Below are 72,089 nucleotides of genomic sequence, written 5' to 3' on the forward strand. Positions count from 1 at the left end.
AGGTGTAAATATAGTCAGTCAGTCAATCATTTTCTACCGCTTATTCCATAGTGGTTCACGGGGGAGCTGGTGCCTATCTCCAGCAGTCTAGGGGCGAGAGGCGGGGTACACCCTGGACAGGTCGTCAGTCCATCGCAGGGCAACACACAAACAACCACACACACACTCATTCATACACTTAAGGGCAATTTAGAGAGACCAATTAACCTAACAGGAATGTCTTTGGACAGTGGGAGGAAGCCGGAGTACCCGGTGAGAACCCACACATGCACGGGGAGAACATGCAAACTCCATGCAGAAAGACCCCTGGTCGGGAATCGAACCCAGGACCTTCTTGCTGCAAGGCAACAGTGCTATATATATATGTTATTATTATTATGTTTTTTAATGTTTGTGATTGATCTTTATGGTTGTTTTGGTCCAGTGGTATTAACTGTTCTTCAGGGTTGAACACTACATTGTTCAACCTAGAACATCTGTGACACAAATGAACTTCTTCTTTCCCATGACTAGATTCAATCAATCCAGAATCTACTGTATTCTGCACTGCATGTATTGAAGCACCAATGGATCAGAGCACATAGTCTTACATGCAACATGTGGTCCACCAGATCAGCCATCTTGTTACTCAGTCATTTGTTCCAGGAACAGCAGCCATCTTTTACACAATCAGACTGATCAAATGTTATGACTTTTCATACTCACTCCCCACCCACCCACACACAAACTATGTTTAGACAGTTATTATGTGCAGATAAGCTCCCATGATGCACAGCATATTAATGCTCCATTTCCCCAACAGTTTTAGTATTGCTTTGCACCAAGATGTTCCTGAGTTCAAGTCCTGGTCAGGGATCTTTCTGCGTGGGGTTTTCATTTACTCCCCATGCATACCTGGGTTCTCCCCTCAACTTCCTCCCATAATCCAAAAACATGCATGGTTATCTGGGACCTCATGCATGAAAGAGTGTGCAGCTTTCATACTAAAAGTTTGCAAAAGGAAGAAATTGTGAAACTTGCAGCACACAATTCAGATGTACGAAAGTGTGCGTAGTCATTGTCACAGCATAAGTAGCCTTCACACTTCCTAATTTGCGGTGAATTTGGCGAAGCTCCACGTGGCGCTTGGACCCCAAGTCTCCGCCCATGAATAAATATGCAAAGTAGTTTAAATAACCAGAAGGCACCCACCACCTGTCCAAATAACCATGGCAACAGTGCTGTGACAGTCAGAACCGGATCCTTTGAGCAGAAAAACGCTAAGAAAAACTGTGTCTACACACCATGAGGAATGTTTGTAGTCAGTTACAGCAAACCAACAACTTCTTGAATGACATCAGTGACTCAAACCTGACTGAAAATAAAACTTTTGTCGTCTCTAACCCGTTTAGTTCTACATTGTGTGTATCTAAACCAAACAGCGATGTCTAGCTGTTCCATGGAGCTCTATTATGGCTCAATGCTGATCATTGTAATGACTGAATATGCCTCCTATATTTCTATTAGGAAGACTCACCACACACACTATGTGAAGTACTTAAAATCTTTACAACCATTCAGGACATCACATAAAAAATGTACCTAGAAGCCAGCCATCACACATGGAGGTTTGTTTCCAACACAACTATTATTATTAGATTAGTTCTAATTATTTTTCTAGTATAAAGGCATCATGAGTTGAGGAAGCCATCGTGCCATTGCATTTGTGAGACACATTTGCACATAGGTTTCACATTCATTGAATGAAAATGCTTTCTATTCATAAAAGCATATTCACATCCAGATGGGGCCCTTAAAGCATTATGGGTGCTGTCCTTAGCTCTGATTACATTCAGAAATCAGCTCCTCGCTGCAAATGAGAGCCACAGTTTAGGGGAACTTTATATATCTGAGCAACATACGGATGAGGTCGTCCCATATGGCTGGCATGGCCAGGCTCAAGGATGACTGTTGAATACCCGACCTGTCAGTCAGCTCTCTCTGAAAAGCTCTGGATGAAAGGACCGCAGCGTAGTGAGAACTTGAACTGGTGACGCACGGATCTTCCTAGTTTCCTTCTGTAACACTGAGGCCAGCTCCATGCAGAGCTCCAAGATAGTTGCCCTGGGCAATCTAAACCGGCTAAAAAGCCATTCATCATTATGTGCCAGCAGGTCAGTTCCATCACTGAAAAACACGCTCCCTCTGACTTCTCCCATTGGCAATGTCCTCCAGCTGTACTAAACCTGCCATTGTTCCGCAATTATACACAACTTTATGCAACTATTTATGGACATGTTTGATTGTCTCCAGCTTTTCACTTTAGGAATCATTAAACCTGACTTGTTTGGAAATAATCTGCTGATCCGACACAGTTTTCTTTTCAGTGAGAATGAAAGTGCCCCTTAGATGATTGACATGCATTTTATGTCCCTCAGCACACAGACCGATGTGCATTTCCATCTACAGGTGACAATAACAGAGAAAGGTTTACAGTTTTCATCCGCCTGAGGTTGTTTCTATCTTTTTCTGAGGTGTTACGTTATTGTATGAGGCTAAATGTGATTCAGCTTCATTATTCGTGTTTAAACCATAAAAGCTCAAACTCATGAAAAAACATCAGGTTTGATGCTCCATGAATTAAACCGAACTGAATATAGTCATATTTCAGTGTATTTAGGTGGGTTTTGTGTGTAAGTACGCTTCGTACATGAGGCCCCTGGTCTCTAGAAAATTGCACTTAGCAGTGAGTGTGCTTATGCCTTGTTGTTTGTTCTGGTGCCTCTCTGTTGCCCTTTGATTGACTGGTGACCTTTCCAGGGTGAACCCAGCCACTCGCCAAATGACCACTGGAGATAGGCAATAGCCCCCCTAAGACCCTGCTTGGATAAATGAGGATAGACAGTAGATAGAAGGATAGTTTGATTGCAAAGTCATCATTATAATGTTGGTTGTAAACAGAGCTGGGTGATAAAACAATAGCAATATATATCTGTCGATAGAATTCTTTCTTAAAAGACATATAAGAAAGAGTCGATATAGACCTTTAATACAGATAAGACGAATAGTCATTAATAATAAGAGTTGCTCCGTGCTGGACCAATCATGTGGCTGGAATAAAGTCACGCAAAGTAACATTGAGGCAAACAGCACAGTTGCAGGCAAAGGTGCTGATGGCTAATGTTTGTGCAGCTGTAGCCTCTTACTTCAGGTTGGACATCACAAAAAAAAATTAGTGCCCCAAAAGAAGAAAAGACAGAAAAACGGCCAACGACACTGGTGACAAGAAGGGTCTGAGTAGTTTAGTCATGTGGAGGTATTTTGGCCATTTACAGTTGGACAAAAAAAACAAAGTAATGTGCACTGCAAATTACATTGAGCGCATGTTCCAACAAAGTCGGGGAATACCAACAATCTGTTTTACCACCTGAACCAGTGCCACACGCTGGAGCACGCAGAATGTAAAACATTACAATCCCAGACGAGAGCTAATGCTAAGCCCCTGCCACCTCTCCTCTCCCCCTCTCTGAAAACAACGCCTGAACAGCGGCAACAAACGACAATAGAGTCGGCTCTCTCATGCCTCATGATAAAAAATCTAAGCGACACGGAGACAGTTCGCTACTGAACGCAGTCTGCTAAAACCAGCCGCCACAGAGACAGTTTCTTCCCCCAGGCTGTTTCTTTGATGAACACTTGAGAGTCAGAGTCCCTGTACAACACCATGCATACTTGGACTGAATTCATATTATCTTCTCTTGTAAATCCACTTCTGTATATACAGTATATGTATATTTAAAATATTTTTTATTTCCATTTATATTGACAAAAAAAAAAATTCACTGAGAGCAAAGTGTACCAGAGTCAAATTCCTTCTTTGTCTACACAAACTTGGCAATAAAGCTGATTATGGTTTTGTTTATCCAAAACAGTTGACTAATGTTCGGTGACATGTTTAACATTTAAAATAAAATCTTTAAATCAAAAATAACCTTCTAATATCTTTGAATCTCAGTTAATAGTACCAGGGAACAATAATCAACTGCTGTCGTCAAAGCTGCTGCTGTGGTGTGAAGTTTCTGTAAAAGGGAAGGAAACACAGAGAGGGTACACTAAGATGTAGAAGCAGGAAACATGTTAGTTTCATATATGTTAGACTTAACTTGTCCTTTTATATTAATATAGTTAAATAAAGTTGAAGCCTTTCTGACAGGCTGTGCTGCAGGTCTGGATGTTAGGATGAGGAACGCTCTGCTCTACATGCTGGGCTTTTTCTGTAAGCAAATCACTAACTTTCTGTTCAGTATTTAAAGAAAATGTTTCTTCATGATGACAGGTTACTGTACACCTCTGTTGAGATCTGACAGCTTTAAAAACAGAACGCTCAAGTCTTTTTCCTCTTTTTTGTAATCAGCATTGTAAACAGCTGTTATCTTGGCTCGGTTTAAGATAAAGATATGCTGTTTGTGAATTTCTGCAGTTAATGTGTTTATTTATATCTTTCTGAAACTTTTTTAAAATAAAATCCATTTAAGTTTAATCTTCTCCAAAAACAAATAACGTTGTGATTTATTTTCTTAATCAGTTGGATAATGTCTGACCATGTCTTGATCTTTATTGTAGCGCTCATTACTCTCCTCCATGGACGTGCTGATGGTGAGAATCAGTTTTCCTTCAAGTTTAATGTTTGTTTATTTCAGCTTTCATTATTTATAGGGAAAATAGTATTGTTTACATTATTTTCAGTGCATTAATCTCTCTTTTCTATTTTGTCACCTCAACAGATCAACATGGTCAAGAACGTAAAGGTACAGTACAGCAACATACTCTGCAGTAAACAGTACAAACAGTAAAACATTCTTGTTTGTAGAGGAAAATGTCCTACTTTGGATAGAAGCATTTTTGCTGCTACAATATCCTCTGGTATCTCTAGAACAGGGGTGTCAAACTCCAGTCATCTAGGACTGGCGTCCTGCAAGTTTTAGATGTGTCCCTGGTCCAACTAACCTGAATCTATGGCCGAATTACCTCCTCAGTATGCAGTCAAGTTCTCCAGAATCCTGCTTATGACCTAATTATTAGATTCAGGTGTGTTGAAGCAGAGGCACATCTAAAGGTTGCAGGACACTGGCCCTCGAGGAGTGGAGTTTGAGACCTGTGCTTTCAAGCTCTGCTTGATGTTCATAAAAAGAAACTTTATTAGAAACTGCTTTGGGATTATTTTAGTTGTTACGGAGACAAAAATGAATAGGAAAAAAAAAGAAGCACGAAAGAGAGAATGGGCGGGCAAAAAGGAAAAGGGGAGAGAAGGAGAAAATAATAAAGAAAAGAAAGAATGATGAAGAAAATACAAGATAACACCCTGCTTGCTTCTACACCTGCAGAAACGTTCATATTACCAGCTTTTTTACCAAAAAGTGCACGGTACTTATCAATACAAGATGTTTTAGTGGTAAATGCAGCTCAATATAGAACATTTGTGTATCTGTTAACCCCTGAATCTATACACCTTTGGTTCTGAATGTGTGCGCGCACTTGTATATACAAGGTTTCTCCATAAAAATATGCAATAGTGAGTGTGAGGAGCCACAGATCTACCCCCCTGGACCCGGGACAGATACAGAGGAGATCCAAGCCGCAGACATCCAAAGGCCCCCCAGAGCACAGGAACCCCAGAAGAACCACCGGCGGGACTACCACAACACCCCCCAGAGAAGAGCTGGGGAGTGTCCTAGGAGAACCACCCAGCAGCCACAGTGCAGAAGCCCCAGGGAGCTGCACCGACGAGCCCACACACCCTGTCGGCAGCCGTCTATGGCCAGCAAGAGGTCCCTGGCCAGCGGCAAGCACTCGGGGCCGGTGCAATGATAGCCCAGGTAGAAACATTATTCAGCTCAGCTCAGCCGATCCAGATACTGCTGCAGCCCCCCACGCCACCCTCTAGTCCTTGAGCCACAGAATTAAGCATTGCAGGAAGGCCAACACAGCACGCCAAGGACCGGGCACCCCGCCAACCCCACACCCAAACCCCGGAGGTGCCCCAGGATTCCAGCCACCCACCCTCCCGCATGGCACACCTCGCTGCACCAAGCAGAATGGCCAGTCCCTCCACCAAAGCGAAGCCACATCTCAATCAACACTGCACATCACCGGCCAAGACCCCATTATCGGAGCCCGGGACCCCCCCCAACCGACGGACCGGGCACCCAAGCCAGGGATTGAGATCCAAGGCAATCCGAACGATCCCGAGAGGGCCAAAAAGCCAGCCCCAGCACAGGCAACCCCCAAGACCCGAACGTGAACCCCAAACGCAGCCCAGATCCTGACCAGAAAGCCTGCACCGTCTCCCGGTGTGGTGCTGATGTAGTATGCATTTAAAAAGAAAGACAGGACCCAGAACCCTCAATGTCTACATGCAACTTAACCCTTAGAGGTCAGCGCGGGCACCAGAGGTTAGGGTAATAAAATACCCTCCCTCTTGATGCCTTTGGCCACACTCACACCCAAGGCCCTACATGTGAATGTCATGACAATGTTATAAATGAGAGTCTTAGTTGTACAATAAAATTGGGGCACAGGCTGCCATGGGACGGCAGAGATGGAAAATCCTTGCGGCACTCCAATGACACACCTACACCCAAGGCCCTACATGAATAGTAGTGTGATGGAGTGGGCAAACAGTGTAATCATCATGCTGAGCTGTGCTTTACATTAGATTTCATTTGCCAGTTATCTAACCTCTTATCTAACCAGTGTTACATGTTTTAGATTAACCTGCTGTTGCTCCTAATAAAGCCACGGAGTGATGTCCCGGTCCTGAACAACTGACCATTGACATAAAGTTTATCTACAACCACTGTAGCTCTGGTGCCCTCGGTGATATATTTCTTCCTGATTGGGAATAAAACTCCCCTCCGATCGAGAATCTCCTTTGGGAACTGGTCATTAACGCTGAAGATCGTTCCCCGCAGCTTTCTGCCCCAACTTCTGACTTGCTCTCTTTACTTATAGTGCTCGAACTTTGCTACAATTGACTGAGGTCGGTTGGAAAGTTATGTTTTTTACCTTGTCACTTGGGAGTTTCACCTGACGTTGGAGAAATTCACGGACCTTGTATTCGGCGTCCTCCTTTGCCCGCTCTGGGATGCCGGAGAAGACAAGGTTTTCCCGCATGCCCCGAGCCTGTATATCCAGCATTGTCTCTTTGATTTATTTATTTTGTTTCTGGAGAGCTGCACTATTCCATCGGTAAGTGTTTTCACGCTATCCCTCAGCGTTTGGTTCTCACCTGTGAGCGAAGCGAGTTGTTCCTGGCTAACCTCCAGAGACTCCCTCTGTTAGGTTTAAACACCAAACACTTTCACAATTCTGCACAAAGAAAGACACAGAGAAGTTAGTTCATTTTAACCTGCAGGTGAGAGTGTCTCAGAGGCTGCTCAGTTACAAGCCTCCACACCACACTCTGAAACAGCCCCTGCTCTCTCTGCCTTTTATTGATAAGAGAAAAGGCCCTGGTTACAGAATGTTCCAAGCACAAAAAGGGAGGGATGCACACTCATAAGATTAGAAACAGCTGCACCGACAGAATGTTCTAGAACATCCTGTCTCTATCTTGCAGCTCTTGTACATATAAGATATAATCACTCTGAACAGCAAGCTTCACTTCTATTAAAGTTAAAACATATATAATCATTAATTAACCCTAACATTTTCCTCCTCTTTATAAATGTTTTAACACTTGATACATCAATCATTAACCTTTTCTTCTCAGATTTTCAGTTAAGACATCATGGTGTGTTTTATCTGTACATGTCATTGAAAAAGTAGCAGGAGGTCTTTAAGTTTACTGTATACAACTAATTGTCGTTAGGGTCAGGATACAGATCAGGGAAATGCAGAGAAGTCTCTTCTTCTTCCTGGTCATCATCACCTTCGCTGTCTCCTTCTGTCTCATCAGGTCTCAGGAGAGCATACATCTCTGACATTTCTGTTTTGACTGGCTGAATAGCAGAGGTTATTATACGGGTGCACAAAGCTCTTATACATGGAATACAACATCATCCACACAAAGTGAGAATAGCTGCAAAGACTGCTATTGACATAAGGATAGATAGCACTAATTGTTTATATTTACCAAACATTTCTCCAAACCCATCCCACATTGTGGTGTCAACTCCAGAATGATCTTTCATTTTGCTGTTAAGTGACCTAAGGCCCTCCAGGGCCTTGGTGAGGCTCCCATCAGCTGCGGTGTTATTTGGAATGAACGTACAACATTGATGCCCAAATATTGAACATACTCCACCTTTTTCAGCTAAGAGCATATCGACAGCAATTCTATTTTGGAAAGCCATTAGAGAGGTAGCTGACAATTGTTCATGGATGGCTGAGAATCCTTCTTCAGTTTTATTTCCTAGTCGTTGCACATTGTAATGGATGTAATTGATTCTATCAACGTTTTTATTTATTGTGCACCACCAGCATATGGTGGATTCAAAACCTGCTGCTACTTGATCTGCTAACTTATATTCATCAGGAACTCCTCTTGGTATTCCTATGCTATTTATATAAGTAGGGTCATCTTTACTCCATCCTGATCTTTTTACTCTACTTTTCCAGGTATGTGGAAATATACTGGCTACTGTTCCCAACAACTCTGCCACTGAGAGTGGAATGACAGACACGGGAAATATTAATGACACTGATGCACACAAACCAGTTGTGTTGTATGGCAACCTGTCATACAGTTTGTCGTCCCCACACCACCACCAGATGTCGCTGCGTGCTTTAGGTTTAAAGCTGACACCTACTGCTATGATGGAGTGACATTGATCTTTATTGAGTCTGCTTATGTTTGATCCCACACCTGTTCGGTTAATGCAGGAAAAATTTCCTGGAGCAATCTTATTTGAGAACATCGGTTTTTGTTTTTCAGCTGTAGTTAAGGGATAAACATTATCCCACATTGTACAATTTGTTGAGAGTCTTGTGCTGTTCATTACTTCCACTAGACATTCTTCTGTCAACGTTGAGGGAACCACTTGTAGCAGTAATCTGGCTCCCATGCACACTACACAATCTGTTTTTGCTGCCTGGGCAGCCTGTTCCGCCATTAAGAGCCAGTTGTTATCTATTTTAGATATTCCTGTAGTTATTTTGAACCAGTCATCCGGGGTTACTGGTTCTGTCTTAAACTCCACTAATAGTTTTAGCCCCATATGCCATTTGTTTGTTGTGTTTTCAGGTGTGGCGGCATCATGCCGTATTACCGCAAGTGGCTTAGTAATGTTTTTAACGCATATTTGAATCTGCCAGTAATATTGGCCTTGGCTAGAATCTACATATGGTGCCGCCACAAAGTCTGTACATCCCGTGTTGTTGGGGGAGATTACAGTCAAGGTTAGACCTCCTCCATCTTTTATCAGGGTCAATTGTCTTCTCCATTTAATTGCTGGACCTGTGGACCAATCAGACCAGTCCTGTCCTGTTTCTGCTACTAAGTATTTCCAACTCCACCATTGCACATCTCCATAGGTCAAATACCACTCCCACTTCTTATACAATGCGGCATGTTGTTTGCGCCATCACGTGCTGTTCCAAGCGTTCCCCAGGGTATTTTTACTGTAGTGGTTTTTTGTATTGGTACACATAGTTTTGTGGTTCTGATGCCTACATCATTTGGGCAGGTATTAACATCTATTTGTCTTTTACCTAGATCTTTTCTTTCTTCATAAAAACGTTCCCATAGTAGAATAGCTCCTACTATTACAACTGAGATTATTCCGGCTACCAGTACTATTTTCTTGTGTGTGGGGGTGGACATCTTTCTGTAGATTGGCGCCCTTCCTAATAACCTGTAGCAGAGCTGTGGACAATCTTCACCGGTTTGAGACAGCTGCAAACTATGATTGCAGCTCCCTTTGTAGCCGGACTTTCTCTGAAGGTCAGATGAAGAGCTACAATGCTACAACAGATACCACAATGCTATGACCACAACACAAATTATGATGGTTAGAATAAACACTGCTATTAAGAAACTTATTTTAGTCCCCTTTTTGGTCTGAAGTTCCCTTGTGCATTGTGTTTAGCACAGATCAAACATGTTCTACAAAAAATTTTTTGAATAAGAGTTAAATCCATATGTTGTGTATATTTTGTTCACTAATCCTACCATTCCTCCTCTCGAGACATGAGAAACTCCATGACTCGAAATTGCTGCCCATTTGTATAGGTTTTTTGGTAGGATAGGTTTATTTTCTGGTCAGGTGTATATCCCTTCTTTAAGTTGAGCTCCCTTTTTTAGCCATTTTTGTATTTCATTTTGGGGTGATTGTTGTTGCATTTCCAGTAATGTTTCATCTTTTAGTTCTATTGTTACTAGGAGAAGACTACTTGGTTGTTGTTCTGCAGCTGCTTTAGCAGTTTTATCAGCAAAGGCGTTGCCTTTAGTCACAGTGTCTGTTCCTTTGGTGTGTGCCGCACATTTGCATATTGCAAGCTTTTTTGGCAGTTGGACTGCTTGCAATAACTCTGTTAATAGTGCTGCATGTGTTACAGGTTTTCCAGTGGAGGTAATCATACCCCTATTTTTCCAGTGTTGTGCAAAAGTATGCGTTGTTGCATATGCATACTGACTATCAGTGTATATTGTTGCACTTTTTCCTGTCATTAATTTGCATGCTTCAGTTAAGGCTACTAACTCAGCAGCTTGCGCTGAGTAGTGTGAAGGGAGTGCTTCTGCTTTCAGTACTTTATCAAGAGTTACTACAGCATATCCGGTTTTTGTTTTACCTTTCTCATCTTTTTGGAAGACCCGTCTACAAATAATGTTTCTCCATCTGTCAGAGGGGTATCTTTTAAGTCTTTTCGGCTTTTTGCTATTTCTTCAGATAATGTTTGGTTTAGTTCTTATTAAAAATAAAAAATAAAAACTCACTCACTGATGAACACAAAAAATGAAGGGCATATTATATCTTATAATCTTAGTTTGTTTTACCCAGTTTTATAGATACAACATACAGTTTCAGTCAGCTTTGTATTTAGTTCAAGTAACTAAAGTTTGTTTCAATTAACTCAAGTTTTCTCTATTTCAGTCCAGTCCAGTAATTCTGTTAAGGTTAATTTAATCTTATGTTAAGTTTGAGTCTAATTCAATCATTTTGAACCTGACTGGAAAAAGTCTAAACATCTGTTAAAATCTTTTTGTTTTACCATAGAGAACTGACCTAATATTATTATGGTAATGTTGAGGACTCTAATTTTTACATAACATGAAACAGACATTTATTTCACAAAAACAGAAAGTCAAACACAGACATTTGGCCACATGAAAGTTTAAATAACCTGTTTGTAAAAGAATTAGGAAAAATTCAAGACGGGTCTATGAACTTTCTTATGGTTATCAGTATTTTCAGTAGAGGTAGAACCTTTGCCATCTTTAAATGATTTTTTGAAAAAGATTCTGGAAACCTTATTAAGATATAAATTTGGCAAAGATCATCAGAACATCAGACCTTTATTAGCGCTTTTAATGTCCCTCAAAGATGCATTACAATGAAATCAGTCATTCCCATTCACACACATTCACACACTACTTACTTATTTTTCTGTCAGAGTAATTTTTATTTGCAAAAATTTGAACATAATTTGACTTCTATTATTCTTAAAATGCACATTGTTTCCTCATAACCCCTTTTGTTTCCACTAGGTCTGTTTTGAACGCTTCAATTCTTTTTTTTTTTTTATTCACCAAGAATCAATAAGGTGGTCTTAGTGGGGTCCACCTTAAAGGTGTTGTCTGTTGGGTGTCATGTTATCATTGTCAGGTCAGTGAGGTTCATAAGTCAGTCAGAACCTTGGTCATTTGTTCTGTGCACATAATGTTTCATAGATCCAGCCTATGATTAGTCAGCAAAACTTCCACCTATAGGAGAAAAATTGATTGTTAATGAATGAGCTGCATTTCCTAGGAACACTGTCTTCCTCCTGGATGAGCATCACCTGTTGAAAAACTTTCATCATTGTTTGTTTCACATATTCAATCAGATCTTTATATTATACCAGTAGGTGAAGTTGTTAGTATCTCATGTAGACTGACATATACTGTTGCATTTGGAGAAGATCTCAGATTAAATAAACTTAGTTAGAGCTTCAATCCAGGTTCATTTTATGTCTGCAGACTTTAGCCAATTTTTCTTTTCTTTCTTTTTTTTTTTATACATAAAGAGCAAGATTCAAAACATTTTCAAAAGGCAGATTGTGGCAGAATGTAAACAAAACTGCTTATTGATTGACAAAATAACATTCAAGCACACAATCACCATATTAAAAGGCTCTACTTCTAGAGAATCACTAAACTTCTGAGGTCCGGTTTTGGCCCGCGGACCTTGAGTTTGACACATGCAGGGTAGAGTTACAATTTTTTCAGACCTTTCAGCAGAGACAGGCTTCTGCTGTTTGCAGAAGTTTTATCTTTGTTTTCAGGCAGCTGCATCTCTTTGTCAAGGTCGTTTCACAGAGCTGAAATTTAACTTCTCTCAAAGAGGAAAAATCAAGAATGCACACAATCTGAGCCAAATATGGAATTATTTCCCTGTAAAATGAATCTTTTGCATTTTATCATGATATTGTTGGTAGTATAACACCATAGAATGATTTTTAAAGCACCTGTTTCTCACTAATGCTTGCCTACAAAATCTTTTACTCTCAGATTACTTCTTTAATAACTCTAGTCATTGTTCACTGGGTTGTCCAGTTGGACAGTTTCCATGTTGTCCACATTGTCACCTCCTCTTTTAACTTCTTTTACCACGTCCTCTAAAACCACCTCTTAGTCTTTATAATTTGGGGCTACCTTGGTATTCTAAACTGGGATGGGTGGCAGTCCGCCCCCCCCCTTTATTTATTTTCAGTTAAGCTGAAAGTTTTTTTTTTTCTGTGCTTTTCTTAAGGCCTCAGTATTATGGCTGTCAGTTAAAAGCTGCTCTTATTGTTGTTTTTTTTTTTTTTAATTCATCTTTTTGTTTTAATCTGTTTATCAACTGTGAGCACTCAGGGACTGAAAAGTCCCCTTTGAAATTATAATCTGGCAAGGTTTTTTATTGTCTCTTGAATCTTTTAAATGCATAATCTCCAGTTTAAGATCCCCGTGTAGTTTTAGGATTTCAGTGATAATTAAGTTACCTGAAAATCCGTATTTTTATGCCATCGTGTACATATTTCTGTTAAATCAGAGCTTTTTCTCTGTTCTTCCCCCATTGTTCTTTGTTATTTTCTCTTTTTAGTTTTCATTATTGCTAATTTTAGATCCCCTTGTAATTTTAAGACATCCTTTGTATCTAATTTGCCCAAAAACCCATGTTTTTTATTTTTTATTCCATCTATGACAGATCATACCTGCTCCTTTTACATAGTTCTCCATAAACTTTACCTCCCCTTCTAAGTCAATTAGTTTACTTTGTTTCTCTTTACTTTGCCCCTTTCCCATTTTGAACTAGATTTAGATCCAGTATGTTTTTAATACCTGGTGTATTCTAAATACTGGATTTATGTATTTGAAAACAGGATGGTGATCAAGAAGTCAGTTGTGGTAAAATCCACTTCAACCCTGTTCAGGTGGGATTTTCTTGCCTACAAGCATCCACAAAGGCTCACCATTTACTATTTGTTTTCAGTTTATATGAAAGGTAAGGACCTAATGGTCGTTACGATTCCATTCACTCTTCCACTCGTTTTTCAGTCACACTTTTTTACGCGTTTTACTCTTACTTTAATTACTTTCACAAAAATATAACAGAGGACTCCGCCGTCCTGTGTAGAGTTTAATTAGTCTATTTCAACTAAGGGAGTCTACCCTCCTGCGGAATTTAACTGTCTATTTTAATACAACAGAGGACTCCGCCGTCCTGTGTAGAGTTTAATTAGTCTATTTCAACTAAGGGAGTCTACCCTCCTGCGGAATTTAACTGTCTATTTTAGTTCACCTGATAGTGTCTAGAATTGTCAGGGTTTCTCTATACTGTACTATTTTAGGTCATTTGCATTTCATCACTCATTCCTTTTAAATGAAAGACCTACTCACTGGTTCTCTGTGTCCTCGGGAGTACCGTCAGCCGTCAGACCCCAGCCTGTCAGGGAGGGACCAGTCCCGGAAAGGGTATTAGTACTGTGGCCACAGATTTGTCTGGAATCTCACTCACCCACTGGGATCGTCAAGCATCTTGGTCTCCAGCTCGAAGGACCATTTATGTTAGGTTTAAACACCAAACACTTTCACAATTCTGCACAAAGAAAGACACAGAGAAGTTAGTTCATTTTAACCTGCAGGTGAGAGTGTCTCAGAGGCTGCTCAGTTACAAGCCTCCACACCACACTCTGAAACAGCCCCTGCTCTCTCTGCCTTTTATTGATAAGAGAAAAGGCCCTGGTTACAGAATGTTCCAAGCACAAAAAGGGAGGGATGCACACTCATAAGATTAGAAACAGCTGCACCGACAGAATGTTCTAGAACATCCTGTCTCTATCTTGCAGCTCTTGTACATATAAGATATAATCACTCTGAACAGCAAGCTTCACTTCTATTAAAGTTAAAACATATATAATCATTAATTAACCCTAACACCCTCAGAGCTTGAAATTCCCTGTGGAGAACTTCCACCAGGGCGAGACGAACATCCAGACTGGTTAGCTTGTTGTCAATAGCGTCCTGGACGTCAGCGTAGCATTTCTCTGGAGAGATAGTGGAGGTGGTGGCCGAGCACTCTGAACGGGTGCGTTTTGATGTTGGTGTGGCCATGGGTGGAGATTTTTGTGGCTTGCCCATTACAATGTTGTCAAATCATTTGTCCACGTAGCTCTCCGGGTTGTCCAAGGTTTCCTTGTCCAGTTTGTTTTATTGGGAAAATATGAGACAGTGGTTAGTATTTTACACGTTTAGGTGTTCGGCTTGAATTTATTGGCTTGTTTTACCTGAGTTATGTCGTGGTTGTTTACCCGTATACCTCCATATTACTTACACACAACTCTTGCGAGATCTCAGCCGCTCATCACCTTGGTTCCTGCCCACAGCGTGTCTATTAAGTATAGGGACAAACTCTGGCTTGTCAGTTACACCAAAAACAAGACCACTGCAAACAATTTATTTAGAAACAAACTTGGTCTGCGACACTAGAACTCAATGATAGGTCACAGAATAGAAATTATTTTACTTTGTATCAGATGTCTTTGTAACAGCAATATGTACCTGTTGTTGTGGTAGAGGACAAAGGCGTTAATAATTATGTCTCATTTCAGGGTCCTGGAGATTTTTGCCTGATTGTTGGTTCAACAGTTTTTTCCAACAAGAAAAAACATAATCAAAAGACACTTTTTGTTGAACCTTTCCTGAAACGTCTCTGTTGAACCCCAAACACACACTATGTTATTTTTGCATATATGGTCTTTTGACTTGTATATCACCAAGCAGTCCAATGCTGGTGTTGTGTCAGTTAATCTTTTTCGGACATTTGGCCAGTAAAAAAGCTATTTTCTCACTATCTCTACTACATACTTGTTAAAGGATGTGAAATGAGGTCATAGCTCATCATCAGAATCAGAATCAGCTTTATTGCCAAGTTCGTGCATACAAACAAGGAATTTGACTCCGGTACACTTTGCTCTTTTGTTCTGTTTTTGCATTACAGAATATACAAATTTACAATTTACAATGTACAATATACACATATCTAATAGAAAAGGTGCATTTGCAACATCTGTATGCTGTTGTTCTGTACTCTATTGAATGTTCATCAGAGAAACAGCCTGGGGGAAGAAACTGTCTTTGTGGCAGCTGGTTTTAGTAAACAGTGCTCTGTAGCGGCGGCCTGAAGGTAAAACTCTAAACAGTTTATGTGCAGGGTGTGTGGGGTCTGCAGAGATTTTAGCAGCTCTTTTTCTGACCCTAGACCTGTATAAGTCCTGGATGGAGGGAAGGTCAGCTCTGATTATTCTCTCTGCAGTCCTGATTATTCGTTGCAGTCTGGACCTGTCCTGTTTTGTGGATGAGCCAAACCACACTGAGATGGATGAAGACAGGACAGACTGAATGATGGCAGTGTAGAAGATGACCAACAGCTCCTGTGGAAGGTTGAAGTTCTTGAGTTGCCTCAGGAAGTACAGTCTCTGCTGGGCCTTCTTTCGAACAGTGTCTATGTGCGAAGACCATCTCAGGTCCTCAGAGATGGTGGTTCCTAAGAACCTGAAGTGGTCCACGGCCGATACAGTGTTGTTGAGGATGGTGAGTGGGGTGTATGGGGGTGGTGTTCTCCGAATGTCCACCACCATTTCCACAATCTTGAGTGGGTTCATTTCAAGGTAGTTCTGACCGCACCAGTGTACCAGCCGATCCACCTGCTGTCTGTATGCAGACTCATCACCGTCCTGGATCAGTCCAATGACAGTGGTGTCGTCTGCAAACTTAAGGAGTTTCACGGACGAGTCCGATGAGGTGCAGTCATTTGTGTACAGAGAGAAGAGGAGTGGGGATAGAACACACCCCTGGGGGGCACCAGTACATATTGATCTGGATCAGGAGAAGATGCTCCCCAGTCTCACCTGCTGCTGTCGGTCTGTCAGGAAGCTGTTGATCCACTGACAGGTGGAGGCTGGGACGTTGAGCTGGGTGAGCTTCTGGTGGAGGATGTCTGGTATGATGGTGTTGAAGGCCGAGCTGAAGTCTACATACAGGATCCTGGCGTACGTCCCTGGGTGGTCGAGGTGTTGCAGGATGAAGTGTAGACCTAAGTTAACAGCATCATCTGCCGACCTGTTTGCTCGGTAAGCAAATTGCAGGGGGTCCAGCAGGGGGCCTGTGATGTCTTTCAGGTGCTTCAGCACCAGCCGCTCAAAGGATTTCATGACCACAGACGTCAGGGCTACAGGCCTGTAGTCATTTAATCCTACGATGGTGGGTTTCTTGGGAACCGGGATGATGGTGGATCGTTTGAGGCAGGAGGGGACCTCACATTTCTCCAGTGACTTGTTGAAGATCCTTGTGAAGATCGGAGCAAGTTGATGTGCGCAGGCTTTCAGACATGATGGGGAGATGTTATCAGGTCCTCCAGCTTTCTTTGTTTTCATGCGCTGAAAGAGCCTGTTTACCTCTTCCTTGGAGATCTTTAGTGCAGGCAGAGGATCTGATGGTGGGGGGTTGGTTGCTTTATGGGAGGAATTTGTTCCTGAATGGGATGTAGAGGGGATGATTTGAGGTGTGAATGGCTTCTTGTCATGTCTGCAGTAGAAGCCATTCAGACGGTTGGCCAGGAGATGACTCTGTTCAGGAAGGGTGGTGGGGCTCCTATAGGCAGTCAGGTTTCTCAGACCAGTCCATACAGCTGAAGTGTCACCAGTAGAAATGCTGTTCTTAAGCTTCTCACTGTAGCTTCTCTTAGCTGCTTTAATCTCTTTTGTTAGTTTGTTCCTAGCCTGCCTGTACTGCGCCCAATCTCCACTGCTGTGAGCTTCTTCCTTTTCCCTGCGCAGATTCCTGTGGTGTGGAGTAAACCATGGCTTATTGTTCCCAAAGATGCAGAAGGTCTTGGTCTGCACACACATGTCCTCACAGAAACTGATGTATGATGTCACCACATCAGTTAGTTGGTTTAGGTCAGTGGCTGAGGTTTCAAAAACAGTCCAGTCTGTGCATTCAAAGCAGGCCTGTAGCATCTGCTTTGATTCCTCAGTCCACTTCTTAACAGTGTGAACCTTGGGTTTGGAAGCTCTTAGTCTCTGTCTGTAGGTTGGGATGAGGTGGATTAGATAATGATCCAAAAAACCCAGAGCAGCCCTGGTAACAGCATGATATGAGTCCTTTAAAGCTGTGTAACAATGGTCCAGTGGATTTAACGGGTCGCATTGGATCGGGCCCCGCCGCTCCCGAGCGTCGATCAGGCCTCCAACGTGGGGGTTAATTTGCATATGCGAACTGGTCAACAGCGCTGCTTTTTATTTGCAGGTTTTCATTGAATAACACCAGCTGGTGTAGAGTTAAAGTGGACCGAAGTTCTTTTGGTTGGCACGATGGAGGGTTCTCTTACAGCCATTGGCAATGATTTAAGGTCATTGGCAAATGATATTCACTAAAATGACTACCTCCATTTTCGTTTTGCACGGGTCATGGAGGATTTCAATCAGCTCCAAGCTGAGATGGTTGTGGAGGTTGACTCCACTATATTGGACAGTCTGGAGGAAGTTGGTCGCCAACTTACTTCGGTAAAGTTAGAAAGATATTCACAGATTCGGCTTTTCCGGATCAATAACTCATCAGCGGAACATTGCCTCTAGTAAACCAACACCTCTCTGCAACCACAGCAAGGCAGACAGTGAGCATCAATCATATTTTCCTCAAAACGAGCCTAACACCACGCTGGGAGACTTGCATTGGCCTCTATGCAGAGATCGCTGCTCCTCTAATGCGCAGGGACCGTCTGCAAATTGCAACACCAGAAAAATATGATGGAGAAATATTCAATAAAGTCGCCAAGGAGAGGTGTATTGTCATTAAAATCATTGTATGTGTAAGTGATCTCACGTGTTTCATACTACATTTCTTGGATTGGAAATTAATACTTTAAAAAAATTTGAATTTCCTAAAGGCTATAGCCTAAATAGCCAAATATTCAGTAAAATATGTATAAAATGGTCAATAACTTCACTATAGCATGTTGTAGTGCCATCAAACTCATAACACACATAGATCACCTCATCTTGAATCTTTTGAATAAACATAACATTGCCTTTATTGATGCAGACTTGCTTATACTGATAATAACTCTGTATTACAACCAAATAATATAACACTTTTCCTTTACTGTTTGCAGTGTGTCACAACCTGAGATCGGACGCCATTACATGAGAACACAAAAAAGTCTATTTTCTGTCTTGTTTCTTGCATTATGAGTTGACCAGTTCAAGGGGGCCGAGTACTTTCACAAGACACTATCTGTTACTGCTTGTTTGCTCCTCAAAATATAACAAATAACACTTTGTTAATTTATTTATTAATGTATTATGAATCTACTATACATAAAATCATAGTTTAATTGAAAATACTAACTAGAACTAAAATATGTCATTCCAGTTCAATTCTTCTTTTATCAGTGAGCAAGTTGGAGTGATGTGGAGCCTGCAGACAATTCCCACTGCAGTCTCCCTCATAATGCAAGAAACAAGACAGAAAATGGTATTCAGGTGAACAGGAGTTTGTGTGCAGCTGTAAGGGCTTCTTTAATATTGGGATTTTTATTATTCATTGTGATTTTATTTTATGTCATATTGCATGAACAAGCTGTAAGACTTTTTTGTGTGCTCATGTAATGGTCCCTGATCTCAGGTTGTGACACACTGCAAACAGTAAAGGAAAAGTTTAATATTATTTGGTTGTAATACAGAGTTATTATCAGTATAAGCAAGTCTGCATCAATAAAGGCAATGTTATGTTAAAAGTGAACATGTTAACGACCTTCTCCTGGCAAGTCTTTTTATTAACCTGTAGAACTCATCTGACACATCCACAACTTTTTTAATTTCTAAAAAGTAAAAAAATAAATAAATGTAACAAAATAATGCAATGGCAGCTTGGTACACATTTATACATCCTCACAATAAATGTACATATTTTTGTTGAAACTTAGCAGATAAACCCAGAGCTACACTGACAGCAGGTTCAACAACCATACCAGTAGGGGGCAGTGTGACCCTGAGCTGCTCTGTGGAGACCTCTGCTGGATGGAAATACAGATGGTTCAGAAGGACCTCAGACATCTCTGAAGTCAGAATAGATAATGAAGAAAACAGAGATATCTCTGTGACACAAGGAGGAATCTACAGGTGTGATGGAGTGAGAGGAAACCCAGACTTCTACACAGAAATAAGTTATGATGAAACTATTGAAATAAAGTGTGAGTTCAATAATTTGATATATATTTTTTAATACTGTTAGAGAAAACAATGCACCTGATATTTTGCTTATGATTTCAACATTTCTGCTTGTATCTATACTTTCTATATCTGATGTAAACAGTTTCCAACAAGGTTTTTGTGACACAACAACCAAACCTGCCTCAGATCTTCAGTGGTGAGACGATCACTCTGACATGTGAGGTCCAGGGAGGAGAAACCACTGAGTGGACGTATGAATGGAGGAGATCTGGGACAGTTCTACACGGGACAAACAGTAAAGACTGGACCTTCAGAGTTTCTGAGTCCAGCAGTGGAGACTACATGTGTCAATGTAGACACAGAGATGACTGGTATTCTTCAACACAGTGGAGTGAAAGCATCACACTGTCAGTATCAGGTCAGTCATGTTTGTTGTTGTTTTCTTTACTTATAAAATAAAACAAGTCAGAATAATATCTTGAATTGACAAACAGCTTGATATTTCCTAAAATAACATTTTATAATTGTCAGATGACATGATGGAAATTTTTGACATGATAACCTGACAGAAAAATATCCTCACAATAAATGTTTTGCACATTTTTGTTTAAACCAAGCAGATAAACCCAGAGCTACACTAACAGCAGGGTCAACAACCATACCAGTAGTAATCATCAAAATAAAAGAATTAACATTTGAAATTCATCAGTCTGTGTTTAATGTTAGATTATAATATACAAGTTTCACTTTTTGAATGGAATTACTGAAATAAATCAAATTTTTCCTGATATTCTACTTTTATGACCAGCACCTGTATACTGGTTGCATTTTTCAGTTAGTTTCCTGATTTATTGATTTTAACAAAAATAATTCCCTTGGTAACAAATCAACTTGACATTTGAACACAGTAAATGTCTGCAGTCCTTCATAGCATCCAGATTCTCCTTGTTTCTGTTAAATTTATAACCAGATGTTTCTTTACATGAACAGTTTCTAAGCCGACTGTGATCCTGCAACCCAGCAGGCCTCAGAGTGGAGAAACAGTCAGTCTGATGTGTTACATCCAGGGAGGAACTCAGTGGACGTATGAATGGAGAAAAAACAAGTTAAATTATTATCCAACATCCAGTAAATATCAGATTCAGATCGGGGAGGCCATTCCTCCCGATCACGCCTCTCCAGGTGTCACTGTCGTTCCCCACGTGGGCGTTGAAGTCCCCCAGCAGAATAATGGAGTCCCCGGGAGGGGCACTATCCAGCACCCCCGACAGGGACGCCAAGAAGGCAGGGTACTCTGCACTACCACTCGGCCCGTAGGCTGAGCTGTCCACTGATCATCACCTGGTGGTGAGTTGGATCCGCTGGAGAAGGAGAAAGCCGGACAGACTCGGCAGGCCCAAGCGCATAGTGAGGGTCTGCTGGGAATGCCTGGCGGAGCCCTCGGCCAGGGATGTATTCAACTCCCACCTCCGGGAGAGCTTCGACCAGATCCCGGGGGATGTTGAAGACATAGAGTCCGAGTGGACCATGTTCTCTGCATCTATTGTCGATGCTGCTGCCCATAGCTGCGGCCGTAAGGTCTGCGGTGCCTGTCGTGGCGGCAATCCCAGAACCCTGTGGTGGACACCGGCAGTAAGGGATGCTGTTAAGCTGAAGAAGGAGTCCTATCAGCTGTGGTTGGCTTGTGGGACTCCTGAGGCGGCTGACGGGTACCGTGAGGCCAAGCGTGCTGCGGCCCGGGCTGTGGCAGAGGCAAAAACTCGGGCCTGGGAAGAGTTCGGTGAGGCCATGGAGAAGGACTACCGGTTGGCCTCGAAGCGATTCTGGCAAACCGTCCGGCGGCTCAGGAGGGGGAAGCAGTGCTTTGCCAACACTGTTTATAGTGGGGGCGGGAGACTGCTGACCTCGACTGAGGACATTATCGGGCGGTGGAAGGAGTACTTCGAGGATCTCCTCAATCCTGCCATCACGCATTCCGTGGTGGAAACAGAGGCTGGGGACTCGGGGTTGGACTCTTTCATCACCCAGGCTGAAGTCACCGAGGTGGTTAAAAAGCTCCGCGGTGGCAAGGCTTCGGGGGTGGATGAGTTCCGCCCTGAGTACCTCAAGTGTCTGGATGTTGTAGGGCTGTCATGGTTGACACGCCTCTTCAACATTGCGTGGCGGTCGGGGACAGTGCCTCTGGACTGGCAGACTGGGGTGGTGGTCCCCCTTTATAAGAAGGGGGACCGGAGGGTGTGTTCCAACTACAGGGGGATCACACTCCTCAGCCTCCCTGGTAAGGCCTACGCCAGGGTATTGGAGAGGAGAGTCCGACCGATAGTCGAACCTCGGCTTCAGGAGGAACAGTGTGGTTTTCGTCCCAGCCGTGGAACACTGGACCAGCTCTATACCCTCCACAGGGTGCTCGAGGGTTCATGGGAGTTTGCCCAACCGGTTCATATGTGTTTTGTGGACCTGGAGAAAGCATTCGACTGTGTCCCTCGTGATGCCCTGTGGGGGGTGCTCCAGGAGTATGGAATCGGGGGCCCTTTATTAGGGGCCATCCGGTCCCTGTACGAGCGGAGCAGGAGTTTGGTCCGCATTGCCGGCACTAAGTCGGACCTGTTCCCAGTGCATGTTGGACTCCGGCAGGGCTGCCCTTTGTCGCCGGTCCTGTTCATAACTTTTATGGACAGGATTTCTAGACGCAGCCAAGGGCCGGAGGGGGTCTGGTTTGGGGACCAGTGGATTTCGTCTCTTCTTTTTGCGGATGACGTGGTCCTGCTGGCCCCCTCTAGCCAAGACCTACAGCATGCGCTGTGGCGGTTCGCAGCCGTGTGTGAAGCGGCTGGGATGAGGATCAGCTCCTCCAAGTCCGAGGCCATGGTACTCGACCGGAAAAGGGTGGCTTGTCCAATTCAGGTTGGAGGGGAGTTCCTGCCTCAAGTGGAGGAGTTTAAGTATCTCGGGGTCTTGTTCACAAGTGAGGGAAGAATGGAGCGGGAGATCGACAGACGGATCGGTGCGGCTGCCACAGTAATGGGGGCGCTGTGCCGGTCCATTGTGGTGAAGAGAGAGCTGAGCCGAAAAGCAAAGCTCTCAATTTACTGGTCGGTCTACGTTCCTACCCTCACCTATGGCCATGAACTTTGGGTCATGACCGAAAGAACGAGATCACGGATACAAGCGGCTGAAATGAGCTTCCTCCGTAGGGTGGCCGGGCACTCCCTTAGAGATAGGGTGAGGAGCTCGGCCATCCGGGAGGAGCTCGGAGTAGAGCCGCTGCTCCTCCACATTGAGAGGAGCCAGTTGAGGTGGCTCGGGCATCTATACCGGATGCCTCCTGGACGCCTTCCTCGGGAGGTGTTCCAGGCACGTCCCACCGGGAGGAGGCCCAGGGGACGGCCCAGGACACGCTGGAGGGACTATGTCTCTCGGCTGGCCTGGGAACGCCTTGGGCTCCCCCTGGAGGAGCTGGAGGAGGTGTCTGGAGAGAGGGACGTCTGGGCGTCTCTGCTGAGTCTGCTGCCCCCGCGACCCGGTCCTGGATAAGCGGAAGACGACGAACGAACAGTAAATATCAGATCATCACAGCTGACAGTGGAGAATACAGCTGCAGAGCAACAAGTGACTTTCTCTTAACAGAGTGGAGTGATGTTATCACATTATCTCTCTATAAGTCATTAATACCTGACAGTGAAATGATCATTTACAGTGTTTCAGTGCATCTGGTCTAAACAACATTAAAATAGCTTCAATAAAGGAACATAAAAGCAGCTGCTGCTGTTTCACACAATCATTTAATTTCTAACTTAAAACATATCTGCTCTTATCATCTAAACATGTCTGTATTTATCAGAATGTTTCTATTTATTCAAATATATCCTGTTACTGGTGATCTTGTTTGCTGTGTAAGAGGTTGAAACCAAAGCTTCATTTCTTCCTACTTTGCTCCCAGAGAGACTTCTTGTGATCTTTTAGAAGAGTCTTGCTAAATAAAACCAACATCTTGAAAGAGCTTCTGGAGACAAAATGATCAAGATCACTTTCGAAGATTACAAGAAAGTTTGTATTTTACTGTGAAAATGATCTGAAATTACTTCAGGTTCAGGATTTTGACTGAAAAGGTTTTTAATTAGTTGAACAGATTGTTATGAAAAGATTTGAAAACTTTTCTAATCAGATGTTTCTTTATGTAAACAGTTCCCATTAAACCCAGCCCTCAGACCGACTGTGTTATGTGAGTCAGACTGTCCTCCATTCATCCTGAGAATTTTCTCTCTTCAGTTTACTGATATAAACTAAACAGAACAACAACAACAATCTCTCTGATGATTTCTCTGTCTGACGATAGAAATGTAGAGAAGAGAAAATTATTGAAAATTGTTCCATTTTCTTCCAGGAAATTAGATAGAAACAAGGAGAGGAGAGTCAAGAGAAACACTGAGTCAGATTTAGCATCACTTTGAAGGAACAAACTATCTTTTAGAATAAAAATTAATGTTGATGAGAGACAAAGTGTTAATGTGCAGCATGTTTTATATTTATATCTTTTCTCTCCAGCATGAAAAATATATATTTACTGGATCTTAATCTAATGTATATTTTAAATTTAACTTAGTCTCCAAACAATCACAAGAATCTAATCAACAGAAAATTCTTACTGTAAAAATGTTAAATGTATCCTGATTGACTCTCTTAAACAGGCTGTGCAAACAGTGAAAATAATTCAGCCATAATTAGAATAAGGAACAATAATATGGATGTTTAATAACTGATTACTGAGATAGTTACATATTTAATCAACAGCATGTTTAAAATCAAGGAAATAAAATGATCCAGATGATGCTAACAGACATCAGATAAACGACTGAATTATAATTCATGGATTTCTAACAGTATCAGAGCGTTGTACAGTGATCCTAGGTAAGCAGCAAGAGGATGGCAGATGTGTGCAGAACATTATGACCTGTTTAGATGCTGACTGTGTTTATGTGATTTATGAAGAAGTCTTGTAGACTGAGGTTAAAATCTCTTCCTGATTCTCTCAGTCTGGGTCTGGATGATTCTGGACCTCCTGGCTGATAATTAAACAATCCTGTTTGTTTGGATCATCATTAATCAGTGGTGAACATAAAGATCATTTTATATTAGAGTCAATCAGAACATGTTTGACTCAGAGAACATCATGTTTGTATGATCTATAATCTACAAGTTAGAAACAAGCTGGTTTGTTTCTGATTCTGCTAATTTGTTCTGATGCTGATGGAGTTTTAGCTTCTGAAATAATCTCACTGGACCTAAATTTTAATCATCAGAGCAGGTTTGTGATTTTATCTGGATTAGTGAAACATCCCGCTGGTTATTAGTAATTTTATTATTTATTAAGATATTATTTATTCCTTATTTATTATAAACATGTAGTCATTCTGACCTGTCAGTTTCTTTAAGCATTCAATTATTTCTGCTTGTTTCTAGTAATTGGAGGTGTAGTTTATAGTAAACAAAGAAAAAAGCTTTCTTACCCAATATTCTGAAGATTTTTTTTTTTATATATATTTGCCTCAGCAGCAGATAAACCCAGAGCCTCAATGACAGCAGAGGAAACAACCATACCAGCAGGGGGCAGTGTAGCTCTGAGCTGCTCTGTGGACAGATCTACTGGCTGGAAGTTTGATTGGTTCAGACAGGAGTCAAAGTTTCATGCAGCTCAGCCAATAAGAACCAATGAACCAGGTGGAGTCCTCTTCATCTCAGAGGAAGGTGTTTACAGCTGCAGAGGAAGAAGAGGAGATCCAGTTTTCTACACTGAAACCAGCAATAAAGTCTCCATTCAGAAAACTGGTGAGTTTAGTTTCTGTTTATCATAAAAGAAAAAGTGATCTTTGAAATTTTAATTTGATTAATGGTTGTGTAGAAAATGCTAAAATGTGTGTTATTTACAAGAAGTAGAATATTGTATTCGCTGATGATGGTGAACTACATTAGTGAATTAGATATTTACAGCTCATAAAATCCTGCTATAAAATACAATTAATCGGTTTAAGTGCTTTTTCTTATTTCTATTATTGTTTTTTTAACTCTTACTGTTTACACTTTCATATCAACTCTGATGGATTCAGTTTAATTATTCATTTTTTCTTAAATCCGTTTGAGCATTTGGGCCCCATGAATGATAACTATCTGAAATAGGGGCCAAGTTTTACTTTTCACTATTTTTCTGTTACATTTCTAATCAGATGTTTCTTTATGTAAACAGTTCCCATTAAACCCACTGTGGTCCTGCAACTGTGTTTTAAAATAGTTTCTAACAGGGCATCAGTGACTCTACAACACAGTTGGTCTCAGATATTCAGAGGAGAGATAGTCACTCTGAGATGTGAGATCCAGGGAGGTGGAGGAGCTCAGTGGACGTATGAATGGAGACCAAACAACAGAAACTCTCCATCATCCAGTAAATACAAGATCATCATAGCTGCCAGTGGCAGATACAGCTGCAGAGGAACAAGAAACTATCTGTTAACACAATGGAGTGATGATTTCTCTTTAACTGTTTGTAAGTAGATCATCTATTATAGACATGAAGTGATTATTGACAATATTTCAACAAGTCTCATCTGAACAGTTTACTTTTCCTATCGACATTAAACTCTTTTATGGTATTTAGTCAAACATATTACTTTAAGTTTCCAATGAAAGAACCTAACATCAGATTTTCCTGGTGCCTAAAATTATTCATTGATCGGCTTCTAAGAAAAATAAAATCATTTTTGCTACAATCAGCTACAGATGATCAGTTTTCTCACAAAAAAACAACATATAAAGGTAATGCTTAAAATTTTAAACATATATGATCTGTAACTGATGATCTTACTGGCAACATATATTTAAATATCTTGAGCAAATTGTACATCTTAAATCAGCCAATGAAAACAGCTGACAGACTAAGACCTTTCCTTTTAATGTTGTATTTTAACAAGAGTGTAGTTTCTCTCACTTTCAAATTAAACAGCTTGTCTTAAAGTACAGAAAACATTATAAATACATTTAAACAACTCTCTGTCAGTACACCTTCTCTGATTCTCTGACTAAATCACGATGAAGCTGATTTTCAGCCCAGTTTTCCTGACTGGTGCTGAACAGTTTAGGAGATATTTAAGGTTCAGTATTTCAGTTTAATTATCTTTAATTTGAATATTTTCTTTGTCATTAAACATCAACTAAGATGGATGGGTCTGTCTTATATCAGTGATATATAACACAATTTAACTGTGTTGCAGAATAAGGTGGACAGCAGATATTGTAATGATAAAAAAATCTAAATTCAGAAACTGAAGCGGAATTTCATGGTTACAGTTGCCAAAATATGTAAATACTTAATACTTTATTTATTCTCTCACTTAAAATATGACTGCCTGCATATATTAAGTGAGAGAATAAAAAAATCAAAATATGTAAATAAACCAAGAACTGTCTTTCAAGTGATAGAAAAATAAAAACAAACATGGTCCATCATTCTAATGGCTCAAGGTAGAATTTCCCCTCCTAAAACAACTCATGTTGTGATTATTTACTGCTGTTTTACATGTTTTTTGTTCTTGTTTTTTTAACTAAACTTAGCAGAAAAACCGAGAGCCTCGCTGACAGCAGAGGAAACAATCATACCAGCAGGGGGCAGTGTAGCTCTGAGCTGCTCTGTGTTCAGATCTACTGACTGGAAGTTTGATTGGTTCAGACAGGAGTCAGAGTCTTCTACAGCTCAGCCAATAAGAACCAATGAACCAGGTGGAGTCCTCAGAGTCTCAGAGGAAGGTGTTTACAGCTGCAGAGGAGGAAGAGGAGATCCAGTTTTCTACACTGAAACCAGCAATAAAGTCTCCATTCAGAAAACTGGTGAGTTTAGTTTCTGTTCATCAATGAAAAAGTAACCTTTGAATTTAAACCTCTTCAGTACTTTTGTAGAAAATACAGATTTCTTTAATATTGACAAGAAGCAGAATATTTTATGAACAAATTATCTTAAAAGTAGTACATAAGGTCATTCTGGTATGATATATATTTAATCTGTTTACTGGTGAGTTTAGTTTCTGTTCATTAATAACACAAAGAAGCTACTGAGTCATTAAAGTAAATCTAACAGAATAACATGAAGTTTTTATTTATGATGCCTTAAAATGAAACTCGTCTCCTGCTGCTGATAGATTTAAGATAAGTGTTTGATCCTTATTTTTATTTTATTACATCAATAAAGTTGTTCTCACTGAGTAACTCTCATCTCATTTTAATCAAATTCTTATGTTTGGTTTGGAGATTTTGTTTTTCACAGCTTTATTTTATTTAGGATTCATGTTTTCTAATTCTATCAGTCTGTATCTCATAGTGAGAATTTGAATCATAATAACTAAAAGAAAACAGGTTCTCTAGACGACAGAGGAAATAAAATCATATTTTTAGGTTTTGACCATTGAAACTGATTTTTCTTATTCTGCCACTTTAATCAGCTCTGAGGAAACTAAAGCAGAAAAAAGGCTGCATCAGTTACACCTGCTACAAAAAGTGACTACTAACATTTATTTTTTGATGTTTTGATGTATTTCATTTATTATTTATGTATTTTATTACTGATATTTATTTTATTTTGATTAAGCTTTGTAATCACTATACTGTTATCCTTTTGAGGGAATCTCCTGACCAACATTAACAAAGTATTTAATCAAACATTTAATCAAAGTAAAGTTCAGAAATAATAGTGTTGATGTTGCCTAATGCTTGATTTCAACAGAGAAACTTGTTCCTGTCCTCTCTGTGTCTCCATCATGGCTGAGTCCTGGAGCCTCAGTGACTCTGAGCTGTGAGGTTGAACCTCAGTCTGCAGGATGGAGGTTCTTCTGGTATAAAGCTGTTCCTGAATTATCAGTCAGATCTTACAGCTTTGAGCTGCTGCCTAACATCACCAACAGAACTGAACAGAACTCCTACATCGTTCATGAACAAACTCATACAGCAGGATATGTGTGCAGAGCAGGAAGAGGAGAACCAGTGGATTATACTGGTTACAGTGAACCAAAGTTTGTCTGGTCTGAAGGTCAGTTTATTTCTCTCTATGCTATAAATAAACAGAAGCCATGATTTGAGTTTCATTGAGCTATCTTTAATCTGTGACCAGTATCTTTAATCAAGCAAATGTTTGATATTGACTGTTCATGTTAATAATCCACCAAAGAAACGTGGAATAAACATCAGATTCTTTATAGTTTTTACCAGATAATAAACATGAGTTACTTTAGATTCTTGCTGTGACTTTATTTAAACAGTACATTTTTAAAACAACTCAGACTGATCAATGTCCTTTGCAGTCAAGCTTAAAACAAAATAAATAAAACAATGTGTTTACAGTTAAATCCATTAAAATATACAATAAATATGCATGGAATAATAATAAAACAGACTAAAACCAATAAAAATAGGTATCAACTAAAGTCTCATCCTCTGTTGGAATAAAAAGTTCAGGGAAAAATTGTTTTTATCAGTTATTAAATTGTTTCTGTCATCTGCAGTGTGTTCATGAATTAGTAAAATCTGAATTTTGCAGCTTTTCTGCAAAGGTGACTTTGTCATTGTAATAAGTAAGGGAAAACTCTGATCTAGCAACAGCATTTATTTCTCCATCCAGTTTGAGAAATCTATCAAGAGTTACACCCAGAACTTAACAACAGAAAACCTGGAAGAAGCCAAACATCCAAGATCTGCAGAACTCTTAAAGGGTTTCAAAGCAAAGGACTATAGACCAAACAGTGCTGGAACTGGAAAGACGTGTAGGCAAAGGAAAAATCACATCACAACAATGCACAGTGACTAATAGACCTTAGGACAAACCTCACTAATCTCCCTGAACAAAGTCCTGTTAACATCACAGTAGCAGACATCCAACATTGAGTCTCAGGTATGAGGAGCTGGACAGCACAAGGCCTGGACACGATCAACGCCTACTGGCTCAAGTAGTCGCTTTCTCTTCATAGCAGCAAACTGAACCAACCATCATCAGCACAGAAGCACTGATGATGGCAGTGAAGGAGGAGGCCTTGAGCAAAAGATGCCCAGGTCTACCACACCAGGCAAGATCCCAGGTGGAGGCTGTACAAAGAAGCCCCAGAAACAATCCGGCATCCAGCAGGGTGTAAGATACTGACAGGACAGGAATACATGGATCGCCATAACCAAGTAACCAGTATGGTGTACAGAAACATCTGTGTGGAATATGAACAGAGGACCCTGAGGTCAAACCCTGAGGTCAAACTGGGACTCACCTCCCAAGGTGGTGGAAAATAACTGAGCTGAGATCATGTGAGACTTCCAAGCTGACAAACCTGTAATGACCAACTAACTGGATGTAGTAATCATTGAAAAGCAGCAGAGGACAGCAATGATCGATGTGGCCGTCCCAAATGATGGAAACTACGGGAAAAAAGAACATAAAGTGGAGGAATACCAAAGGCTCAGGGAAGAGGTAGAGAGAACCTGGCAGATAAAGGCAAGATTAGTGCCCATCGTCATTGGAGCACTCAAGGCAGTGACCTCCACCTGGAGAAATGTGAGACCTCAGGCCAGAAGAGTGCAGTGAACATCAAAGATATTGTGAAGAACCATCAAGCTCCCAGGCCTCTAGTAGAGGACCTGGGTATGAAATGAATAAGATGAAATACTTGGATGATTATGAGGAGGAATCATTAGTTTGATCAACTTGTTGAAATGTTTCCACTGATCTTTATTGTTAAAGAAGCACTAAAAGCAAAGGATTGTTTGTAGTGAGAGATTTTTAAAAGATGTTTCTGTTCTCAGCTGAAATCCTGTGTTGTTTTCCAGATCCTCATCCAGCAGCTTCTCTCTCAGTGAGTCCTGACAGAGTTCAACACTTCAGCTCTGATTCAGTGTCTCTGAGCTGTGAGGGAAAATCTGCTGAATGGAGAGTCTGGAGGTTTACAGAAACAGATCCACTGTCAGTCTGCTCCATCTGGGGGAACATGAGTAGATCTACATGTACCATCAACCCAGACTGGTTTCATAGTGGAGTGTACTGGTGTGAATCTGGATCAGGAGAGTTCAGCAATGCTGTCAACATCACTGTACAGAGTAGGTTATGATTTATTATCTGTCTCTTCTCCTTAATTTTCAACATTTTATGTAAGTTTCAGAACACATCCTGTTGTTACACACATTGCAACCTCTTTTTTTAGTATTTGTCCCTTGATCCTGTTACATTGTGTGCTCTAAATATACTTTATACTAAACAATTTGAGTATAAAAACATTTAGATTTAAATCAATGCCAAATTTGTTGCTCTTATTCTTATTGATTTTTAGTGGTTCTTCTACTTGTAAATGCAGAACTTTAAGCACTGCTTGATTTGTTTCTATAATAACAAGAATTACTTCAGAATGAATGATCATATTAATGGATACCACATTTTTTTATGTGTATTTCCATCAGAGCTACTCTGAACCTCCTTCATTTCTCATTTCAGAGCTTCATATGTATTCATAAATTATTTAGTGTTGGTTTATCCTGGTGGTTTTATCTTCACAGGGAAATATTTATTTTATCTAACCTGAAATCTCAACTACTTGTTCTGTTCATCTTCCTGAGATTCTGCAGGTTTGGTATTGTTCTCTTTAGTGGACGTCAGTCTGAGACTTCTTCTTGCATAACCAGAGTTACTGTTTGTTTCATGTAAGATCCTAGAAATGCCACTAGGTGTTGCTTTTGTTAAGAAATGTGTACGTAAGGTAGGATCTTTACCTCAAGCAACGAGTCTTTGTGTTGCGTGGTCAGAACGACCACACAGCATTTTACCGGTTGTGCTGCGTGTAACGATGGATATATGTTTGGGATATGGACCTGTCAGTATTCAATAAGCAATCAAATATCTGGATATAAAATTTCCAGCTCTAACTGGGATTCAAATCCCAGGACCTTCGTCCTGTAAGACAACAGTGCAGCAAGTTTACATATTTCTGGAAATTTAACTGAGCCAGAAAAGATTTTCCTAATGAATGACCTCCTTAAATTGGACAATATTTGAATCAAAATGACTGGTCATCACAAAAACATTATAAGATTGACATTATCCACAGATTGGTTTTCAGGATGTGGGAATCATGAGGTGCTGATCCTTAAAGACAAACATAAAACTATCATGGACATTGAAAGAAAATATTAAAGTATCAACAACAAAGCAAATATCAGTTTAATATTTTAAGCGTTATGTTCTGCGATCAAACAGGTCTAGATATCCACCAAAGGAGGTAAATGGTAAAACATGATGAAAAAGATTCAAGATTCTTTATTTTCATTATGTTACGATAATAAACGTTTGTTGAGACCCAGCTCAAAGATACACATGTAGGTTATAGACACTTAGAAAAAAACACATATGTGCATGAAATGTGGCGTGTTGTATTTGGTATTTACTTAAAGTGTAGCTTGTGTGGAAACAGTCTATAAGGTGGGCAGGTGGTTTGTTTGATTGTCAGCAGGGATGTTTAGTGTCTGACTGCAGGAGGACAATTGCCTTCACTGCTTCTGGGAAGAAACTATTTCTGAACCTGTTTGTTTTTGCTGTGATGTTCCTGCATCGTGTTCCTGATTGAAGTGGGACAAACACTGCATTGCCCGGGTGGGTTTGGTCTCTAGCAATGTGTCTGGCTCTTTTCTGGACTCGTGCAGCAAAAATCAAGTCCAGATCTGGTAGACAACATCCTACAAGCCCCTGTGCTGTTTTCACCACCCGTGCATTCTCTCCTGTCCTTTGTCTCCTGTGCCGTGCAGCTCCCATACCACACCATCACACTAAGGTACAGGATGCTCTTAATTGTGGCCCTGTAAACGTTTGTGAGCAGTACAGTGGAGAATCCAGTCAGTTTCAGCTTCCTGAGAAAGAAGAGCCATTGTTGGACCTTCTTTACCAGGTGGGAGGTGTTCACAGTCCAGGAGAGGTCAGAGGAAATGTGAATGGCCAGGAACTTTATGTTGTCCAGATGCTCCACCACCTCCCCCTGAATGTAGAGAGGAGCGTGTTCAGTCCTTCTGGACCTCCTGTGATCCACCATGACTTCCTTGGTCTTGCTGGTGTTCAGGATGAGGTTGTTCCTGGAGCACCACTGAGTCAGATTGTGGACCTCCTGTCTGTAGTGGGTCTCATCATGGTTAGATATGAAACCCACCATGGTGATGTCAAATAAAAAGGCATTTTGTTTTAATATTCTCTAATGTTACAACTGCTTGCATTATCTTGCATTATAAAACCTGTTTTACTGCTAACGTAACATTATACTTAATATTCTGTCATTGTTTTATAGAACATATTAATGGTCCTATCCTGGTGAGCCCCGTCCATCCTGTGACTGAGGGAGATCCTGTTACTCTAAGCTGCAGAGATAAAGAACTAAAACTACTCTCCAACGTGTTTTTCTATCACAATTACAAACTCCTCCACAATGACAGCAGAGAGGAGCTGAAGATCTCTGCAGTGTCAAAGTCAGATGAAGGTTTCTACAAGTGTAAACATTCAGGAAAGGAGTCACTACAGAGCTGGATGTCAGTTAGAGGTGAGGAGGATGAAAACATTTGATGCTTTTTATTCAGTAAAACCATTTAGTTGTTAGAGAGGAACAAGGTGAACACTGAGGATGTTTATGTGCTGCAGATTTCTCTCTGAATTCAAGTTTGAAACCACATTTATCTGCAGCTCATGAATGATGTCATTAAATCTGCAGATAAATAATATTGATTCATTCTTGATGTCTCCTACCTCCAGTAACTGTGTCCAGTCCTGTCAGCTCTCTTGTGATGTTGATTGTTGGACCATTTATTGGAATAATTCTCATTATTCTCCTGGTCTTGTTGTGGCGCTACAGACGGTCCAAAGGTGAGACTTTTTTCTTCTCTACTGGATCAGATTGTTCATTTAAAAACTCTTTAATTATTCTATTATGGACAATAATTATCTTGATGTGACATAAACTGACAGCAGGATAATTTGATTAATAAAATATGACAAATATGACTTTTCACAGATCTGTTCTGCATCAGGTGAGTAAGTTATATCTTTATTTCTTTTTCCTTGTGTTTTTTTCCTGAACAATTTTCATATATTTCTTATGTTTCAGATCAAAGGTCTCAGAGAGCAACAGTCAGAGCTCCACCACAAACCAGACTGAAAACCGTGAATACAGCTCCTTTCTTCAGGGTCAGAGCTTTATTTATGTTTCTTTTCTTCCAAAATTAGATCATCTAACCTCAGTATTTCTACCATAGGTTGGTATTTACATTGGAAATAGTCTGCTGGTGACTCAGAGTCCAGCCACAAGGATTTTGCAATAGCTGTAATTAATGTTATTAATGTAGTTAAATTAATAAAATGTTTGTAATTTTATGTACTGTAGGTGATGATCATCTCTATGAGAAAATCACATCTTCTGAAGCTGCTGGAAATGGTAGAGTTTCTTTTCAAGCTTTTTTGATCAAACCATTGGGTGATTTACTAATAAATAAATAATAATAAAAAGTCTGAAATCTTTCAGCAGCAGATGAACCTGGAGATGTTACATACGCTCTGATTGAAATGAAATCCTTTGGGAAACAGAGTGAGTCCCACATATCTAAAATGTAAAACATGAAAAATTAACTCATAATAGTTTCATCCTTCATGTCTTTGTGTTGGTGATTATTTGATGATCTTTACAGGGAGACATCCTGGACCAGAGGGGGGCGCTGTTTACTCTGAAGTGAACCTAGGAGCTGCAGGTTATAATGAAATGTGTCCTCCTGTTATTAGACTGCAGGTTATTACAAGTCAGCATGGAGTTCAGATCTTCATCTACCTTAGTTAACATCTAGATACTAACTGTAGATATTAGCAGAAACTGGTAGATCAGACACACAGCTGAGGACTTTAATGGGTCTCTGCTTGATGGGAGATAATTGATAAAGTTTAGTGCTCTGCAGCAGCAGGAGATCAGTGGTTCCCAACCTTCTCAGCCACAAAATAACACAGTAAGAGACCTGTTAGCCCAATTATTTGTTAAATATAAGCATTACTATTAAATTAATTATAATAAACACAAACATGTATATTCTGTTCATCTTTTTATAAACTATTCTTAATCTGATGGAACATTCAGGTCTTATTGTCCATAACGTGTATATAGAATATTTTATGGCATTTAGTATGTTGAAGCATTTAAACTTATACTTTTTCTACATTTTGTATTTAAAATATCTCTTCATTGACAGGAAAGCGGAGTCCTGCAGCAGCGGATGCAGCAGTTTATTCTGAAATCAGATCAGTACCAGCTCTGAGGGACAATGCTGCCATGTAGGCTGCAGGATCTGATGGTTTATTCTGCAATTTATGACATGAGTTACTCTCTTAAGTCCAAAACCCCAGTACTGGGAGGAAGAATTTAACTTATTTTTACTACTTTCATTTCTGTAAGTTCCCTTAGTTAAACATAAACATGTGTGGTATCCACAGAAATGTTAGAATCTTGGCTAAAAGCTGATATAAATTATTTATATCAACACCAAACACAGTTAAAACTACAAACAATTGAATCAGAAACTAAACAAACCCCACTAAATGGCTTCACCACAAAACTCAGTCTCAGCTGTTCACCACACGGCTTCTACACACACAACAAAACACGTTCTAAAAATATAAGTGTTACAATCCACCCTGAATTTACTCAAACAGCAGCAAAGGAAGACCAGAATTATCACTTGGGTTTGACAATCATAATTATTCACATGATGGTTATTTAAATGATTTAAATATAGTTGGATCTGAATTTATTGAATCAATCAATTAACCTGTTTTGTTTATTGCCTTCTGACCTCTGATACTACAGTGTGAGGACTTGTTATATAAATAAACAGAATCTAATGTGGTTGAATTTTATGCTGTGTGACAAAATGAAACACATACATGTGTAAAATATGTGATATTTTGTATCTGGCATTATTGCTGTGCTCCTCTTGAATATCACCAATAATTTCCTTATATTTTTCAAAGAACAGCATGATATGATAAACGCTTTGTGAGTTTTACATTATTTAGATATCTATCATTTTTATAGCTATTTTTGATATTTGTCTTTCTGACCCTTGCTTTAGCAGTGAGCTCTGTTGTTTTTTTTTCTTGTGTTATAAAATTATTTACAATGAAATAAATGTTTTACATGCAAATGTCTACATTTGCTGCTAACTTTGCAGTGACAGATTATGTAATATGTTCCATTTTTTAAATTAATTTAAACAGACATGAATGAACACATGAATATTTATGGTAATCTCTGCCTTAAAATGTAAACAGATCAAGTTTAATCAATTCCAGGTGTGGCTGAATCTTGAACCAATGTACAGGGGTTGGACAATGAAACTGAAACACCTGTCATTTTAGTGTGGGACGTTTCAAGGCTAAATTGGACCAGCCTGGTAGCCAGTCTTCATTGATTGCACATTGCACCAGTAAGAGCAGAGTGTGAAGGTTCAATTAGCAGGGTAAGAGCACAGTTTTGCTCAAAATATTGAAATGCACACAACATTATGGGTGACGTACCAGAGTTCAAAAGAGGGCAAATTGTTGGTGCACGTCTTGCTGGCGCATCTGTGACCAAGACAACAAGTCTTTGTGATGTATCAAGAGCCACGGTATCCAGGGTAATGTCAGCATACCACCAAGAAGGACGAACCACATCCAACAGGATTAATTGTGGACGCAAGAGGAAGCTGTCTGAAAGGGATGTTCGGGTGCTAACCCGGATTGTAACCAAAAAACATAAAATCACGGCTGCCCAAATCACGACAGAATTAAATATGCACCTCAACTCTCCTGTTTCCACCAGAACTGTCCGTCGGGAGCTCCACAGGGTCAATATACACGGCCGGGCTGCTATAGCCAAACTTTTTGTCACTCATGCCAATGCCAAACGTCGATTTCAATGGTGCAAGGAGCGCAAATCTTGGGCTGTGAACAATGTGAAACATGTATTGTTCTCTGATGAGTCCACCTTTACTGTTTTCCCCACATCCGGGAGAGTTACGGTGTGGAGAAACCCCAAAGAAACGTACCACCCAGACTTGCATGCCCAGAGTGAAGCATGGGGGTGGATCAGTGATGGTTTGGGCTGCCATAACATGGCATTCCCTTGGCCCAATACTTGTGCTAGATGGGCGCGTCACTGCCAAGGACTACCGAACCATTCTTGAGGACCATGTGCATCCAATGGTTCAAACATTGTATCCTGAAGGCGGTGCCGTGTACCAGGATGACAATGCACCAATACACACAGCAAGACTGGTGAAAGATTGGTTTGATGAACATGAAAGTGAAGTTGAACATCTCCCATGGCCTGCACAGTCACCAGATCTAAATATTATTGAGCCACTTTGGGGTGTTTTGGAGGAGCGAGTCAGGGAATGTTTTCCTCCACCAGGATCACGTGGTGACCTGGCCACTATCCTGCAAGAAAAATGGCTTAAAATCCCTCTGACCACTGTGCAGGACTTGTATATGAGAGGGTCACATCCCTGCGCCTTCAGGTTGGGGACAGGTCTCCGACTATCGTTTTGGCCTACGGGCCGAGCGGTAGTGCGGAGTACCCGGCTTTCTTGGTGTTCCTGTCAGGAGTGCTGGATAGTGCTCCTCCCGAGGACTCCATTACTCTGCTGGGGGACTTCAACGCCCATGTGGGAAACGACAGTGACACCTGGAGAGGAGTGATTGGGAGGAATGGCCTCCCCGATCTGAATCTGAGTGGTGTTTTGTTATTGGACCTCTCTGCTAGTCATGGATTGTCCATAATGAACACCATGTTCAAGCATAAGGGTGTCCATCAGTGCACTTGGCACCAGGACACCCTAGGCAGGAGGTCGATGATCGACTTTGTTGTCGTATCATCGAACCTTCGGCCGCATGTTTTGGACACTCGGGTGAAGAGAGGGGCAGAGCTGTCCACTGATCACCACCTGGTGGTGAGTTGGATCCGCTGGAGGAGGAGAAAGCCGGACAGACTTGGCAGGCCCAAGCACATAGTGAGGGTCTGCTGGGAAAGTCTGGCAGAGCACTCGGCCAGGGATGTATTCAACTCCCACCTCCGGGCGAGCTTTGACCAGAGTCCCGGGTATGTTGGAGACATAGAGTCCAAGTGGACCATGTTCTCCACATCTATTGTCGATGCTGCTGCCCGTAGCTGCGGCCGTAAGGTCTGCGGTGCCTGTTGCAGCAACAATCCCCGAACCCGGTGGTGGACACTGGCAGTAAGGGACGCTGTCAAGCTGAAGAAGGAGTCCTATTGGCTGTGGTTTGCTTGTGGGACTCCTGAGGCGGCTGACGGGTACCGTGAGGCCAAGCATGCCGCGGTCCGGGCTGTGGCAGAGGCAAAAACCCGGGCCTGGGAGTTCGGTGAGGCCATGGAAAAGGACTACCGGTGTCAGGTTCAAACAACCTAAAATACTTATAACATCACAAAAAGAAGAGAAAGACAAAGAATTAGTTATTTACTCGCTGCGAGGAGAACGGACGGAGATGTGCTTTTCAGTTACAAATCTCCTACCGCTCTGAAAACCATCTGTCCGCACCTCTCTTTTTATTATCTTTGGGGGTTCCCTAGTTACAATGAATGTCGCTCTCTAAGGATGGGAAAAACAGCTGCATCGTAAACAGGTCATAAACACCATTATCTTGTAACAACAGACTTCCACAGTCTCCCCCATCCTAAGATCAGTGTGTCTTCTGTTCAGCACAATCAGCCTTCATCTTTATGACCTCCTCAACTGTGACTGCTTCCTTTCCAGCTCCACCTTTGATCCTTGCCTGCAGACAAACTCATCACATCCTTACTCACACATACATCATGAAAGGTTATAAAGATCAAATTGTCAAGTTAAAGAAAAGGAAAATATCTAAGATAAATCTATATTCAATTATTCCAACAACCGGTTGGCCTCGAAGTGATTCTGGCAAACTGTCCGGCGCCTCAGGAGGGGAAAGCAGTGCTTCGCCAACAAGGTTTACAGTGGGGGTGGGAGGCTGCTGACCTCAACTGGGGACATTATCGGGCGGTGGATGGAGTACTTCGAGGATCTCCTAAATCCTATCATCATGCATTCCTTGGTGGAAACAGAGGCTGGGCCCTTTATTAGGGGCCATCTGGTCTCTGTACAAGTGGAGCAGGAGTTTGGTCCGCATTGCCGGCACTAAGCCGGACCTGTTCCCGGTGCATGTTGGACTCTGGCAGGGCTGCCCTTTTGTCACCAGTTCTGTTCATAACTTTCATGGAGATGATTTCCAGGTTTTTTGGGAGGGGGGGGGGGGATCTGGAGAGAGAGAGTAAGGCAACTGAAGGAGGGAGGCTAATAAACACAGGTGAGCAGGGGATCCAGGGGAACAAAAACATCTAAGTGAACAGAAATGTTGAACTTATGATTTTGATTAAATAATCGTTATCAATAATTAGAATTAAAAATCATAATTTAACAAAATTAATTTCTTAACCAAAATCCTCATTTATGAATCGAGACCAGAGATGTCTTCTGGTGTTGTAATTGTGGCTCAATGCCTCTGATAATTAAAACCGTTAAATACTCAGTAATAATTAATAACTATTGCCAGAGATGTCTTCTCTTCAGGTTGGAGGGGAGTTCCTGCCTCAAGTGGAGGAGTTTAAGTATCTCGGGGTCTTGTTCACGAATGAGGGAAGAATGGAGCGGGAGATCGACAGACGGATCGGTGCGGCTGCCACAGTAATGGGGGCGCTGTGCCGGTCCATTGTGGTGAAGAGAGAGCTGAGCCGAAAAGCAAAGCTCTCAATTTACTGGTCGGTCTACGTTCTTACCCTCACCTATGGCCATGAACTTTGGGTCATGACCGAAAGAACGAGATCACGGATACAAGCGGCTGAAATGAGCTTCCTCCGTAGGGTGGCCGGGCACTCCCTTAGAGATAGGTGAGGAGCTCGGCCATCCGGGAGGAGCTCGGAGTAGAGCCGCTGCTCCTCCACATTGAGAGGAGCCAGTTTAGGTGGCTCGGGCATCTATACCGGATGCCTCCTGGACGCCTTCCTCGGGAGGTGTTCCAGGCACGTCCCACCGGGAGGAGGCCCAGGGGACGGCCCAGGACACGCTGGAGGGACTATGTCTCTCGGCTGGCCTGGGAACGCCTTGGGCTCCACCTGAAGGAGCTGGAGGAGGTGTCTGGAGAGAGGGACGTCTGGGCGTCTCTGCTGAGTCTGCTGCCCCCGCGACCCGGTCCTGGATAAGCGGAAGACGACGAACGAACGAACGAACCAGAGATGTCACTGTTTAATTGACCGTTTCTACTGAAACGTGTGGAACTTCAACCTTATTTTGACTGACGAATCACTCTTACACAAAATAAACCCAGAAACGCCTTCTGTTTATCTATGTGAATATTTATTAAATCACAGCCTGATACAATCCGTTCTTCCGATTTAATAATCTTCACCTACTCAAACATGCAAAGTTCTACACAAAAGGGGTAAAATATCTAACTAAACAAAATAAAGCAAAACAGCAGTGGGTGTGTATGGGATCAAACCAGCAGTTATGGCAAAAATGATAATATGACAAAGGGATGTGGTGGTGAGTGGAGGGTGGGGCGCAGCTCTAACTGTAACTCAGTTGTACTCAGTCATAAAACCTCCCCCAACGCTGGGCGAGGTGAGCAGACAAAGGGTTATAAAACCTTTGGCGGCAAGCTAGCAAGCAGTAAGATTGAAGACAGAAAATGGGGAATTTCACCATGAGGTTATTTTAACAGTCCAGTCTCACAGCGCATCTGCACTGACTCTCAGGTGTTCAACAACCCCGCAAAACACACACAAAGCTGGGGAGCACAGCGGCCTCCAGACGTTAAACACGGCACATCAAAGTTTCAATAAAAAGGTTACATGCACATATCATTCAGAACACATTAGATTAAATGGCGAATCTAATCGCACTAAAACCTCCTGTACCCTGCCCAGACTTTCTAAGAAAGAAATAAAAATAAAAGATGGGTTTTACTTGTCGTTGTCTTCCTTCTGAGCAGAGTTGAAGAGAGGAAAAAGGTTGGAAGTTAATGTGCGTCCACAGTTAACTTCGGGAAGAGCGGTCCATTTTCGTCCTTTGTCCTTCTTGGCAAAAAGGGAAAAATATGATCTGACCATCAACAGTCGAATAGAACCAAAACAAGGTGGTGATTCGTTTCCTTGAAACTCCGTGGGTTTTTTTTTTTTTTGGTTACGTGTTAAGCTCACGTCTTCGATCGGCAAAGTGAAATTTCTGGCCTTCTTATTCCAGAAACCTCTTTTATGAATTTTAGTTGGCCAACGAAGGAGAATAAATGAAATCCACTCAGGATTCTTCTCCAGATGATGCTTCAGTTGCGTGGTCACCGCGTCACGGTCTCCAGCTGAAGGACAGCCCCCAAAATGGGCGCCTTCCTATATAGCATCTTGTGACGTCAGACTTGGGATGCCCCGTCATATCAGTCGTAGTGTCCGATGGGATTTGTAGGAACGGACTGTCCTGGATACAAAATGGCCGATGACGTTGGAGAGGCACAGTGGCGTCCAGCAACGTGCAAATGGTCCAATATTCAGCAAACAAGTGGTCCAACAGAAATAAGTAACAATGAAACTAACTAAAAAACAAACAGGGAGGAACCAGGTCTACAAGGAAATGCAAATTAAAACATCTAACACAGGGATCCAAAAAAGTAATCTTAACACACAAATGAATGATGAATCTAATCAACAAGAATTAAATGACTAAATAAATAAATAAAAAGTGTTTTTTTTTCACAATGACTTTGCTTAGGTGGCCAGGAATTATTGTTTCTCTAAGGTAAAACACAAGATAGTGATGTGAGAGGCTTTAAAATAATAAAACAACACTTTTTAAGTTTTCTTCAGGGCACATTCGTTGCAACCTACAAATTGTGTCAAGATAGAAATCAGAAATACTCCTCCAACCCACAGAAAGTCATGATCAGGAAATCAGCATCAGACATCCTTCCCTGTGTCTGTCAGGCTTATTGTGAAACTACATCATTTGCCATGTTTGAATGTTGCAGATAAGAACAATATTTAAAATGAGAAGTGAACAAAATGTTCAGTTTTGAAATATTTTACAAATGTTTATTTTGCCTTTTTATCAGTTTCTTTTGTTACTTATATTATCAATTACTAAACAATAATACCTTTATTACATTTTTTGGGTGGAAAAAAATAATGTAACAATTTGTCTCTTGTCTTCATTCTCCCCTATTTACATATATTTTTGACTACTTTGTTCACGACTGCCAGTGCTGGCTCACTGAAATTCAACATACCTTTAAAAACACAATGTCAAAGTTGATGGGATAAAACAGAGCAAATTGATTACTTACAGCCCTTTACTTTAAATGCTTTAAAATGCTAAAATACTTTAAATATTTTACAGTGAAGACTGTCTTGATAAGAATAGGATGTGTCTTCTGACCATAAACATATTGTTCAAGTGACAGTGCTGGATGTTAGGGTGGGACACACTTTGCTCTTTTATGTGAACCTTTTTTATGTTGATAATGTCAAAAGTTTCTGCTTTTATTTTGGTGCTGTATACACTCCTCTGCTGTGGACGTGCTCAAGATATCTTTATTTTTTATCCTTCCTTTATTCATTTATTCACTCAGAATAAGGTACATCTGCATTCCTCTTTTACTCTATGTATGAAAATGTATCGTAAACTGCATGATATTTGTTTAAATTGTGTTATTCTGTGTTTTAGATGCTGTGCTGACTATTGACCCCAACTGGTCAACTTTTTATCCTGGAGAGACTGTTACCTTCATTTGTGACATGAACAATGGGACAGACACTGAATGGGAATACGAGATGTAAAAAAATGGACAATTTCTTCCTTCCAACTTGAACACATTACAACCTCTACAGACAGATCAGAGGGGTGAATACCAGTGCTGTGTTCACAGGAAGACCTCAAGCTATACAACGTGTAGTACTACTGTCTCTTTAACTGTTTCAGGTAAGCCTAAATGGATTTTTCTACTAAACTGGAATGTCATAAGGAGCCCTTATAAAACCTATTCATGTTTAGTTTAAGGTAAATCCTTGTGCTGAAAAACATTTGAGCGATTTTTCAAAATTACTGTGTGTAACTTGTTGCAAATTACCAGCATTTGCAACACACCCACCCACCTCCCAAAACTGAAAAAATGAATGTTTTAAAATTAAATAAATAAGAAATACAATTTAACCTACTGCTTTAAGAATAAAACTATGTTTTATTATAAAAGCCTATCATAGCATGCCTTCAATTGATTCTTTATGAACTTGGGTCATTGATTTAAGAGGCCATGTTTAATAATACTTCATTCATTTCTATATGGGAAACTCAGTTGATGAGTTTTGTTATAAATGACAATGAGAGCTTTGAATATATGTACTTAACCTGACTTAAGGATCACTTAAACAGTAGATATAAAATGTTTTCACAGTATAACTGACTTTCTCGTTTTTAGAGCCATCAGCTCCACTCAGAGCCACACTGACAGCAGGTTTAACATCGATATCACTAGGGGGCAGTGTGACACTGAGCTGCTCTGTGGACAGCTCTGCTGGATGGAAATATCAGTGGTACAGACAGACCTCAGATACACCAGAAGTTCAAATCAAAATCACTTATAAAGAAAACACAGATATCACTGCAACAGAAGGAGGAATATACAGGCGTAAAGGAGTGAGAGGAAAACCAAACTTCTACAGTCATACAAGTGACGAGGTCATCATCACAATAATCTGTGAAATCAATTATGTTTGAAATACAGCTGTTGGGTATTATTCTCACTTCAGCTGAAACCCATGAAGCATCCTTTATTTTTCTGTTTTGGTTTGTTTCTCAACTGTTCATATCTGTTGGTAACAGTTTCCACGGAGGTTTTTGTGACACAACAACCAAAGTGGCCTCAGATGTTTAGTGGTGAGATGATCACTCTGAACTGTGAGGTCCAGGAAGGAGAAACCACCGAGTGGACGTATGAATGGTGGAGATCTGGCTCAGTTATTCACAGTACACACAGTAAACACTGAACTTTCACAGTTTCTGAGTCCAACAGTGGAGACTACATGTGTCAGAGTAAACGCAGAGATGACCCCTATTCTTCGACTAAGTGGAGTAAAAAACTCAGACTCTGTCTCAGGTGAGTCATGTTTATTATCAGGGCTAGCCCAACACATAAGCAAACCAAGCAGCTACTCAGAGTTCTTGAGTTATTGAAGAAAAAACTATTTTTCTAATTATACAAAACACAGTTTATATATTCTAATTAAGTATTCTATCCAGGTATTTAATTCATGTGATAAGTTAACAGGATTAGGTAACATTTCCTGCTTGTGTCTGAGCTGGGGTCATGGAAATATATACTTTAACTTCATTGCCAGCAGATACAACAGGCCGTCATACATATGAAACATTTTGCTTCAATCACATTTGACAAATTAAAATGTCTTTCAAGATATCTCAAATCACCTCACTGAATTTATCATTTGTAGGGTCGCACATCTGTGATTATAATCCAAGATATGTTGACCTTCATTTTGACAAGTCAAAATTAAATTTTTTGGTATCTGAATTCAATAAACTCTGTGTGCTTATAGACTGCTTAAGAGATCTCCAAAGAATTTCGGATTTACTCTCTCCCAACACACACAATGCACTTAAAAATGTTATTAATAATTATTCAAGATACACTATATTGCCAAAACTATTTGTCTACTTTTACATGTAGATAAACATTGATGACATCCTATTCCTAATCTATAAGGTCCAGTTTATTGATGGACTCACTGTTGCCAGAAATAGCAGCTTTAACTATTCTGTAAACATCTTCCAGGTTTAGGAGTGTGTTCATAGTTAGATAAGAAAGCCAGAATAGCATCCTCTGCTCTAATTCATCCCAAAGGTGTTCAAGAAGGTTGAGATCAAGTTTCTACACACCAAAGTAACTGTAATACCAGAATTCATTGAGTTGGTGGTGTAACCTAATACCTAATACTAGCAATATAGTTTATCAGTAATATCATTCTGAAGAGTCAGAATGATAATTTAAGATATGTGGAATACAAATTTATTTGAAGTTATCTTAAAGTATTTTAACTCGTCAAAAATACAGTTCTAGATATCTCTAATGTAGTTTTGCCTTCTCATTATTTGCTTTCAAAATATCTGCAATTTAATTTGCACTAGTTAGATCTTAGTTTCAAATATCTAAAAATACATGTAAGACATCTTGAATAATGATGTCATTTAAGATATCTTTAATTAGAATTATGACTAGTCAGAAGAAAAACCTACATTTAATTTAATTGTTGATATCTGAATTATACTTTACAGATTTTATATCTTGAATTGAAGCCTCTATACAACTTAATGGTAAATCTGACGTCATTTATAATAGTCAGAATATAATTAGAGAAAACTAACGAATATGTCTAGTCTTCAGTCAGTTTCAACCACTGGAAACTCTCCAACATCCAAGGAAAACAGGATCATTGCAGTTACTGATTCCTACAGTGGAGCCCCAAGAACTAAACAGAACAACAGGAAATATTTCTGATCCAGAAGCCTCGATGAAGCTGATTAAAAACTAGAGTTTATCTGTGGGAGACCAGACAGACCTGACAGCAGGTAAACTGGGATTTTGAAGGAAATGTAGAAGAAAGAAAAAATATTTTTTCATGAACATAAACAGGAGGTAAAAATATTTAATGTAGATATTTACTGATGTAAAAAGTTGTAATTTTAATGTAAAATGTTAATGTTCTTCATGGGAGCTGTGGTTGTTTTAAAACTGGAGGTTTGATTTCAAGTATAAACATAATTTAAGTGCAGTTCATACTGCCTTAAAGAGGTTGATCATAATTTGTCCCTGATTGGATCATTATTTCAGACTAATACAAATAAAGAACATTTTGGTTGCATCTGACTCAGAGAACAATGTTTTACAAGCTAGAACCAAGCTGTGTGTTGTTAGTAAAATTAATTTAGGAATTTTGCCTTAATTAAACTTCCCACAGGTGTCATTTTTAAATAAACATGACAGACAATCTGGTCCATCGGTCTTATGCAGATTTCCTTTACTCTCTGTGGTTTTGTAAGTAAAATAATGTCACATTTTAAAGAGCAATTGTTATTATGAGAAAATATTTTCTGAATGGATTTATATTTAAAAGCTGATAAACCCAGAGCCACACCGACAGCAATTTATTGTTTATTTTCCAAATATATTAAAGTGCTGAATGTTTTATAACCTAACTTTATAATCTCACAGTGAGGGTCCTGAAGCTGTAAATATGTTGCAGTGTCCTTTACCTGCCACTAGATGGTACTAAAGACTATATATTTTAATAATAAAGCGACAGTTTTATTGCAGTTCATTGTGGGATTGTTCATATTTCTGACTAGTGACACTAAACAAATGTAGTAATGTAACCTAAAGCAGGTATTTTCAAAACAGCATGTTTACCCTCCTCCTGTTTATCTGTGTTTATAAATATACTAATAAAATCTAACTGCTACTGAGACATATTTGTCCAGATGTTGCACAAAACATTAGAACTTAAACTCAAATTATTTAAATGTTTTACTATGAATTAAAATTCTACTTTGTTCATGTTTTAGATATCACATGTGTTCTGTTATTGTATCAGGTGTATATGCAAGCAACCAGGCGCATGTTGTGGTGAATATAGCAAATTATTTCATGTGCAGTAAAGACAGAACGATGTCAGAATACAATACAGAGTTTTCATTAATATCCTTAGAAAAGCTAAAAACACATTAATGATGAGGTAAACCTGTAAAAAGCCCTTTTTTAATCTCCCCAAAAGTTATTAAAAGTAGATGTTAACATCCTATTTCTATACCTTGAAACAAAACAGCTCATGTATGACTGGTTCATCTGCTGCTGAGACGCTGAAGCTTAAAGATGTTCTGAAATCAGTTTAAGAGTCTTCTGTGTTTAGATATAAGAATGACCTGAACCTGCCTCAACCACCAGTCACCACCAACCTCTGCCACTATGACCCCACCAGTGTCAGTATCAATGTATTTATACAGTGCCTTCAAAAAGTATTCACACCTCTTGAACTTTTCCACATATTGTCACATTACAACGACAGACATAAACATATTTTATGTGAAAGGAAATTATACATTAAAAAACTTTTTTACAAATAAAAAACTGGAAAGGGTGGTGTGCAAAAGTATTCAGCCCCCTTTACTCTGAGTGCAACCAATTGTCTTCAGAAGTTGCCTGATGATTGCTAATGACTAAATAGAGTCCACCTGTGTGTAATCTAATCTCAGTAGAAATACAGCTGCTCTGTGACGACCTCAGAGGTTTTTTAAGAGAATATTGGAGAGCAAACAACATCATGACGTTCAAGGAACACAACAGACAGGTCAGAGATAAAGTTGTGGAGAAAATTAAAGCAGGCTTATTCTATAAAAAGACTTTTCAATCTTTGAACGTTTTACAGAGCACTGTTCAATCCATCATCTGGAAATGGAAAGAGTACGGCACAACTATAAACCTACCAAGACAAGGCCGTCCACCTAAACTTACAGGCTGAACAAGGAGAGCACTGATCAGAGATGCAGCCAAGAGGCCCATGGTGACTCTGGATGAACTGCAGAGATCCACAGCTCAGGTGGGGGAATCTGTCCACAGGACAGCTATTAGTCATGGACTGCACAAATGTGGTCTTTATGGAAGAGTGGTAAGAAGAATCATGCTCTGGGCCTGCTTCTCTTCAGCAGGTACAGGGAAGGTGGTCAGAGTTGATGGAAGATGGATGGAGCCAAATACAGGGCAATCTTGGAAGAAAACATGTTGGACTCTGCAAAAGACCTGAAACTGGGGCGGAGGTTCACCTTCCAGCAGGACAATGACCCTAAACATAAAGCCAGGGCTACAAAGGAATAGTTTAAACAAAACTTATTAATGTGTTAGAATGGCCCAGTCAAAGTCCAGGCCTAAACCCAATCAAGAATCTGTTGCAAGATCTGAAAACTGCTGTGTCATCGTTTTAGACACCGATTTGACCCACATGCAGAGAAGACTCAGGAGAATCAGGGAAAGTTTTAACAGGTTTATTAAAGGAATGTAGATGTTAGGTCTGTACCGGCTGGAAACTCTCATCAACTGTGTGAGAGAAAAACAAAATGTGAATAACTGTTTACTTTGAATAACTAATATTGACTGAGACTGTATCTTACTAGATTGGGGGGTGAGGACCGCCAGGAGGAGAGTACGTGGGGAAACTGGAAGTGGCTGAGGTTGAAGAGGGTAAGCGTGAGGTTTGCCTCTAGTGACTTGAACCAGGAGGACAGTGTCCAGTTCTGCAGAATCTGTGTAGGTTGTCGTGCGTTGGTGTGGTGGAGGGTGGACAGGGTTCGCTCTAGTAGTCCTTGATGGTTGCAATTTAGGAAGCGGCCAGCTGATGAATACATCCGGTAGATCACGGCTTGATTGCAGGATAGAGACTCTCAAATGTCTTCTGTAATCCAGGAAGCGAGGTCGGAACAGGAACAATCAATCGGAGGCGAGTCTGGGTAACCTCCAGGTTGTCTCCGGCATAAAAAAGGTTGGCTAACACTCGAGCAATGAGATGCTGGCCGCTTTCTGCTTAAATACTCCAGGGAGTAATCATCGGGAATGGAGAACACCTGTCACCTCACACCACGGTCACCAGCGCCTACTAGAGGTTGAACACAGACAAGAGAAGACAGGAACAAAAAACAACCACACAACCAGAACCCCGACATGCTGTTCATAAACGTTTTCCATGTAATCTGACTGAGCTTGAGCTGTTGTGCAAAGAAGAATGTGCAAAACTTTCAGTCACTAGATGAGCAAAGCTGGTAGAGACAAACCCTAAAAGACTCGCTGCTGTTATTGCAGCCACAGGTGGATCCAGAAAGTATTGACTTTGCACAGTGTCCTTTTCAGTTTTTTATTTGTAAAAAAAAAAAAAGTCATGTATAATTTTCTTTCCAATTCACAATTGTATAAAATTCCAATAAGATATATTCATGTTTGTGGTTGTAATGTGACAATATGTGGAAAGGTTCAAGGGGTATGAATACTTTTGCAAGCCACTGTACAGCACGTCACTTCAAGGCACTTTACAAAGCAATTTAATCGAATCATACAGATTTGATTAAATTTTGAATCTGTATGATTCAAATTGTAGATTTGTCCAGACTCCCATGTCCACTTGTGATTCCTGCCTCTACCTATGAGTCATATTCTGGTTCTGAAATTTAAAGTTGAACCCGTTGCAGCTGGGCCAACTAACTCTTGTTGGTTTCACTTAACCTCACAAACACACCAGTTTTAGCTCCTTGTTCAGTAACAATGGGACGTTCAATGTTTCATGAGTCATGAGCTGCAATGAACTATTTGAAGAAAGTGTGAATGACAGTTTTAAAAATGCACACACTATAAGAGGAGCTCTTTAAAAAATCTAAAACAAAAACTAACTTTAACCCCACAATGACATGAACTAAGATTCACATAAACCACTTTCTTAAAAACTGCAATGTTTGTTAAACGTTAGGATTTTTTTATATTCATATTATGAATGTTTCACATGAAACAGTTTCAAATGTTTCTGCAGTGGACAGGAAGTAAAACCCACCAACTGCTGCAGTTAAAGCTGCTGCTGTGGTGTGAAGTTTGTGTGAAAGGGAAGGAAACACACAGGCTTTACTTAGAAGTATAAACTATGCTAGTGTCATATATGTGGGGTAGATGTAACTCCTCCTTCATCTTTATAGTTAAAACAAAGTAGAAGCCTTTCTGATGAGCTGTGCAGCAGGTCTGGATGTCAGGATGGAGAACGCTCTGCTTTGCATGCTGGGATTTTTCTGTAAGTCCAACAATGACTTTGTGTTCAATGATCAAAAACGATGTTTCTGTATATTGGATTTATAATTTATCACCGTTAGATCTGTTTCTCTGCCATCCTGAAGAGACTAGATGTGTGTTTTTCTACAATTTTGTATCTATCTGTTATCTTGGTTTTATCATATAAATGTTTTTGATGTTAGTCTCTATTGATTTAAAAGGTCATTTAGAAAAATAATAAATTATTAGGCCCTCAGAGAGGACCTAGACGGCCCTGACAGTTCCCTTGAGGTAATGATTAACAGATAGGACCAGGAGGAGGACAGGCTGAAGGAAGACTGAAGTAAACTGACCCCCAGTTGTTTAATAAATGCTCAGGAAACATCGGCACGACATGAAGATGAAAATTCAGCAGAATATACAGCACACCATTAGCATAGTTTAACTGATAGAATGAAATTAACAGAGAAATCTCTAATGGCATTTTGAATACTATAGCATTAGAAAATACATCTTTGAAAATAAATGATTAATCTGTCTGTTAATGTGTTTTCTGGGTTAAGTCAACTATGCCAACACCTTTATTTTTTCCACCCTGGCAGAGACCAGGCTCTGTAACATTGAGACTGGTGGGAGGTTCAAGTAATGAAAAGTACCAGGAAATCACCTGAAATCATTGTTCCAGGTTCTTTGATGCTATATTTACAGTTTTCACCTTTAGGGGTGCTTTCAAGTTTTGACTGAGGTCTAAATGAGAATTTCTGCATTTAAACCAACAACTAACGTTACCACAGGTGTGTTTGTATATCTGCATGTTGTCATTCAGTTCTTATAAAAGTTTACTGTATCTCTTTCTACTTGATTGGTTGTGGTAGTTTTATAGGTGTGGTATGTTTAATGCATGTAGGATTTGTTAATTAAAGAAGTTATGAATGATGATCTCTCATATTTTAGCTTAGAAGTTTGCTAAACTGGGTTTCTGTGAGTGTTTTGAACAACAGTAACAGTAGTTTTCCATTCAGTCACAGTATAGACAGAACTATATCATCAATAAATTAGTTCATATCTTCTTCTTTGCTGCTGTACGAAGAAAAGAGGAAATCACATATTTTGAGCTCCGTAAGTGTGGCTGCATTCAGTAGCAGATAATTAGTTTCTAGAGTTATTTCTATCAAAATGGACGAGATAGGTCAGAGGACAGTTTAAGCTCCGAGGGTGAAAATCAAGAAGTGTCAGCACTACATGAACCTTATTACGTCTTTTATATATTTATGCTTTAATCCAACCTTTTACCTGCTAAATGCCAGATAGTTTAGTTTATTTTCACCTGACTGCTGCCTAACCTCTGCTTACATGGGTCCTCCACAACCCTGAATTGTAACAAGTCTAGGTTTAAAATAAGTTTGGAACTAAGTTTTTCTATGATTTTCTTTCTTTTGTGGAAACATAAAGTTCATTATTATAGAACTTGTAGTTTGGTTTCTTCTAAAATAAGTATCTGCTCATACATCTTGCAGTGCTACAGACATCACATGATGCATAACCTTGAATATCTCACAATCTGTCACTTTTGTACTACAAAAAAACATAAATGAGCTTCACTCACTAAGTATTCAGGTTTTTTGTGCAGATCTTGGTGTAATTACACATCCTTCACATAGTGTGACACGTATCTGCTTCTAACATTTAATTCTGCTAGAAGTTAATCTGAATGTGATGGATGAGATCATTTACATCATCATGTCCCTTTAGATAAAAAGAGGAACTGTAAGGTTTGCCTTAGAAGTTACATTTGATTTATTCTAAGATGATTTGAGTTTAGGGACTTCACCAGTCAGTAGTAATAAACAAAACATCTAAAATATAAAAATCATTTATTAAATAGTTAGAAATATTTTTTCAGTTTCTTAGAAAGCTCTCATTAATCAAGGTTTTCCAGCAGAACTGCAGCCATCTTTCTGTTTCCCTTCCATCAACAACACATATAGACGTTATATTCCCTCAGTAGCCAGACATTTCCAGCTTTGAGTGACAAATGAAAAGTGAGCAGGCTGGAGGTGAACTCGCTACGCGGGTTTCCTCTCATTCATTCCCGCAACTTCACAGTCCTTTAAACAGTGAGTTCAATAGCGAAGCATAAATGCTGGGCTTTGTCCCGTCCATGGATGCTTAGCGTCTCTGGGGGTCTATGGGGCAGTGGGCTGGCCTCGGCTGGCCTGGACGCTCAGCTTCTGCATGATGATTGGATGATCTGCCTGAGGCTGAATCCCTTTTTGATTGACAGCGAAATGAGCAAATCAGCGATACACACACATATACACACACACACACACTGTGTTGTTGTAATTCAGCAAAATAACATGAACAACAACTAGTTTCTCTCCCTTTGCTTTTAACTGGGGTATTTAGCTGCGAGCAGACAGACATTAAACGCAGCGGTGCTCGTTTTAAAGGCTGGCCGTTCATAAAAACCTCGAAAGCAAGAGCACTGAGACTCCATCATAGCAGAACAGTTCAGAAACTATTTGGAATGAGGGGAAAAAAGCTATATTAAGCTATATTAATATATAAAGCTATAAAAAGCCCCCTCCTTGAACCGTCACCTTAACGTGGTGGAGGGGTTTGAGTGCTCAAATGATCCTAGAGGCTATGTTGTCTGGGGCCTAAATGCCCCTGGTAGGGTCTCCCATGGCAAACAGGCTCTAGGTGAAGGGTCAGACAAAGAATGGTTCAAGAACCCCTCATGAAGAACAAAATATCGAGGCATGTGACGTCGCCCGGTACGGCGGAGCCGGGGTCCCACCCTGGAGCCAGGCCTGGGGTCGGGACTCGTTGGAGAACGCCTGGTGGCCGGGTTGCTCCTCGCGGGACCCGGCCAGGCCAAGCCCGAACGAGAGACGCGAGGCCATCCCCCAGTGGGCCCACCACCTGCAGGGGGAACCGTGAGGGACCGGTGCAAAGAGGATTGGGTGGCGGACGAAGGTGGAGACCTCAACGGCCCGATCCCCGGATGCTTAGGCTGGCTCTAGGGACGTGGAATGTCACCTCGCTGGGGGGGATGGAGCCTGAGCTTGTGCGGGAGGTCGAGAGATATCGACTAGAAATAGTCGGGCTCGCCTCCACGCACAGCTTGGGCTCTGGAACCCATCTCCTTGAAAGGGGTTGGACTCTCTTCTACTCTGGAGTGGCCCACGGGGAGAGGTGGCGGGCTGGTGTGGGTTTGCTTGTTGCCCCCCAGCTCAGCCGTCTCGTGTTGGGGATTACCCCAGTGGATGAGAGGGTTGTATCCCTGCGCCTTCGGGTTGGGGAGAGGTCTCTGACTATCATTTCAGCCTACGGGCCGAGTGGTAGTGCAGAGTACCCTGCCTTCTTGGCGTCCCTGTCGGGGGTGCTGGATAGTGCCCCTCCCGGGGACTCCATTATTCTGCTGGGGGACTTCAACGCCCACGTGGGGAACGACAGTGACACCTGGAGAGGCGTGATCGGGAGGAATGGCCTCCCCGATCTGAATCCGAGTGGTGTTTTGTTATTGGACTTCTGTGCTAGTCACGGATTGTCCATAACGAACACCATGTTCAAACATAAGGGTGTCCATCAGTGCACTTGGCACCAGGACACCCTAGGCAGGAGGTCGATGATCGACTTTGTTGTCGTATCATCAGACCTTCGGCCGCATGTTTTGGACACTCGGGTGAAGAGAGGGGCTGAGCTGTCCACTGATCATCACCTGGTGGTGAGTTGGATCCGCTGGAGGAGGAGAAAGCCAGACAGACTTGGCAGGCCCAAGCGCATAGTGAGGGTCTGCTGGGAACGCCTGTCGGAGCCCTCGGCCAGGGATGTATTCAACTCCCACCTCCGGGAGAGCTTTGACCAGATCCCGGGAGATGTTGGAGACATAGAGTCCGAGTGGACCATGTTCTCTGCATCTATTGTCGATGCTGCTGCCCATAGCTGCGGCCGTAAGGTCTGCGGTGCCTGTCGTGGCGGCAATCCCAGAACCCGGTGGTGGACACCGGCAGTAAGGGATGCTGTTAAGCTGAAGAAGGAGTCCTATCGGCTGTGGTTGGCTTGTGGGACTCCTGAGGCGGCTGACGGGTACCGTGAGGCCAAGCGTGCTGCGGCCCGGGCTGTGGCAGAGGCAAAAACCCGGGCCTGGGAAGAGTTCGGTGTGGCCATGGAGAAGGACTACCGGTTGGCCTCGAAGCGATTCTGGCAAACCGTCCGGCGCCTCAGGAGGGGGAAGCAGTGCTTTGCCAACACTGTTTATAGTGGGGGCAGGAGACTGTTGACCTCGACTGAGGACATTATCGGCCGGTGGAAGGAGTACTTCGAGGATCTCCTCAATCTTGCCATCACGCATTCCGTGGTGGAAACAGAGGCTGGGGACTCGGGGTTGGACTCTTTCATCACCTAGGCTGAAGTCACCGAGGTGGTTAAAAAGCTCCGTGGTGGCAAGGCTTCGGGGGTGGATGAGATCCGCCCTGAGTACCTCAAGTGTCTGGATGTTGTAGGGATGTCATGGTTGACACGCCTCTTCAACATTGCGTGGCGGTCGGGGACAGTGCCTCTGGACTGGCAGACTGGGGTGGTGGTCCCCCTTTATAAGAAGGGGGACCGGAGGGTGTGTTCCAACTACAGGGGGATCACACTCCTCAGCCTCCCTGGTAAGGCCTACGCCAGGGTATTGGAGAGGAGAGTCCGACCGATAGTCGAACCTCGGCTTCAGGAGGAACAGTGTGGTTTTCGTCCCAGCCGTGGAACACTGGACCAGCTCTATACCCTCTACAGGGTGCTCGAGGGTTCATGGGAGTTTGCCCAACCGGTTCACATGTGTTTTGTGGACCTGGAGAAGGCATTCGACTGTGTCCCTCGTGATGCCCTGTGGGGGGTGCTCCAGGAGTATGGAATCGGGGGCCCTTTATTAGGGGCCATCCGGTCCCTGTACGAGCGGAGCAGGAGTTTGTTCCGCATTGCCGGCACTAAGTCGGACCTGTTCCCAGTGCATGTTGGACTCCAGCAGGGCTGCCCTTTGTCACCGGTCCTGTTCATAACTTTTGTGGACAGGATTTCTAGACGCAGCCAAGGGCCGGAGGGGGTCTGGTTTGGGGACCAGTGGATTTCGTCTCTTCTTTTTGCGGATGACGTGGTCCTGCTGGCCCCCTCTAGCCAAGACCTACAGCATGCGCTGTGGCGGTTCGCAGCCGAGTGTGAAGCGGCTGGGATGAGGATCAGCTCCTCCAAGACCGAGGCCATGGTACTTGACCGGAAAAGGGTGACTTGGAGTTCCTGCCTCAAGTGGAGGAGTTTAAGTATCTCGGGGTCTTGTTCACGAGTGAGGGAAGAATGGAGCGGGAGATCAACAGACGGATCGGTGCGGCTGCCACAGTAATGGGGGCGCTGTGCCGGTCCATTGTGGTGAAGAGAGAGCTGAGCCGAAAAGCAAAGCTCTCAATTTACTGGTCGGTCTACGTTCCTACCCTCACCTATGGCCATGAACTTTGGGTCATGACCGAAAGAACGAGATCACGGATACAAGCGGCTGAAATGAGCTTCCTCCGTAGGGTGGCCGGGCACTCCCTTAGAGATAGGGTGAGGAGCTCGGCCATCCGGGAGGAGCTCGGAGTAGAGCCGCTGCTCCTCCACATCGAGAGGAGCCAGTTGAGGTGGCTCGGGCATCTATACCGGATGCCTCCTGGACGCCTTCCTCGGGAGGTGTTCCAGGCACGTCCCACCGGGAGGAGGCCCAGGGGACGGCCCAGGACACGCTGGAGGGACTATGTCTCTCGGCTGGCCTGGGAACGCCTTGGGCTCCCCCTGGAGGAGCTGGAGGAGGTGTCTGGAGAGAGGGACGTCTGGGCGTCTCTGCTGAGTCTGCTGCCCCCGCGACCCGGTCCTGGATAAGCGGAAGACGACGAACGAACGAACAAACTGGCTTTTGGTAACGGATCTGATGTTCTTTGTTTGCTCGTGAAGTTTTGCAGACGTAACTGGTTCTGGATGACGGCTTCATAGAAGACAGCCTTTCTTCCCTCTTCCCGGTACTGCGTACCGGCGCAGAATCTTTTAGTGGTACGCAGTACCGGACCGTACCGGCTCACTTTCACGCCTGGTGATGACTAAATGAAGCTTTGTGAAGCACTGAAGCTGGTTTTAAAAAAGTTGATAACTCAAAGCGTTTCAACACAGTCCTCTTTAAAGGCATCTTGTGGTCAAAAGTATGAACAGCAGTTTAGATCTATAGCTTAAAATAAATTGCTTCATTATAACTGTCTAATCTACAGAGTTCAGTTAACAGCTTCTGTTTAATTATCATGTGGCACTTCTGTCTGATATCAGGATTTTATTGTTGTTTTTTGAACATGTAGTTGTTGAAGTGAATAAATAATGTGAAATACTGATGATGAATTCTTCCTGGCTTAAACAGGGACCATTATGTGATCTACTTTTGCTTTTCACTCCTTAACATTTGTAAACACAGTATAAGTGACAGGATCAGCACTAAGAGACACCATTTGTCTCACCAGTGATTCACTTCCTTATAAACTAGTGAATGAAGCATCAAAATAACGAAGCTGTGAGCACGTGACTCTGGCCAGATTCATCACGAAATAACACAGTGCTTCAGAAGCACTTCACACTTACTAGCATTAGCCCTAAAGTACATGGCCAAACATGAGAGCATTACAAACATACTGAACTTAAGGTGTATAAATATAAATATATATATATATATTATTATTATTATTATATATATATATATTTTTTTTATGTTTGTGATTGATTTTTATGGTTGTTTTGGTCCAGTGGTATTAACTGTTCTTCAGGGTTGAACACTACATTGTTCAACCTAGAACATCTGTGACACAAATGAACTTCTTCTTTCCCATGACTAGATTCAATCAATCCAGAATCTACTGTATTCTGCACTGCATGTATTGAAGCACCAATGGATCAGAGCACATAGTCTTACATGCAACATGTGGTCCACCAGATCAGCCATCTTGTTACTCAGTCATTTGTTCCAGGAACAGCAGCCATCTTTTACACAATCAGACTGATCAAATGTTATGACTTTTCATACTCACTCCCCACCCACCCACACACAAACTATGTTTAGACAGTTATTATGTGCAGATAAGCTCCCATGATGCACAGCATATTAATGCTCCATTTCCCCAACAGTTTTAGTATTGCTTTGCACCAAGACGTTCCTGAGTTCAAGTCCTGGTCGGGGATCTTTCTGCGTGGGGTTTTCATTTACTCCCCATGCATACCTGGGTTCTCCCCTCAACTTCTTCCCATAATCCAAAAACATGCATGGTTATCTGGGACCTCATGCATGAAAGAGTGTGCAGCATTCATACTAAAAGTTTGCAATAGGAAGAAATTGTGAAACTTGCAGCGCACAATTCAGATGTACGAAAGTGTGCGTAGTCATTGTCACTGCATAAGTAGCCTTCATACTTCCTAATTTGTGGTGAATTTGGCGAAGCTCCACGTGGCGCTTGGTCTCCGCCCATGAATAAATATGCAAAGTAGTTTAAATAACCAGAAGGCACCCACCACCTATCCAAATAACCATGGCAACAGTGCTGTGACAGTCAGAACCGGTTCCTTTCAGCAGAAAAACGCTAAGAAAAACTGTCTACACACCATGAGGAATGTTTGTAATCAGTTACAGCAAACCAACAACTTCTTGAATGACATCAGTGACTCAAACCTGACTGAAAATAAAACTTTTGTCGTCTCTAACCTGTTTAGTTCTACATTGTGTGTATCTAAACCAAACAGCGATGTCTAGCTGTCCCATGGAGCTCTATTATGGCTCAATGCTGATCATTGTAATGACTGAATATGCCTCCTATATTTCTATTAGGAAGACTCACCACACACACTATGTGAAGTACTTAAAATCTTTACAACCATTCAGGACATCACATAAAAAATGTACCTAGAAGCCAGCCATCACACATGGAGGTTTGTTTCCAACACAACTATTATTATTAGATTAGTTCTAATTATTTTTCTAGTATAAAGGCATCATGAGTTGAGGAAGCCACCGTGCCATTGCATTTGTGAGAAACATTTGCACATAGGTTTCACATTCATTGAATGAAAATGCTTTCTATTCATAAAAGCATATTCACATCCAGATGGGGCCCTTAAAGCATTATGGGTGCTGTCCTTAGCTCTGATTACATTCAGAAATCAGCTCCTCGCTGCAAATGAGAGCCACAGTTTAGGGGAACTTTATATATCTGAGCAACATACGGATGAGGTCGTCCCATATGGCTGGCATGGCCAGGCTCAAGGATGACTGTTGAATACCCGACCTGTCAGTCAGCTCTCTCTGAAAAGCTCTGGATGAAAGGACCGCAGCGTAGTGAGAACTTGAACTGGTGACGCACGGATCTTCCTAGTTTCCTTCTGTAACACTGAGGCCAGCTCCATGCAGAGCTCCAAGATAGTTGCCCTGGGCAATCTAAAACGGCTAAAAAGCCATACATCATTATGTGCCAGCAGGTCAGTCCCATCACTGAAAAACACGCTCCCTCTGACTTCTCCCATTGGCAATGTCCTCCAGCTGTACTAAACCTGCCATTGTTCCGCAATTATACACAACTTTACGCAGCTATTTATGGACATGTTTGATTGTCTCCAGCTTTTCACCTTAGGAATCATTAAACCTGACTTGTTTGGAAATAATCTGCTGATCCGACACAGTTTTCTTTTCAGTGAGAATGAAAGTGCCCCTTAGATGATTGACATGCATTTTATGTCCCTCAGCACACAAACCGATGTGCATTTCCATCTACAGGTGACAATAACAGAGAAAGGTTTACAGTTTTCATCCGCCTGAGGTTGTTTCTATCTTTTTCTGAGGTGTTACGTTATTGTATGAGGCTAAATGTGATTCAGCTTCATTATTCGTGTTTAAACCATAAAAGCTCAAACTCATGAAAAAACATCAGGTTTGATGCTCAATGAATTAAACAGAACTGAATATAGTCATATTTCAGTGTATTTAGGTGGGTTTTAGTTCTCTGTAGTTTATTATTGTACATTGAAAATGTTTGGGCGGCTTCTGCACCTTTTTACGTAACGTTCATTGTAGTACATGCAGAGTTGTGTGTAAAACATTGTGCCACAAACGTTTTGTGTGTAAGTACGCTTCGTACATGAGGCCCCTGGTCTCTAGAAAATTGCACTTAGCAGTGAGTGTGCTTATGCCTTGTTGTTTGTTCTGGTGCCTCTCTGTTGCCCTTTGATTGACTGGTGACCTTTCCAGGGTGAACCCAGCCTCTCGCCAAATGACCACTGGAGATAGGCAATAGCCCCCCTAAGACCCTGCTTGGATAAATGAGGATAGACAGTAGATAGAAGGATAGTTTGATTGCAAAGTCATCATCATAATTTTGGTTGTAAACAGAGCTGGGTGATAAAACAATAGCAATATATATCTGTCGATAGAATTTTTCCTTAATAGACATATAAGAAAGAGTCGATATAGACCTTTAATACAGATAAGATGAATAGTCATTAATAATAAGAGTTGCTCCATGCTGGACCAATCATGTGGCTGGAATAAAGTCACACAAAGTAACATTGAGGCAGACAGCACAGTAGCAGGCAAAGGTGCTGATGGCTAATGTTTGTGCAGCTGTAGCCTCTTACTTCAGGTTGGACATCACAAAAAAAAATTAGTGCCCCAAAAGAAGAAAAGACAGAAAAACGGCCAACGACACTGGTGACAAGAAGAGTCTGAGTAGTTTAGTCATGTGGAGGTATTTTGGCCATTTACAGTTGGACAAGAAAAACAAAGTAATGTGCACTGCAAATTACATTGAGCGCATGTTCCAACAAAGTCGGGGAATACCAACAATCTGTTTTACCACCTGAACCAGTGCCACACGCTGGAGCACGCAGAATGTAAAACATTACAATCCCAGACGAGAGCTAATGCTAAGCCCCTGCCACCTCTCCTCTCCCCCTCTCTGAAAACAACGCCTGAACAGCGGCAACAAACGACAATAGAGTCGGCTCTCTCATGCCTCATGATAAAAAATCTAAGCGACACGGAGACAGTTCGCTACTGAACGCAGTCTGCTAAAACCAGCCACCACAGAGACAGTTTCTTCCCCCAGGCTGTTTCTTTGATGAACACTTGAGAGTCAGAGTCCCTGTACAACACCATGCATACTTGGACTGAATTCATATTATCTTCTCTTGTAAATCCACTTCTGTATATACAGTATATGTATATTTAAAATATTTTTTATTTCCATTTATATTGACAAAAAAAAAAAATTCACTGAGAGCAAAGTGTACCAGAGTCAAATTCCTTCTTTGTCTACACAAACTTGGCAATAAAGCTGATTATGGTTTTGTTTATCCAAAACAGTTGACTAATGTTCGGTGACATGTTTAACATTTAAAATAAAATCTTTAAATCAAAAATAACCTTCTAATATCTTTGAATCTCACTTAATAGTACCAGGGAACAATAATCAACTGCTGTCGTCAAAGCTGCTGCTGTGGTGTGAAGTTTCTGTAAAAGGGAAGGAAACACAGAGAGGGTACACTAAGATGTAGAAGCAGGAAACATGTTAGTTTCATATATGTTAGACTTAACTTCTCCTTTTATATTAATATAGTTAAATAAAGTTGAAGCCTTTCTGACAGGCTGTGCTGCAGGTCTGGATGTTAGGATGAGGAACGCTCTGCTCTACATGCTGGGCTTTTTCTGTAAGCAAATCACTAACTTTCTGTTCAGTATTTAAAGAAAATGTTTCTTCATGATGACAGGTTACTGTACACCTCTGATGAGATCTGACAGCTTTGAAAACAGAACGCTCAAGTCTTTTTCCTCTTTTTTGTAATCAGCATTGTAAACAGCTGTTATCTTGGCTCGGTTTAAGATAAAGATACGCTGTTTGTGAATTTCTGCAGTTAATGTGTTTATTTATATCTTTCTGAAACTTTTTTTTAATAAAATCCATTTAAGTTTAATCTTCTCCAAAAACAAATAACGTTGTGATTTATTTTCTTAATCAGTTGGATAATGTCTGACCATGTCTTGATCTTTATTGTAGCGCTCATTACTCTCCTCCATGGACGTGCTGATGGTGAGAATCAGTTTTCCTTCAGGTTTAATGTTTGTTTATTTCAGCTTTCATTATTTATAGGGAAAATAGTATTGTTTACATTATTTTCAGTGCATTAATCTCTCTTTTCTATTTTGTCACCTCAACAGATCAACATGGTCAAGAACGTAAAGGTACAGTACAGCAACATACTCTGCAGTAAACGGTACAAACAGTAAAACATTCTTGTTTGTAGAGGAAAATGTCCTACTTTGGATAGAAGCATTTTTGCTGCTACAATATCCTCTGGTATCTCTAGAACATGGGTGTCAAACTCCAGTCATCTAGGACTAGCGTCCTGCAAGTTTTAGATGTGTCCCTGGTCCAACTAACCTGAATCTATGGCCGAATTACCTCCTCAGTATGCAGTCAAGTTCTCCAGAATCCTGCTTATGACCTAATTATTAGATTCAGGTGTGTTGAAGCAGAGGCACATCTAAAGGTTGCAGGACACTGGCCCTCGAGGAGTGGAGTTTGAGACCTGTGCTTTCAAGCTCTGCTTGATGTTCATAAAAAGAAACTTTATTAGAAACTGCTTTGGGATTATTTTAGTTGTTACGGAGACAAAAATGAATAGGAAAAAAAAAGAAGCACGAAAGAGAGAAAGGGCGGGCAAAAAGGAAAAGGGGAGAGAAGGAGAAAATAATAAAGAAAAGAAAGAATGATGAAGAAAATACAAGATAACACCCTGCTTGCTTCTACACCTGCAGAAACGTTCATATTACCAGCTTTTTTACCAAAAAGTGCACGGTACTTATCAATGCAAGATGTTTTAGTGGTAAATGCAGCTCAATATAGAACATTTGTGTATCTGTTAACCCCTGAATCTATACACCTTTGGTTCTGAATGTGTGCGCGCACTTGTATATACAAGGTTTCTCCATAAAAATATGCAATAGTGAGTGTGAGGAGCCACAGACCTACCCCCCTGGACCCGGGACAGATACAGAGGAGATCCGAGCTGCAGACATCCAAAGGCCCCCCAGAGCACAGGAACCCCAGAAGAACCACCGGCGGGACTACCACAACACCCCCCAGAGAAGAGCTGGGGAGTGTCCTAGGAGAACCACCCAGCAGCCACAGTGCAGAAGCCCCAGGGAGCTGCACCGACGAGCCCACAGGCCCTGTCGGCAGCCGTCTATGGCCAGCAAGAGGTCCCCGGCCAGCGGCAAGCACTCGGGGCCGGTGTCCCCCACCACGCCCCTACAACCACACAGACACACCACATCACTGCCACTGCAATGATAGCCCAGGTAGAAACATTATTCAGCTCAGCTCAGCCGATCCAGATACTGCTGCAGCCCCCCACGCCACCCTCTAACCCTTGATCCCCGCCACCCTCTAGTCCTTGAGCCACAGAATGAAGCATTGCAGGAAGGCCAACACAGCACGCCAAGGACCGGGCACCCCGCCAACCCCACACCCAAACCCCGGAGGTGCCCCAGGATTCCAGCCACCCACCCTCCCGCATGGCACACCTCGCTGCACCAAGCAGAATGGCCAGCCCCTCCACCAAAGCGAAGCCACATCTCAATCAACACTGCACATCACCGGCCAAGACCCCATTATCGGAGCCCGGGACCCCCCCCCCAACCGACGGACCGGGCACCCAAGCCAGGGATCGAGATTCAAGGCAATCCGAACGATCCCGAGAGGGCCAAAAAGCCAGCCCCAGCACAGGCAACCCCCAAGACCCGAACGTGAACCCCAAACGCAGCCCAGATCCTGACCAGAAAGCCTGCACCGTCTCCGGGTGTGGTGCTGATGTAGTATGCATTTAAAAAGAAAGACAGGACCCAGAACCCTCAATGTCTACATGCAACTTAACCCTTAGAGGTCAGCGCGGGCACCAGAGGTTAGGGTAATAAAATACCCTCCCTCTTGATGCCTTTGGCCACACTCACACCCAAGGCCCTACATGTGAATGTCATGACAATGTTATAAATGAGAGTCTTAGTTGTACGATAAAATTGGGGCACAGGCTGCCATGGGACGGCAGAGATGGAAAACCCTTGCGGCACTCCAATGACACACCTACACCCAAGGCCCTACATGAATAGTAGTGTGATGGAGTGGGCAAACAGTGTAATCATCATGCTGAGCTGTGCTTTACATTAGATTTCATTTGCCAGTTATCTAACCTCTTATCTAACCAGTGTTACATGTTTTAGATTAACCTGCTGTTGCTCCTAATAAAGCCACGGAGTGATGTCCCGGTCCTGAACAACTGACCATTGACATAAAGTTTATCTACAACCACTGTAGCTCTGGTGCCCTCGGTGATATATTTCTTCCTGATTGGGAATAAAACTCCCCTCCGATCGAGAATCTCCTTTGGGAACTGGTCATTAACGCTGAAGATTGTTCCCCGCAGCTTTCTGCCCCAACTTCTGACCTGCTCTTTTTACTTATAGTGCTCGAACTTTGCTACAATTGACTGAGGTCGGTTGGAAAGTTATGTTTTTTACCTTGTCACTTGGGAGTTTCACCTGACGTTGGAGAAATTCACGGACCTTGTATTCGGCGTCCTCCTCTGCCCGCTCTGGGATGCCGGAGAAGACAAGGTTTTCCCGTATGCCCCGAGCCTGTATATCCAGCATTGTCTCTTTGATTTATTTTTTTTTTTTCTGGAGAGCTGCGCTATTCCATCGGTAAGTGTTTTCACGCTATCCCTCAGCGTTTGGTTCTCACCTGTGAGCGAAGCGAGTTGTTCCTGGCTAACCTCCAGAGACTCCCTCAGAGCTTGAAATTCCCTGTGGAGAACTTCCACCAGGGCGAGACGAACATCCAGACTGGTTAGCTTGTTGTCAATAGCGTCCTGGACGTCAGCGTAGCATTTCTCTGGAGAGATAGTGGAGGTGCTGGCCGAGCACTCTGAACGGGTGCGTTTTGATGTTGTGTGGCCATGGGTGGAGATTTTTGTGGCTTGCCCATTACAATGTTGTCAAATCATTCGTCCACGTAGCTCTCCGGGTTGTCCAAGGTTTCCTTGTCCAGTTTGTTTTATTGGGCAAATATGAGACAGTGGTTAGTATTTTACACGTTTAGGTGTTTGAATTTATTGGCTTGTTTTACCTGAGTTATGTCGTGGTTGTTTACCCGTATACCTCCATATTACTTACACACAACTCTTGCGAGATCTCAGCCGCTCATCACCTTGGTTCCTGCCCACAGCGTGTCTATTAAGTATAGGGACAAACTCTGGCTTGTCAGTTACACCAAAAACAAGACCACTGCAAACAATTTATTTAGAAACAAACTTGGTCTGCGACAATAGAACTCAATGATAGGTCACAGAATAGAAATTATTTTACTTTGTATCAGATGTCTTTGTAACAGCAATATGTACCTGTTGTTGTGGTAGAGGACAAAGGCGTTAATAATTATGTCTCATTTCAGGGTCCTGGAGATTTTTGCCTGATTGTTGGTTCAACAGTTTTTTCCAACAAGAAAAACTACGCTCAAATCTCACTGATGTAGCATGAAGGGTCAAAGATACAGATATCAACTTATACAGTCTAAAAATACATCTTTGTAATGCCACATAAGATATAGAAGGGTTATATATATAATGTTATATCCGTGCTCTTATGTCCTGTTCAGCATCAAGCAATCCTGGTGGAGCTCAACCTCCTCGTTCTCCTTGCTGACTATATTGTGGCACAACATAATCAAAAGACACTTTTTGTTGAACCTTTCCTGAAACGTCTCTGTTGAACCCCAAACACACACTATGTTATTTTTGCATATATGGTCTTTTGACTTGTATATCACCAAGCAGTCCAATGCTGGTGTTGTGTCAGTTCATCTTTTTCAGACATTTGGCCAGTAAAAAAGCTATTTTCTCACTATCTCTACTACATACTTGTTAAAGGATGTGAAATGAGATCCTAGCTCATCATCAGAATCAGAATCAGCTTTATTGCCAAGTTCGTGCATACAAACAAGGAATTTGACTCCGGTACACTTTGCTCTTTTGTTCTGTTTTTGCATTACAGAATATACAAATTTACAATTTACAATGTACAATATACACATATCTAATAGAAAAGGTGCATTTGCAACATCTGTATGCTGTTGTTCTGTACTCTATTGAATGCTCATCAGAGAAACAGCCTGGGGGAAGAAACTGTCTTTGTGGCGGCTGGTTTTAGTAAACATTGCTCTGTAGCGACGGCCTGAAGGTAAAACTCTAAACAGTTTATGTGCAGGGTGTGTGGGGTCTGCAGAGATTTTGGCAGCTCTTTTCTTGACCCTAGACCTGTATAAGTCCTGGATGGAGGGAAGGTCAGCTCTGATTATTCTCTCTGCAGTCCTGATTATTCGTTGCAGTCTGGACCTGTCCTGTTTTGTGGATGAGCCAAACCACACTGAGATGGATGAAGACAGGACAGACTGAATGATGGCAGTGTAGAAGATGACCAACAGCTCCTGTGGAAGGTTGAAGTTCTTGAGTTGCCTCAGGAAGTACAGTCTCTGCTGGGCCTTCTTTCGAACAGTGTCTATGTGCGAAGACCATCTCAGGTCCTCAGAGATGGTGGTTCCTAAGAACCTGAAGTGGTCCACGGCCGATACAGTGTTGTTGAGGATGGTGAGTGGGGTGTATGGGGGTGGTGTTCTCCGAATGTCCACCACCATTTCCACAATCTTGAGTGGGTTCAGTTCAAGGTAGTTCTGACCGCACCAGTGTACCAGCCGATCCACCTGCTGTCTGTATGCAGACTCATCACCGTCCTGGATCAGTCCAATGACAGTGGTGTCGTCTGCAAACTTAAGGAGTTTCACGGACGAGTCCGATGAGGTGCAGTCATTTGTGTACAGAGAGAAGAGGAGTGGGGATAGAACACACTCCTGGGGGGCACCAGTACTTATTGATCTGGATTGGGAGAAGATGCTCCCCAGTCTCACCTGCTGCTGTCGGTCTGTCAGGAAGCTGTTGATCCACTGACAGGTGGAGGCTGGGACGTTGAGCTGGGTGAGCTTCTGGTGGAGGATGTCTGGTATGATGGTGTTGAAGGCCGAGCTGAAGTCTACAAACAGGATCCTGGCGTACGTCCCTGGGTGGTCGAGGTGTTGCAGGATGAAGTGTAGACCTAAGTTAACAGCATCATCTGCCGACCTGTTTGCTCGGTAAGCAAATTGCAGGGGGTCCAGCAGGGGGCCTGTGATGTCTTTCAGGTGCTTCAGCACCAGCCGCTCAAAGGATTTCATGACCACAGACGTCAGGGCTACAGGCCTGTAGTCATTTAATCCTACGATGGTGGGTTTCTTGGGAACCGGGATGATGGTGGATCGTTTGAGGCAGGAGGGGACCTCACATTTCTCCAGTGACTTGTTGAAGATCCTTGTGAAGATCGGAGCGAGTTTATGTGCGCAGGCTTTCAGACATGATGGGGAGACGTTATCAGGTCCTCCAGCTTTCTTTGTTTTCATGCGCTGAAAGAGCCTGTTTACCTCTTCCTCGGAGATCTTTAGTGCAGGCAGAGGATCTGATGGTGGGGGGTTGGTTGCTTTATGGGAGGAATTTGTTCCTGAATGGGATGTAGAGGGGATGATTTGAGGTGTGAATGGCTTCTTGTCATGTCTGCAGTAGAAGCCATTCAGACGGTTGGCCAGGAGATGACTCTGTTCAGGAAGGGTGGTGGGGCTCCTATAGGCAGTCAGGTTTCTCAGACCAGTCCATACAGCTGAAGTGTCACCAGTAGAAAGGCTGTTCTTAAGCTTCTCACTGTAGCTTCTCTTAGCTGCTTTGACCTCTTTTGTTACGTTTGTTCCTAGCCTGCCTGTACTGCGCCCAATCTCCACTGCTGTGAGCTTCTTCCTTTTCCCCGTGCAGATTCCTGAGGTGTGGAGTAAACCATGGCTTATTGTTCCCAAAGATGCAGAAGGTCTTGGTCTGCACACACATGTCCTCACAGAAACTGATGTATGATGTCACCACATCAGTTAGTTGGTTTAGGTCAGTGGCTGAGGTTTCAAAAACAGTCCAGTCTGTGCATTCAAAGCAGGCCTGTAGCATCTGCTTTGATTCCTCAGACCACTTCTTAACAGTGTGAACCTTGGGTTTGGAAGCTCTTAGTCTCTGTCTGTAGGTTGGGATGAGGTGGATTAGATAATGATCCAAAAAACCCAGAGCAGCCCTGGTAACAGCATGATATGAGTCCTTTAAAGCTGTGTAACAATGGTCCAGTGTGTTTTTGTCTCTGGTGGGACACTTAATATGCTGTCTGTATTTGGGGAGTTCATTTGAGAGGTTTGCGCTGTTAAAATCTCCCAGTATTATGATGAAAGAGTCCGTGTATTTTTTCTCCATGTCTGTAATCAGCTCAGCAAGATGTTTTTCAGCAGCAGAAGTGCAGCCATGCGGTGGAAAATATGAGCCGATTATTATAAACGAGGAAAACTCTCTCGGTGAATAAAACGGCTTACAGATTATGGAAAATGACTCCAAATCCGGGCTACATGTTTTTCCCAGCACTGTTACGTCTCTGCACCAACCTTCATTTATATAAAAGCAGATTCCGCCTCCTCGCTTCTTCCAAGATAGCTCCGCGCTGCGATCTGCTCTGAACAGCTGGAAGTCCGACAACAGCAGTGCGCGGTCCGGGATGTTTTCACTCAGCCATGTCTCGGTGAAGCAGAGAACCGCTGATCCGCGGAGGTCCGTGTTTTTACCGGTGAGAAGAAGCAGCTCGTCCATCTTGTTGTTGAGAGAGCGGACATTTGCCAGGTGGATTGAAGGCAGTGGTGTGCGAAGTCCTCTTTTGCGGAGCTTTACCAGCGCGCCAGCACGCTTTGCCCTTCGACGCTTTCGACGCAGAATCCCATATAGAGCCGCAGTTCCACTCGCCAGGAGCTCAGTGAACCTCGGATCAATGAAAGATGGTGAAAAAAACTCAAGAGAGGACTCTCTGATGTTGAGAAGTTCCTCTCTACTGAATGAGACCACAGGATTGTGGCCCGACACCACAGAACTGTGGCTCGAAAAACATAAAAACACACAAAATACAAAAACAAAGAGAGAGCGAAGCTCCGAGGCTGCCGTCGTCGGCGCCATCTTGTTAGATTTTTGTTAATTCAGAACTATTCATAAAATTTAGTTGCTTATCTTGGATTACTAGCTCTTTAGAGTAAATAAAATCACAATCAGACTTAAACCCTGGTCTCCACAGTCACCGGACCTAAACCCAATCGAGATGGTTTGGGGTGAGCTGGACTGCAGAGTGAAGGCAAAAGGGCCAACAAGTGCTAAGTATCTCTGGGAAGTCCTTCAAGACTGTTGGAAAACCATTTCAAGTGACTACCTCTTGAAACTCATCAACAGAATGCCCTAGCTCCCCCCTGCCGACACCACGGTTTTAGGCTGTCCTGGAGTGTAAATTATCCTTGATTAGTAAACAGAGAGGACTCCCAGTCCCAGCTATCACTAACTCTGCTATTTGGGAGAATTTGGGAGTAGCTACAGTGGGGAGAAATAGGTGAACCAAACCAAAACTTTATCTTTTTTCAACATCGATAAGGTTCGTAATGTGGCTAGCTTCGCACTTAACTGAATTACTCACCTGAAACAACTTCAAGCCGAATGTAAACATTAGCTGTAATCAGGGGTGACAGTAGTTTTAAATTGTTGCCGGTACTCAGGGGCGGTGCTAGAGGGGGGCTGGGGAGGCACTGGGGGCATATATATATATATATAATATGTGTGTGTCCAAGTCCAAGCTCAAACTAATTAAAACATATCAATATTTTACTTTACTGTAGGCTGTCTGTATAAGGCAGAAATTAGAATAACTTGACAATGTAGAATATATATATATATATATATAAATTGTTAAAGAGCTGCCATGTATAAAACAATGATAAACCATTTTCTGATTCATAACTTTTCATCTTCAGTTTCCGTCTTTTCTTTTGAACAAAGAAGTTATTGTTCTCTGCAATGTGGTCAAGTTTTGATTTCATTTAAATTAAAAATTTGAAAGTTCGGTTGTTTTGGTTTTTATTTAAAAGTCTATAGATGGTAAGTGATTTATTGTTCGTCCTGTCCTAATGCAAGGTGCGATTTTGTATGTCTGTGCACCACCTGTGTAAAATCTCCCAGTCCATTAAATCGAACCCACCAATCTCCTTGGCAACCGTTCTGTTTTGGGGGTAAGCACGCATGCGCTCTCGTGTAGTGTATGTGAAATCTCTGGTCATAAGCGGTGTTTTCGAGCTGAACTGTGTTGCTGTAATTCATCAAAATAACATGAACAACAACTAGTTTCTCTCCCTTTGCTTTTAACTGGGGTATTTAGCAGCGAGCAGACAGACATTAAACGTAGCGGTGCTCGTTTTAAAGGCCGTTCACAAAAACCTCGAGCTCCGAGAGGAGAGAAGCAAAGCAAGAGCACTGAGGCTCCATCATAGCAGAACAGTTCAGAAACTATTTGGAATGAGGGGGAAAAAAAGCTATATTTATGTTTTAGACTGGCTTTTGGTAGCGGATCTGATGTTCTTTGTTTGCTCGTGAATTTTTGCAGACGTAACTGGTTCTGGATGACGTTTCATAGCAGACAGCCTTTCTTCCCTCTTCCCGGTACTGCGTACCGGCACAGGATCTTTTAGTGGTACGCAGTACCGGACCTTACCGGCTCACTTTCACCCCTGGCTGTAATGGAAATAAATCAGCTGACATCCAAATGGCTACTATAACATCCAATCAGCCCAACTCTGTACATCATATGAGTTACAAGTGGAGGAATCTCAGTTAATGAGAGGGGATTTTCCTACTAGCTGCACATGGTGCATTCAGGTACAGCTGGGACACTATGTAATCTGAATATATTTTTTGCAAATAATCTGTATAAATTGAACCTTAAGGGTACTATCTTTATGTCACTGTGCAATTTTTAATATTTTCATGTAAACTTGTGTAATTCTGGAAAGTTTATCCTAAAACTGTCTTAGTGCTGCCCTCTTTGGGTTGAACGGTGGGTACTGCAGCTGTATTTAATGTTTGGTTCAAACAGCACAGCTTGGTACATGTCTACGTCACAGACCTCGTGTTCGGGTATAAAACCATCTCACTCAGAAACGGCCCCGTAGCGAGTCAGGAGTTGGAGTCGCTCCTCCGCCGCCTCGGCAGCAGCAGCTTCGGGCATCGCTGAGTCAGCGTCTTTAACCAGCGGCTTGAACTAATAAGGTTCAGGCATGTTGAGCTCCACAAAGCTTCCCTTAACCTCTGGTGACAAGGGGGGTGAAAAATCCTCCACCTTTAAAGATCTATTTGTGACTAAACTAATAGCGTCGCTTTTCTCATTCTCCATGTTTCAATATGTCAAAAGAAGCTAGCTGCCACTTTCCCCTGTCTTCCTGACCACAGCCCCGCTTAACCCTCTCCAGTCATCCCCACACTTGGCTGTGCCCCTCCTTAATTATTGAACTTCTTACAGGAGTCATTTATCTGGTCCATCGGTCTCATACAAAGTGTCTTTATTCTCTGTGGTTTTAGAAGCTAAATGATCCTAAATTTTAAAGTAGAGATTTTCTTTTAGCAAAATGCTTTGGGAAAAAAATCATATTCTGATGATTTACTTGTTCTTGTTGTCAAATTCAACAGCCAATAAACCCACAGCGTCTCTGACAGCAATACAAACAATCATACCAGCAGGGGGCAGTGTTTCACTAAACTGCTCTGTGGCACTGAATTTGGGTTTTTGTTAGTTGTCAGTTATTGTAAAGGCCATTAACTAATGGGATTTTACTTTGAAATAGATTGTTTAAATGTTCAGGTGCTTTTATTACAGTTATTTCCTGTAAACCTGGAAGTGCTTTATGTACGTTTATGTAAGTAATTGTAATTTGCTTGACAACAAACGAGACAACGGCAAAGGGAAAGAACAGAGAGAGCTGCAAACTTAAATAATAAGTAAAAGGTCTGACGGCTTAGCACCAGTTGAAAAGGAGGAACAAGGTGTAGCCCTGCTAAAATTTATCACAACTGGAAAGACCTTTATTTGGCCCTTTTCTGATCAGATGGGATATAAGTAGGATTTTCCTATAGTTGTGTTTGATTTGAGCTGTTCTGGATATATGTAGAAACCTGTCCACTGGAGGGCTCTATTTTTTCTATTTGTATAGTTTGAAAAAGGTTCTGTGAGGAAACGTCCTCCATATGTGAAACAACCAGGATTGTTGTTTTTTCTCTCAATGGTTGGAAGTTTAAATGAACCTTCATTTTAAATTCTGATTGGCTGAGAGGAGGGAGCAGGTGGGAGGAGTGTGAGAAGAGTGGGAAAGAGAGAAAGAAAGAGGGAGGAGAAGGTTGAAGAAGAACAAAAAAAGAAACTAAATAAGGACTAAACCTGTTGAGAGTTTTAGTTAAAGGTTTATGTTTGTACGTATGTCAGTATTGTATAAACTACGATACAAAATGCACTGAACTCTACAAAGTGGTGCTTAAAACAGTAGCTTTAGTAATACTGCAGTGCAGCTAAACTAGGCCGAGTGGGATTAGTGACCTCCGGGTGACCTGGCTGTCTGTGTGGACCGTACCGGAAGATCCTCGGTGGCAGAAACCAAGATAGCGCTTCAGGTGACCGGAAAGCCTGAAAGCACCTCTGGCAACGAGCTGGACCGGATGAGCTGTGCTGACCGTCTGTGCTGAGTTTCTCTGGATCCGAGCTGCATAACGTCGAAAGGTGGACACAGAAAATACTCCGAGGTTGAGTGAGTCCTCCAGTCTAGTTGGACTCATTGGATTTAACGGGTCGCATTGGATCGGGCCCCGCCGCTCCCGAGCGTCGACCAGGCCTCCAACGTGGGGGTTAATTTGCATATGCGAACTGGTCAACAGCGCTGCTTTTTATTTGCAGGTTTTCATTGAATAACACCAGCTGGTGTAGAGTTAAAGTGGACCGAAGTTCTTTTGGTTGGCACGATGGAGGATTCTCTTACAGCCATTGGCAATGATTTAAGGTCATTGGCAAATGATATTGATTAAAATGACTACCTCCATTTTCGTTTTGCACGGGTCATGGAGGATTTCAATCAGCTCCAAGCTGAGATGGATGTGGAGGTTGACTCCACTATATTGGACAGTCTGGAGGAAGTTGGTCGCC

General features: G+C 41.9%; 1 protein-coding gene across 1 annotated transcript; it reads left to right on the plus strand.

Moving 5' to 3' along the window:
• Positions 1-4,155: 4,155 nt before the first annotated feature.
• Positions 4,156-36,121, plus strand: LOC124865227 (Fc receptor-like protein 5). The gene is made up of 18 exons (XM_047360184.1): positions 4,156-4,255; positions 4,603-4,635; positions 4,764-4,787; positions 19,647-19,913; positions 20,036-20,311; positions 25,447-25,719; positions 26,180-26,431; positions 27,496-27,768; positions 28,658-28,960; positions 30,739-31,005; positions 33,231-33,479; positions 33,689-33,799; positions 33,948-33,963; positions 34,041-34,120; positions 34,317-34,367; positions 34,455-34,517; positions 34,618-34,677; positions 35,167-36,121. Exons 1-18 carry the CDS (start codon positions 4,219-4,221, stop codon positions 35,250-35,252), a joined length of 2,721 nt encoding a protein of 906 aa, XP_047216140.1. The 5' UTR covers positions 4,156-4,218; the 3' UTR covers positions 35,253-36,121.
• The last annotated feature ends 35,968 nt before the right edge of the window (positions 36,122-72,089 follow it).

This window comes from Girardinichthys multiradiatus, unplaced genomic scaffold (assembly GCF_021462225.1).
Source record: "Girardinichthys multiradiatus isolate DD_20200921_A unplaced genomic scaffold, DD_fGirMul_XY1 scaffold_47, whole genome shotgun sequence".
NCBI classification, from domain to species: domain Eukaryota; kingdom Metazoa; phylum Chordata; class Actinopteri; order Cyprinodontiformes; family Goodeidae; genus Girardinichthys; species Girardinichthys multiradiatus.

Coding starts and splice junctions, on each gene's coding strand:
- LOC124865227 (XM_047360184.1), top strand. CDS start 4,219: ATGAGGAACGCTCTGCTCTACATGCTGGGCTTTTTCT. Junction 4,788..19,646: donor ACATGGTCAAGAACGTAAAG/GTACAGTACAGC, acceptor GTTGAAACTTAG/CAGATAAACCCAGAGCTACA. Junction 19,914..20,035: donor TGAAACTATTGAAATAAAGT/GTGAGTTCAATA, acceptor TGATGTAAACAG/TTTCCAACAAGGTTTTTGTG.